General features: G+C 38.3%; 1 protein-coding gene across 1 annotated transcript; it reads left to right on the top strand.

Moving 5' to 3' along the window:
- Positions 1-53405: 53405 nt before the first annotated feature.
- LOC310910115 (uncharacterized protein) lies at positions 53406-68434 on the top strand. The gene is made up of 3 exons (XM_083862570.1): positions 53406-53493; positions 54326-54381; positions 67600-68434. Exon 3 carries the CDS (start codon positions 67612-67614, stop codon positions 68146-68148), a length of 537 nt encoding a protein of 178 aa, XP_083718696.1. The 5' UTR covers positions 53406-53493; positions 54326-54381; positions 67600-67611; the 3' UTR covers positions 68149-68434.
- Positions 68435-72089: the final 3655 nt, after the last annotated feature.

Below are 72089 nucleotides of genomic sequence, written 5' to 3'. Positions count from 1 at the left end.
GTAGTCTTTCCTGTAATATATATATAGGGGCAGGATGAAGTATTTTGAGTATAGAATATGGATAGAGCAAGAAGAATTGTAAAAATCTCACAATGTTAACAATATAGTTGAGAAATGTTTTGTTGTTTGGGATTCCCATAGAACAGATGATCTAACTCCCTTCCATCATTTTCAGAGGGAGGAAATGCTTTCAATCTTCCCAATTTAGTAAAGTGGGGTCTTGCTCAAGATTTGGAGAGGTTTTATTTGAAATTTTATGAAAGCTCACAATGTCTAAGTTCTTCTTGTTGCTTTTATTATTAATGCATGTCTAGTACTTTGTATGTGTTGCTTTTTTATAAAGTTGCTGAGGGAAAAGATGTATATACTGTCAGTGATAGTCTGCCGTGTTTATATTTGAATTTGTATCTTGAAAGGGAGGGCAAAGGGTGAAAAATCAATTTGTGGACCTTTTCACTGAGAGAATACTGCAGAGGAATGATTTCACTGCAGTCTATTGCTCATGAAGAGAAGCAGCTTAGAGAAATCTTTACAACCAAGGGAATCTTAAACTCAGTGGAGCAGAAAGGTATGAAGGCATTCTTGGGTTAGAAAGGGAAGTTTCTAAAATTGGAATATTATTTAAATAAGTCTGCTGTAAGTTAGCAGTTGAATACTTCTGAGCTTTAGCATTTTGGATGAAAAATGTAAAAATTGTCCCTCCTCAGTGACATAGCTGCTGGTGTCATAGATTCAGGGTTTTTTTCTGTCTTCCCATTTTTAATTTTTAGGATTCCATTGAGACCTTGCTGATTAACACCTAATACATCTGAGTAGTTCTGCCCTAAATGCTCTGCAGAAATTATTTTTGTTCTAAATCATGGATACCTCTCCAGCGTGTTTTACACTTGAAAGGCATGACATTACCTATAGTTGGAGGTAAGAAAACCAGGAGTACTCCAGGTGGGATGGAATGGATGGATGCCTGACTAAGGACATGTGTCAGGCCAGATCAGGCCCTTCAGAACAGGGAAAGGACAATCAGTTGAATTAGTTCTCTTCCTTCTGTTTTACAGGAGGGCCCAGTGCTGGAGGGGAAGTGTAACACCCATGTGAGGTGCAGAAATGTTCTGGGTGTGACTTGTCTAGTTGAAATTCCCTGTCCTACTTTTTCCTTCTCCTTCCAATGCCATTAAAGCTAGAAAGCCCTTTCTGACCTTTCCAAACCCAAACCAGGTTACATTTAGTCTGGGTAATTCCATGTATGCTGGTCTGTTTATTTCCTTTTTATCTTTTTTTGGTTTAAATTTTCTTTAAAGGAAACCTTTTTTACATTCCAGTTTTATGGGATAATGTCCTGTAACTGCCTAATCACACTTCCCAGCTGATTTCTAATAAAATTTTCAGCTTATTATTGTCATACCTATTCTTTGAAAGTAACACAATGGTTGAAGATAAGCTTGTTTTAAGAAATAGTGGTTTTTGTTGACATCTTTATGACTTTTTTTGGTTTTGCAAAAACATGCACCAATATTTTAGGAAATATTAAGTTCCTGTTACAAAATATTCTCTCTTCTTCACTCCAGAAATGTACGTAAGAAACCCAACTGAGCTACCTATGTACTCCATAGAGAGATCATTTGAGTTCTGTTAGTTTGGGCATAATTGGTTAGAAACAAGGCTGGCTTTCTGCCTGCCTTTCCTTGATCTCTGAGGAGAAAATGATGCATGCAGAGAAGCATTTCCAATTATGAATTATTTCAAGTTTTCAGCTGACTGGCTTGAGATTTGATATCATGTCATGATTCAAAGACGAGAGGATTAGGTTAAACAAACCTTTCTTTTAGAAAGCAGTACAGTAAAGATGGCTACTGCAACTTAAATGGGGTTTTGTATTGGGTGAAATGATTTCTTGACAGTTACTCAATTTGAGATGCAGATCAGAGAAATAGGAGAAAAATATTAGGATTTTTCTGTTTACTATATTGTCAACAGAAAAACTATTCCTTGTCAAAGTTGGAAAAAGCCTTTTTTCTTCCACAAACTTATGCATTTGAAATTGAACATGAATTTTGAGTAAATAGACATGCAAATGTTTTATCCTAAGTAGAAAACTTGTGAAAATACAATCCCTAGTCCATATTTTCAGTGTGCTAACCTAAAGGACACAATATAAACAAAAACTGAAATATTCTCTATATTTGTGGGAATAAGAGACTTCCAGTAGTCTTCCAGTAGGGCACAAAATTAACAGACTGTGGGACAAAGCCAAACCTCCACAGATGTTCTTCATGGAGACTTGTCTATTAAGAGACTAAACCAATTGGGTTCAACTATTTCCAATATGGTAAAGGGAATGAGAGATTAGGGAGGAAATGGTGGAAATTACTCTGATCATGAAAAAATAAGGAAGATTACTCAAACTGAACCAATGGCCACGCTCACCCCTTGGAAAGTCCTTGTAATTGGACATGAGCACACTGCCTGGAGAGGAGGTGCCATGAGAATTGTGGGCCTGAGTTGTAAAGAGTGTCTCTTGTTCTAGAGATGATCACAATATTTCCTCTCAACTTTTTTCTTCTTTTCCTGTGGCCCCTTAATGAGAAATGTTACTATTTAACATTTTAACAAAATTTTAAAATGCAATATTAATTGAAAATTCATATTCCCCTTACCCCAACATCCAGAGACATTCTCTGATTCAATGGCAGTCAAAGCTTTTTATAATGTGATTTCTGACTTTAAGGTAATAATTCAAGAAAAAACTATGGCATCAATTTTTCTTACAATATTAAAAATTTTGATTGCAAGTAGGAATGTTTCAGAACATGTTTTTTGTGGGGTTTTATTGTTTCTGTTGAAAAGAAACATTTCCTGTTCACTCACACAAAACAATGTCAACAATACTGTCAGTAAGAAAGATTCCTCTTCTTTAATATGACGTTTTAATTTGAAAAGACAGTGGGTGACTGAGAACTGGCACAGGTTTCCTCAAGAGGTTGTGGAGTCTCCATCTTTGAAGCTACTACAAAGCTGGACATGGTGCTGTGCAGCCTTTTCTAGGTGGCCCTGCTTGGGCAAATGGATGACAACATGACTTCCAGAGGCACTCCCTACCTCAGGCATCCAGTGATTCTCTGGAAAGTCAATTACTCGGTCACCGTTGTTTCAGATCACTTAAAGCACCAATACCTAATACAGTATAGTTCTTCTCTCTGCTTTTGAAAGGCCTTTGAGAGGTTTTGTTTTTTCCCTTTTGTTTGTGTCCATTTTGTTCTATATGCCCATCATTTTAATTTGCTTTATTTCCAATTTTTTGTTTGTTTGCTTGGTTTTAATTAAAATGTATTTATTTCCTTGTTCTGACTGGAGGAAGTCTTATGGCTTTCCTCTGATAAAGACTTTAAACACTTCATGCTGACAAACCAGTCCCACCCTTGCAAATTTCATATTGACTGTGAAGAGTTCCAAGGTTCGTTGCTTTGGCAATTAAGGTTCTATCCCCAGCTCATTGAAAATAAATGATAAAGTTTAACAACCTTAAATGCAGGATCAATCAGTCTCAACAGGCAGATAGAGTGATACAGTGTAGCTATCTCACTACAAGAAGCAAAGTGACTTAGTGTAAATCCCTTTTTTCTTTTTTGCTGTGGTTTTGTTGTTTTTCTTTTTCTTTTCTCTTTTAATTTCCAAAAAGCCTAATGCAGCTTGCTATTGAATAATTAATGAAAATAGCTGGTATCAAAGTTTGTCAGAATTACAGCCTCCATTCCAGGCTTGGTCCACCTTCAAATAATTGAAAATCATATCAGACTTTCCACCTATAGTTTAATTATGCTATTTGTATTACCATAGCTTTTTGCTATATCTGTAAAGACTTGTTGGTTTCAGAAGTAAAATTAATTTGTTTGTATTTCCTTCTGATTCTATTTGCTTCAATAAATTGGGAAATGTGAGCCTAATCAGCCATCAGGCATTTGGCTGAACTGCATTTAATTTATTGAGCAGAGCAAGCGCCCTATGACATCTTAGAGGCCAAAATAGACATGTTATTAGTTTACATTCTGAATGCAGACAGGATAAATAGTTATAAGTGCAGTACAGTGTGAAATGTCTAACAAAAAGTGTAGTTTTATGAAAAATAGTGGGAGAGGCAATCTAATATATTTGCAAATGTATTCTGAGAACTGGATTTGTTTTTGTGTGCTTTAAAGGAGTGAGGGGTTGGAAGAGAAAGCTGTAAGAATTGTTCCATTCTTGCTTCTCTTTTCCTTCTACATGACTAATGAAAACAGAACATATTCAGATTTGAAGAATATGTTTTGACAATTATATAAATGTAGCCACTATAAGGCAAAACTTATCTCTGAGAAACAAGCTTCTGTTTACTTTCCTCAAACTGCTCTGCATATTGGCACAATACAAAGTTAGAGATGACTTGTTCTAGAAAATGTACAGAAAAGTTTCTGCAATCAAAATCTGTGCAAAACATGTATTATTTTGAGATAAATATAGCAGATAGCTTACTCTGGTGACCTTTATAGCTTTTAATAATTTTATATCCATCTGCCTGTTCCAGCTTCTAGAAATTTACTGCAGACTGTTATGACATTTAGATATCTGATGATCACAATAGGATTGGTGCTGGTTTTAAGGAGGAAATCTTTCAGTGTTCCAATTTCCTTAGTTTGTGACAAAGGTTTAAGATAAAAAATACTAATACATACCTGAAATTCCAATCTTAGTGTAAAAGCTGCTGCATTCTTTGTTTCTTAGTAGAAGTATATGCAATCTTGCAAGTCATTATGTACATAAACATTGTCATACATTTAAATAATTATATTTACTCCAGTAAGACATTATGAGTCAGACCATTTGGCGTCTGTGAAAGTCTTTGTAGGACTTTGTTCAGCTCTTTATCATGTAGTTCTCATTGAAATTAGTGGACATTTTATTTTCAGTGTCATTTAAATAGAATTGGGATGGAATATCTTGGGATCCCAAGAGATGATAATGGTCTGCATTTCAAAATCTTGCCCTGGAATCTGCACTGCAGGATAAATTATATTACATCTACTCTGACATAGTCTTGAACACAAATATATTTGCATGGAATTACAGTGAGGAGGCTGCAAAAGCTTAAATTGCATCTAGAATACTGGAGGAAGTGGAGGGCACTTAAGGTCCTCCATTCAGTAGTAGTGATTCCAATCATCAGCCTCCATTGAGTAAACCTTAACTCTGTTAAATATTCTCAGCTCTTTAGATCCTAGATTAATAGTTTGCGTTGCCTAGTGCTGCAGCACAGTGACTCACATCTCCCCTGTGTTGTAGACATATTCCACTTGGCCTGAATTAAATGATCCTGAATCTGAATGCATCAAAATTTTCAATACTCATGCCATAACCATATCTGGATCTAATTAACCTAGCTCAATTTTTTTTATCTTCTCAATGAAGCAACAGTATTACTGCTCATCTGTGATTTTTATTATGCATAAATTTCACACATTTCTAGATAGATTAAATAAATTGCAAAGATTAGGATAACAAACCTGAATCCCACTACTGTACATTGTGGTGCTAAAGAAAAGTTTGCAGAAGATGAACAAGCAGTCTGAGAGGAAGAACAAGAGTAAGTAGGATCAGAAAAAAATATAACTGGATTGATAAGTCAGATGCCATCCTTATGGGAAAGCTGATATTTTAATGACAGACTCCCAGCGGGATGTTTGCCAGATGTGAGGAAAGCATTACTCATGGTTTAGAGACCTTTTTCTGCCCTGATCAAGGGTGATGTTGGTGGAGACAGGAGATGGAGCATTACCCAGAGCTGGAATAATTGGTGCTCACTCCACTGCTCAAAACATGGGACTACACTCAACTCCAAAACTTGCTCTCTAAAGAAACTCCTTGTCAAAATGAACATAAAGAATAATAACTAGAAATGTTGATAATTTCATAAGGATCTAAGGAGAGGCTGGATTTTGGTCTGGCTGGTTTTCTTGTTTTACAGTTGCCCAAATCAAAAGGGAATAGTAAGTATTTTCTGTGTGGGAGCATTGTCTTGACAGCACGTGGATTTGCTATCCTCAAAATGCTGTAGTTCTATCTCTGCCTCAGATGGTAAAGGGACGATTTCACTGTCCATTACATGGGGACCCAGGGTTAAGTAATTTATTCAATATTTAGGATAATTCAATGTAACATAAATGCCAGTTCCATTTCAGGTCTTGTGTTGGCAGAATCTGCCAGACCCTGGCCTACAAAACTTCTGCAGAGGGGTAGTCAAAGATAGTAAGAATCCTGTGTTGTGTGGTATTTGATGAAATACATCTAGAAAAGACATCAAGGAACCACATAACTTAGCCCTTTCTCTAGGGTGAGATGAGCTATTTTTACACATTTTTGGCAGAAATCTGGTTTGCTCTGCAGATGGAGAATCACAGCTTTGCTGGGCAATATTCTAATATTTCCCTAGTCTTTCTATAACTCAGTTTTATATACAGCCTGATTTTAAACACTTCTCTTTCTGCATCTGTAACATTATTTTCTAAGTCCCACAGAGAAGTTCACTAATTTCTCTTTTTGAAACCTTGCCTTCTCTCATTCTTTCATTTTTAGACTGAAGAAAGCCCAGTGCTTTTGTCTTTACATGTGCCATGCACTATCTCCTCTTAGGATTCCAGTGCTCACATTTACATTTTTTGACTTTCCAAATGAGACATATTACTGTGAAAAGCTGGGTGGATTTTAGCTGGCTTTGTTTACTGTTACAATAAAGATCTGCTTAAAATTACCTCTAGTGGGGTGTATATTCCATAAGCTGGGGCAATGATTAGCAAAGGAAAAATGACTGAAATGACTGAATCCTTTAGTGGATTTCCTTACACATTTTACAGTGTTTTATTGCTTTTGAATTTTCAATTTAAAAATAAAAACGAATATTCTATTTTAGATATTCTATTCAAAGGCTCTGAGCTTTTAACTCAGCATTTTGCTTTTATTTCTGTGTAAAAGTGCCTATTATGTGATACTCTCAATGTTGTGAACTCCTTTTTCTTTCTCTTAAAAGCAAATCCCTTTTTTGTCTCTTCTAATCTCTCATAATCTCACATCTTTCTTCTCAAATAGATGGAAGCATTTTTAATGTATAATGTCTCCCTAGGCAGAGTATTTGATATTAGAGATGGATTTGATAGTTCTTCCCAGTGTGTCAGAACCAGTGTGCCTCCATTTAGCTCTCCTACTTGTTTCATTAAATCTTCTGGTTGGAATGTATTTGCTTTTCCCCAGGTTTGATCTTAACAAGCAAGTTTGTGAGATTACCTGGGGAAACAAAATGCAAATGTGCTGAAGTGTTTAAGAAGTAATCATATATCAAAGGGGGTAAAGCCCCTCCTTCCCCCACAAATCTCTAAGAAAGCTTGCAGATGGATATCAGTGAAAAAATTAGGGCATCTATAAAGTGAGGACTTCTAATCAGCTTCCACAACATGCCAAAACTGTGTGTTCATAAGTCTGGGAACTTCAGTGGATTGTCACAGAGTGTGAAATGATTTTCTGCAGTGTCATAATTCAGGATATACCTGTACATTCAGTCTTTTATGATGGTGCTGTAACAAAATAGAGACATTTTTATTAGTTTTTACTTAGAGAAAATTCACGAGAGAATCCAGAAACCACACTCAGTCAGAAGAGTAGCCAAGAGCACTGTGTCAGGGATGAGTTCAGTCTGCTGCATCTGTGTGTCTGCTGGCATTACACTCTAAGGAATGTTCAGAGGGGTTTCCCCAGAACCTAACTGGAGCCCACTTCTTTACTCTTGCAACAAATCAGTGGGAAAGAAACAAAATGTCCTTCAGGTTCAGAGCCCAGCAGGTCAGTGTGTTTTGATTTGGTGTTGTCTTTAACTGTTCCAACATAAGCCAAACAGTCTATGCCAAGGTTTTCACCTCTCAACACTTTACTATTTCAAAAAGAAACTTCTTTTCAAGTTGGAATTAATGAAAAATAACCTTAATGGTGGAGGGAACTGCTGTTTCTGTGATGAATAGGGCTTCTGAAATTGCAAGTTTTTGGATGGCAGAAATTGCATTTTCTTCCCTCCTTGACTTTTAATCTTTGTTTCAGTCACCCTGGAATAAAAGAAAAATTGAAAATGTTACCAGGCTGGAACAGGTTGGATGAGAACAGTACATGTTTCACTCCTTGCCTGTGTAATTTTATTCTTGGGTTTCCTTTGATTCTTCAGCAGATACTGATGGAGGTGTCAAATTTATGTAGATTACAGAACTAAGACAAGGGATACTCACTACAGAATATTCAAGAAATTCCTCCTCCTCTTCATTGTTAAAGTCTTATTTAACTGGTAAAACATTGTGTTCTAGTGTCAAAGAGACTCTGTTCTGAAGAGATATTTAAGATTACTAAACTATGTATTATATCATCAAATTGACTTTGTGGATTAAAGCAGAAAATAAATTCAGTTAGAGGAGTAATTAACCTCTTTCTCATCAGACATTTTAACTTATGTTGTGGCTGATGTTCAATCTATTTGAGGTTGTGTTTGTTGTTTTTTTTTCCTTTTTTACAAGAACTAATACATAAAATAGAGTTATTTCTGGACATCTATATGCTTATACAGTTTATTGCTTTTATTAATTTCCAAGAGTCAAGACTTTATTGATCAACAGAAAGAATAGGTTTAAAATAGTAGTAAATTTTTTCCACTAGAGTCTTGATAAAATGTATTTTTCATTAATGCACATCTCTAGGTAGTTGGAAGTAGCTTCCATTTAGAAGAGTGAGTGTTATCAGAGAGTGAAAAAACTGCCCAGTTTTACAAGTTATGTCGTCTCTGGCCTATTATAGAAATAGATAATATGAGAACTTGTGCTGAGATCTCTCAGGGTAGGAAGGGACATTGAGAAGTGGAAACTCTTGGATCTAATGGAGGGAAATTTATCTGATGGATTTAGTAGAACTGACAGAAGCAGTAATTTCTCCATCTAAAATCTTCATGACTGCTTTAAAACCCCCATATTATATACATATATACACATTTTCTTTTTCATGTCTATGTTGACTTGGTCTTATCACCTTTTAAATTTTCATGGCTGTTGTGGTTAAGTACTCCATACATCACTACAGACTGTGGGCGGAGTGGCTGGAATGGAGCCCAGGGGAAAAGGGCCTGGGGGTGCTGGTCAAGAGCTGCTGAACATGAGCCAGGGTGTGCCCAGGGGGACAGTGACACCCTGACCTGTGTCAAGCAAGAGTGTGGCAGCAGGAGCAGGGCAGGGACTGTCCCCCTGTCCTGGGCACTGCAGAGGACACACCTCGAGTGCCGTGTCCAGGTCTGGGCCCCAGGTCAGGAAGGACATGGAGGGGCTGGAGCGAGTCCAGAGAAGGGAAACAGAGCTGGGAGGGTCTGGAGAGTCCTTTGAGGAGTGTCTGAGGGAGCTGGGGGTGTTCAGCCTGGAGAAAAGGAGGCTCAGGGGGAGCTTTATTGCTCTCGGCATCTGCCTGAAGGGAGGGTGGAGCCAGGTAGGGGTCAGCCTTTTCTCCCATGAAAGCAGTGATAGGATAAGAAGAAATGACCTCAAACTGCACCAGGGGAGCCTCAGGTTGGACATCAGGATGGTCTTATCCAACCTAAATCATCTTATGATTCTATTCTATGATTCTAAAGTATCCTACTGAATGCTCCTGACAAATGCTATTCGCTTGATAATTGTGGGCTGTGTCTGTTGAACCTTTTGGCTGCTTTGTTCTAAAGTATAAGGACATAGATCAAATTATTTGTGATTCAAATTATTTTAATTTCTGAAAATTTAAAAGCTTTAATAGAAATGCTTTCAGAACTGAGAGCAGATGGTTCTTTTGAAAGCAGCCCAAGTCCTGGAGGGAAGGCCTGGGGGGTGGCACATATCAGGGGGCTCTGAAGATTAAAGAGTGGCTGCTGGACAAGGGAACCACTTTAGACCTTTGGGATTGTAATTTACTGGTATTGTATTTTTTTAATCTGGATGTCTCCAGCCAGAGAACTGGCTGAACTCCAGCCAGATCAGGAGTCTGGATAAGTAGACATTTATAAGGAAGAGTTTTCAGTCTACAACAGATAAAAGTCTAAAGCACTAGACAGAGAAGATAAATGAGACCAACAGATGGAAGGAAGTGTAGGAAGAGAACAAGTTACAGAAATATCTGCATATTTTGACATAATCAAATAGCATTCCCTGACACATCACTATATCTGACTACAACAGTGCTGCATGTTCAGTGTAGGTAGTTTGAATCTCTTCAGCCAGTAATACAAAGTTCACATGGCATCTTTTGTATCTTCCGTTTTACATTTGGAAAAATCGCTTTGTCCTTGGTGCCAAGTTGCTGACTTTTGAAAAAGCAGTGATTGTGGAATTTTTTAGCACTAGCTTTTGATTTACCTGAAAAATGTCAACTTGTGTTCAGGAAGAGAAACTATCTGTTTTCAGCTAAATTTCCAGTGCTTCTTTTAAAGTAGTACAATATTGTCACATGATACTGGATCCATGCCAAAGATAAAGGTTTCTAAAATAATAATAAAAAAAAAAAAAGAAAAGATCTGAAGCACAGATAAAAAAATTGTTATTGAATGAATTATTATTGCAGATAACCAAAGATCTGCACATCTTGTTTGATGATAGGAACACAGTAGAATGGTAGATACTTCAGTGTTGAGCCAATGTATTGTAACAATATGCAATAACACAATTTAGGAGGTGATGGTGCTCAAGAAAGTCTTTTGGAATTTAGAATGCTGTTTAAATTGAATACAGACTCTTTTATAAGCAAGCTATGCTTATATATAGATGTTAGATATATATATATATATATATGTATCTCCATACATTACTGAATATTGAACCAGCCACAGCACAGTAATGTCAGAGAAAGCTGGCACTAGACTTGCTCTGGAGGTGTCTTTTATTCCTGTCTCTGTTGACTAAATAAAGAGAGACATCTCTCCCCCTAAGTAAGAACACACAGCTTGGGCTGCATGTTTAAATTCTAAGTGTCAGAATGTTGGTCAAAGGAATGCTTCCTTCAAACTTTGTAGTTAAAATGCAAGGATATCAGGAATTATCTTCAGCTGAACTCATAAATTGAGTTTGTTTATTGAAGCGAAAGGTGTCAAATCCTTAGGCATTCTGTGATTGCTTTATCCATACACTTGTCCTACAGCAAAGTCTGAGTAAGTAGTCCAATGAGTTCTGGTCTATTAGGCTTGCCTTTGAAACCATGAAGAATAGAAACCTGCCCGGGGAGCAGATGTTTCTATTTGTAAGCTTTTACTTTTAAGAGCAGTTTCTGTTGGGTCTGCGGCTGTTGCAATGGGCACTCAGTATTCAGGGATGTTGGTCTTGTCTTACCCTGGTTTCAAGTCCTGCCTAGAGAGTCAATAGGATTGACCCATAAGTTTTCTAGGCTTAGGTCTTCATGGTATGCCATGTTGTTTTGAACCTTGTCTTCAACCTGCCACCCTTGAGCCCTATTTAATAAAAGTCCTTACATTTCTTCCCATTTTCATAGGTGTCCATGTCTCACATACTGTATATAAAAGAAAATGACCTTCTTGGTCTGAACCTTTGTCTTAATCTCCTTTTCAAGATGTTATGAATTATTGCTCCTTCCTGCTGTTTAGCACACTGATATTTCTGCTTGTTGGTTGATCAGTAACCTGTTTAATATCTCTTCATCTTGCCCACAGCTGCACTCTTGATCTGAACTCACACTACTTTGCTTTATTCTTTCCTGGAGCCTGCAGGGTACTCTCAGACCCCTAAAGCAGGCAGCTCACCAGCAAGAATTGCTTAATCTGCTTGATTAATCCCATTCTGAAAATGACAAAATGAAGGCATTAATTTTTTTCATGGTCAAGTTAAAGAGTATCAAGGATGAGGAATTCCTTCTCATTGTTTACATACTGGTATTAAATGAGACTAATTTTCCCTTTCTCACACACCAATTCTCATAAACAAGTTGTGCCGGCTTAATACATAAAAGTGATTCTTTAATATCCTGCCAGGATATAAGGACTATTTCAGAAGTTACGAGTTTGTTGTGGTTTTTTTAATCTGAAAACTGTATATTCTGACACGTTCTTCTCTTTCCCTGAATTGTTGTAAAAGCTTTTTTAGCAGTGGACTACTCTGTGTCACTGTCTGTTATGAATTCCTTATTTATTCAGTAAGAATTTTAAAAGCTGCTGTAATGAGAGGATGCCTCTGTAGTTTTTATTTATTTGGCCTGATTTCTGAAGTGTAGGATGCCAGAATTAATTTGTAATTTTTTTTTTTTTACCTATTGCTACTATGTTATTACTACATATTATTTATCTTTATAATTTCCTTAATATTCAGTGAAAACACTATCAGCAGTGGATGCTATTATTATTTCTGATCATTTTATAATCAGAGCATGCATTTCCTGTAGATAATTAATTGGAAAACTGCTATTTGTTCCTACTCTCTAGAAATTTCAGCATTGAAGAACTCTTTAAAGTACTAGATTGGGCATTGTAGGGATGTATTTTTGGAAACTGATTTTCCCCCTCATTCTTTACCAGTTTTCCTTTCAGTTGGTATGATTTCCCTCATATATATGTATCTTATCTATTTCCTCACAGTATTTTTTATTCTGTTACTCTTCACTTTTTCCAACAAATAATGAAAATTCTGGATTTTGTGTGTTACTCCCTATTGCTTTATCACTGATTATATTTCAACACTTTCATGGTATTTTTCATGTTACCACGTTCTTTGCAGCTGCCTGGAATTCCTGTGCACTGGTTTCCTCTGAAATTCCTACTGCCTGTTGTTTGGGTTCCTGTTGCAAGGGATGACAGGAATGAAATCTGCCTCTCTGTTCTCTTTCATGATTCTGGGCAGCACATTTGTGTCCTTAGTCAATAATTAATTATTGTATGATTTTTTTTTGGATACTCATTCATGCTTGTGATTTTTTTTAAATCAGAGATTATATTTTTCACAAGGGTGAGTTCAGATACTAAAATGAATCCCTCATATTTTGCTCTAATGCATCATGAAGAACCATACACCCTCACTTCCACAAACAAAACTTTATTTTTTCCAACATAGTCACTTGGAGCAATTCCTGTGATGTATCTTGGGCACGTTCACTATATTGATTCAAGCTTTCTAGAACAAATTATGATGTACAGAGAATTTTAATCTCTTGTTCCCTTCCTGTAAACGTATTGATGTCATCCCAGCTTAATGGGCAGCATAATATCCTTCACTATAGAGTTTATCCCTCTAGTCATTCCTGCCTGATAATGGTCTAAATTTGCTAATTTTGAGAGCCTAAATTCTCCAAATTTTTTTGCAAAGCCAAGACATGTAATACATTCATGCATCCAAACTCTGCTGGGATCAAAACACTGATAGGAATATCCCAAGTGCCATTTCTTCTTTTTTGAGGCCTGCTTAAACATTTCTCGTTTTTGTTTTTATAACACAGAATCACAGAACAGTCTAGGTTGGAAAGGACTTCAACGATCATTTATTTCCAATCCCCTTGCTGTGGGCAGGGACATCTCCACTATCCCAGGTTGCTCTGAGCTCCATCCAACCTGGCCTTCAACATTTCCAGGGATGAGGCATCCACAACTTCTCTGGGCACCCTGTGCCTCACAACCCCCACAGTAAATAATTTATTTTTTCTCTAATCCAATCTAAACCTTTTAGTCTGAAGCCATCCCCCCCGTCATATGTAATTTCAGGGCTTTCATAAGTTCATCTATTTTTAGCTGCGATCCATACAAAAATGTGGCAATTCAATTAGAAATGGAGCCAGAGAAGTAAAAGTTAGGACAGGGAAATAAAACCCCATTTCTGCAGCTGTTTCTTGGATCCTCATGGCTGTGCTGAGATTCATGGGGGTCATTGAGATTCTGTGCAGATTGAACAGCAACAGTCTCAAGCTCCAGAGACTTCCCTGATTCAGATGTTCACAGAAAAATTATGTATGTGTGCATTTCTTGTTCATTTGAGTTAGAAAACTAAATACAAAGCCAATTCTTGCTAATTCACATTCAAATCAAGCAATGCAAACTCAGTTGAATGAATTTTCCATATAATTAGCTTTATCTGTGAGACTATAGTGTAACACCACTTTTTTTGTTACAGTTAACACTAAAATGTATCTGCTTGATACCCGGGAGTAGTTATGGGGTTTCAAAATGAATAGAGAGAACCTAATTTTACAGAAATCATTCTCTATTAGTTCTGTTTTGTGCAAGATGGAAAATGGTGATATTAATTAAAATGCATCAATGTCAAGCAGTATTTCTGTTTAATTTTATGGAAACAATTTTCTCAAATACATTTGTAATTGAGATTTATGCTAGGGAACAACTCAGATTTTCAAACTCTTTGCTCTCCTGAGGGACACCTGCATGCTTCAGGTGGGGCACAGACCTGCTACACCATGAGAAACTCAGAATAATGAAACAGCACATGCAGAGCCCTGGGCTGCCCTTTTCTAGGCAAGTTATATATATGTATGAAAATTGTTCCTCTTAGACCTGACTGGTGACTTTTTAACATCAGTAAATTATTTCAGGCTCACATTTTTTATGCTTGCCCATGTCAGGGAGAGGGGTTGGAATTGGATCTTTAAGGTCCCTTCCAACCAAAACCATCTGATGACTCTATGATTTTCTTTAGGCCCAGATATGTTGTATAAAAAGCCCCCTGCCTTGTCTATCCTGTATCCTTTCCATGCTGCAGGAATATTAAGAGTAATTGGCCCACCCCCTGCATGTGCTTGGCTTTTCTAGAAGCTTCGTGATTTTCCAGGCATGCATTTTTTCCCCCCGATGATGTATTTTTTTTTTTATTGTTGTTTTTACTTTTTTGTAATTTTTTTTCTATGCCAGCTTCTTATATGGGTCTTTACAGCAGGACAGCTGGTTTGACTCAAATTATATATAAGCATGCAGTAAGCTTCTGATCCTCTGGAATAGCTCAAAAATGATTATGCTAAACAATAAAATCATTAGGTTGTGAATAATTTCGATTTTATGCAATGGTTAGAGACAAGTGGTTATTTTAATCAGTGAAGTGAAGCATTTGACTGACTAGATCTAAACCCACATTTAAATATTTTCTACAAGGATATGTGGGCATGTCTCAAGGTTTCCTTTGTTAGATTTCTTTTGAAGATGCAAGTAATAAGTAGTCATACTTTTCATCAGCATATCAGTTATTTTTATAGACAAAACCATAAAAATATATAGATTAATGAAGTGCTCTGCATGCAAAATAAGATAGTATAAAAGATGGACAATATAAAAGATGTACATTAGGTAAGGGGAGTGGGTACCTTGGAGTGAACAAACTATTTGCCATTTGTACTGAGCCTTTGCTCCTGTTTGTGTAGCAATGAAAGAATTTGGCCTCAGGAATTATAAATTTATTCTCAGCAAACAATCTCAATGGTGTTACAAAGCCCTCCAAATTCTGCAGCAAAAAATGAAGAGTCAAAATATGCCATAAATAAATATCAATCCCGAAACACTTTGCCTCACTGGATCCTGAGCAGAAGAATGGTGTGGTAACTTAGCACCCAAAGTATTTGAGGTTAAATTTCCAACAAGAGCAGAAAATTCTTGCATGACTTTGGATGACTCTTTCAATCTGTGATGCCCCAATGTCCTCACACAAAAGGGGTTCAGGGATTCTCTCACAATTTCCCTGTTCCACACATACATGTGAAAAGCTTTCCAAGGTGAGATCTTCCCCTTCCATCTATGTGGCATTTGGCACAATGATACTCTGAGACAAAAGGCCTATATGCATGTCTCTCTTCCTTGCATTGCTTGCAACCTGGTTTGGTCAACAGGCTCTGGACAGATAAGATACTATTGCTTTTGATGATAGCCAGGAGTCAAAAATGCTTTTCTCAGTGGCTTGATGAAATGACAGATAGTGAGAAGGCAAATCTGAGGAAGGGAGTATATCCGAAAATCTGATTTTTTTTTTTTTTTAATTCCCAGCAGTTATCAATTGCTGTTAGAAAAGATACTGCTTCTCCTAATGACTCTTGCCTAAACAGCAAAAAATCAAACAGCACCTTTTTTTTTTGTGAACTTGTCACAAAAGGAGAAATAGTGCTTGCCCAAAAATAACTTGCAATGCCAGCAACATGAACCAGGTTAAGAAAAGAACCAGAGGTTAGCAAATTATTTCCTTCCACAGCAAGGATTTCATGCTGATGCATTGGCAGTATTGTAACAGTACTCATCACTTACTGGAGCATTTTATGACATACAAGATGGATCAGAAATAGAAAACACCTCTGACCTTGTTTCTCTGCTGTGAAGGGAAAGAAAAGCCTCTAGAATGGTCAGAACTGATCACAAAATCAGGATGCTCACAGCCTCAGGTTGGAAAGGCCTACAAACTCCTGTGTTTCAGCACAGAGTTCACATCATGTTGCTCAGGGGTTTTTCCAGTCAGGGCCTGAAGGCCTCCAAGAATGGAGGGTGGCCCCCTCTCCCAGGGCATGACTGTCCTCTTGTCTTATAGACCTAAGTCCTTCTACCTGAAATCTCTGCTCTGTGTAGATTCCACATCTTTTTGAAGTCACAGATCCCTCCACCTCCACAGAATCATTGAGTGATTTGGGTTGGAAGGAACCTATGGAGATCATCTAATCCAACTCCTCTCACCTACAGCAGCTTTGCACAGAGTTGTTTGCATGCAGGTTTTTAATATCTCCAGAGAAGGAGACTTCCCAACCTTTCTGGGCAGCCTGTTCCAGTTCCATCATCTTCAAAGGAACAAAGCTTCTCCTCATTTCAGATGGAGCTTTCTGTGTTCAGTTTGTGTGCCTTGCCTCTTTTCCTGCTGCAGGGCACTACTGAATAGAATCTGGCCCCATACTCTTGAAACTTGAGGTTTGGGCTATTTGGCCACAGGCTGTGGATCCACCAGAGTGCTTTTGGTGTGAGCTATTTAAATCCTTCTTGGCCACCCTGATGTTGCACAGCTTTCTTGCTGTCTTCTCCAGTTCAGCCACCTGCTGCACTGGGATGTTCCTCCACCTGGGCACATCTTTTGCAGACACCTCTGCTGCCTATCCCTGCTCCAGGAGAAAGGTTCAGGTACTTCCCACACTCTGAGGTCTGCTCTGCAGCCTCTCTCTTCAGCAGCTCTGTGTGGGCAGAGGCACCCAGATTGCCATGATTCCAATTCTAGTATGGGTTGAGTGCATAGGGGCTTGGGAGGTTCCTACAAACCTGTTGTGGAGAAAGAGTGCAGGAGGCACATTATGCTGAGTTTAAAGTTGGGTCAATTCACATTCTGGAAACTCAGTTCAGAGTTTGTTAGCTTGAGGTACTATTCCAACACAAGAGCCATCCTGCAGGTGTAAGGAAGCCCTGGGATTTATTCAGGTCCTATGGAAGCAAGAGAAAGCAATTTTTCCAGCAGCTTCAGTCAGCCTGAAGATTTATAATGGACAATTTCTGGTTTTGAAATCTGTCCCCAGCATTCCTTGAGTCTCCAGAGATATATCAAGAAGAGGCAATTACTAACAATTTTGCTTGCCTTTTTTTTTCTTTCTTCTTTAATCCTGGTGAAAGTTAATGACACCCCAGTGTAGTGTCACATAAAACGACCCAAACCAAGTGCAACTACTGTCGGGGAAAAAAATAATCCAGCCATAACTCTGCTCTTGAGCAAAACAAGAGAGATATTTTTCACCTGCATGTCAAGATTTATAGTGTCCCCAGAAGACATCTCATCCTAGAGAGCACCAGCTAAAGAATGGATATGTGAAACCACAGCTCCCTTTCACTTGCAGGGGCATCTAGTACTACTGGAATCTACTACTATGTTTCTGTGAAGAAAACAAGCCTGATGAGGTCACAAAATAAGTCCTAGGGGGGGATCTTGTTCAGATTAATTTAATTTGAAGGTCTCAATTGCAAATGAACAAGAACAAGCAGAGCAGCTCGTAAAGCAAAGAGAGATGGTAAATTACAGCAAAGAGGAAAACACTCCAGCAGCACAAAGAAATGTCCAGGACTTGCTCTGTCACACTTGTGCCAGCAGAGAGCAGTGGCAGAACGGCAAAGAACCCTGCCTGGATGTGTGGATGTACCAGCACATCTCGTTCAACACACTGGCTGATTTAGCATTACTCTTCTGCATCTCGTACTGTGTGTGCAGGGCTGTGCAAAGGTTCTTCACCTGCTTTCATCACATCATTCCACTGCAGGTCAAAGTCTCATCAAGCAGATGTTTAGCAAGCTGCAAAATGACAATTCTGCACCAAATCTGAAGCATCACTTTAACAATGTAGGAGCTTTTTTATGACATAGGCCACACTTACTTTTTGTGATGTAAATCCTGTTTGGATGATCGTATTTCATGGTATTATGAATTTGAAGCCAGATTTTGATTCTATATTTTGGTGGTTTACCCAGGAGATTTAATTTAAGAGGATATCTACTTTTAAAAGGTACCAGCTGTTCCTCAACAGTTAAACCTGCTCCGAAGTATAAAACTTGGAGAGTGTCAGCATAAAGATATGCCATATGTTTTGAAACACAACTGATGACACTGGTACTGTGTGCTCGTTATTGTCAGTTCTTAGGTGCTGGACTCCCTGAGTCACTTTTGAATCATCATTCCATTGAGAAAGAACATCCCAGCAGAGAACTGACTGTTCCCCTTGATACATCCAGAGAGTATTTAATCTAAATTTGGTCAAGTAATCTCCTTCTTTAATTTTGCACGTGTTAGTTATTCCATTCTCTGGAGATGCAATCTGCATTTCTACTTATCTCCATTATCACAATATGGGGAAAGATACACTGTTTCTTCCTTTGTGGGCTCTCCTGTTCATTCCCAATTGTGGAAGCATAGCACCCTCACATAATCTGTAACTAATTGTGCATCACATTCTATTATTCTTGTTTATCACTTAGTATATAGAAACTCCATTGTTTATAGGGAAAAAAGATTTCTCTAGTGAGGTATATTATTTATTGCCCTTACAAGGAAAATGTTCTGACTAAAACCCTATATGCATATATAAAAATAAAGCAGAACAGTGCAGCATATGTAAAGTATGTTTGTACCTGTGTCCCTTTTAATCTAGAAAAGTTGTTTTTCATGCTAAGATTCCTCTTGTTTCACGTGTGTGTCTATATGGCAGTGCCCTGAAAGAGCATTGAAAGGCCACTCATTTGTAAGTGTAGCAGGTCTGCTTCTGGCACAGAAAGCTGTTCCACAGAAGGGGTTTGGGAATCACTGGCTGCTCATGCAAATTTACATTGTCAGTCTAGCAGTGAAAGACAGCTGTGCAGAGCAGAGACTGCTACCAAGGCTGGCAGGCAGCATCTGCCCCTCTGCTCAACAACCCATCGTTCAAGCATATTAAACTGGAAACCAGAAATGTTATTTCTTGTACTGTGCTCTAAGTAAAACCTTGGCTGGTCAGAATGGTCACAGTCATAACTTGTGATAAGCAAATGATACCTGAAAAAAGGTGAATATTACTTTGAGATGTGCTCACAGAATTAATATTATACAATTCTACATTTACTGTTACATTAAGAATGACTATGACAGAATTATAAAGTAGAAGATTATAAGCTGAGAACCAAACAAATTCATGTGCTTTGAGTGATTATTTTAGGGGTTTTTTTTGGGCTTTTTTGCACTTGCTATTGCATTTTTAAGTGGAGATATAATCCAAGTTGCTGGAATATATTTTGATCTTCAGTAACTAGCATTTATCCAGAATAACTACTGGAGTTAATATTGATGAAAATCACAATTTTGCCCATAAACCTGGCATGACATTTTCAGTGGAGATATTTGACTTTGCTTTCAGTAATTGTTTATTTTGAACCTGAGAGGCAGCTTGGTAAATATATAAAAATTAAGGCCCATATCCTTGATAGCTTTTGGTGGTTAAAATTATAAGAGTGATCTGTTGTCAGCTGAAATGTTTAAACCAGTATGGTTTAATACTGGTATTCTAGTGTGGGCTACTGGTACTGCTATTGCAGGAATGCCTTCTGCAGAGCTGACCTTGTTTTCAGGCAGAGATATGGGCTTGGTGATGAAATCGATTCCAGACCATTTAGTCATGATCCATTGCCTTGTCTTCCCTGCAATGGCAGAAATGTGTTCTTGCTGCTACTCCTTATTAGGACTACAGGTGCTTTTCAAGAAGTTCTGATCTGCTATTCTGTGAGCTGTCACAGCAATGAAAAAATTAGAACTAGAGATAGCTGTAAAAGAAATAATAATGTCCCTGATTATTGCTTTTTTACTTACGGATGTGGGATGGCCTCTAGTAATAAAAACTTCGTGTCACTTGAGTCCCAAACTACTATTTTTAAATTTTGAGTAATGTGATTTCGGTATTAATCCTGTGATCTGAAAACTATGATCTTTTCAGGTACCACAGGCTGGACCAGAAAATTACCGAATGATTTTACACAGGAGGTAAATTAATATATTTTGAAAGGGATGCTCTATTGAAAACTGATTTAGAGCAAACATGAGGAAAAACTGAATTTATGTTTTGATGAACTGTGAAGCTGTTGTTGCCCTGATGTCTGCTGTGCATGAGGCTAATGATACATGGATTTAATGTAATGTGTCTGAAATTTTTGGTTTTGCATTAGGTGGAAGACTTGTGTATGTAGGATGGTCGTGTATGATCTTGTTACAATTTAAAATCCAGTGTGTTTTCAGTTGTTGACTGGAAGCAAATTTTGTTACTGTTCTGGAGTTTAAAAAGCATAAAGTGCACTGGCAGGGGAAAAAATTGCAGACAACAGTGAATTAATGTGTGTGTGTCCAAATGGAAACATATATGTCACTTCAGTAAATAACTAATAGTACATTAACATTTGTAACACTATACACAAAACACGACTTATTTTTTTTTTTTTACTGTCTGGTAAAAGATAAAGAAAATCTCACAGCTGTTTATGTGTGCATGCAAATATATATGTGCAAAATGTACCCATTCTATATTCAGCCAGTGATTCAGAATGTCAGCTGAGTCAGCACAGACTGAAAGAATATGGTTATTATACATCAGTGATATGTACCCTATAGATAAGATAATGCTCCTAATGTACTAAACTCTTCCAGAACACCTTACAGAAAGCCAAGTTTAAATGTGTTGTTCCAAAAGCTAGTCAGAAGGCAGGACAGTAAGCTGGATGCACCTTGTGTGATATTTAAATTTCTTGCTGGCCATTATTGGCTACTCTAAAGCACTTTGGAGTGGCTAATAAGAAAAACATTAATGTAGCAGAGGGATTTAGGAAAGAATAAACAGCATAAACAAATAGCTATTTTCTAAAAATTATCCTGATAAGCTTTTGAACTTAATCCAATAATCTTGTTAATGAAGACAGTAGCTTGCAGCACTTTAGAATAAAGCAATATGAAAAATCAAATTGCATCAATTAAAAGCCTGTAGTAAAGACAATAAGCCACTGTAGAGTTAATATATTTTTGAGGAAAGTGACTTCATTCAATATATGTAAAATGAAATGGTGAGAAAAGTTTCAGCTTGGATGCTCTTCAAAGTTTCAAGTGTGGTCAGAGCTAGTTGTTGCTAAGAGGTAGTAGAGGTCTGCCCTTTGTTATTTTGAGGGATGTTTTGTGTAATGGATTTGTCAGAGTAAAGAGGAAATAGTAATTACTGGATGAGGAAAAGGCAAAGAGAAAGGGACCAGGGGAACCAGATTGTGCCAGTAGCACAAGGAAACATAAAAACCTGGTAACTCCATAGTGTGGCTGTTGCAACTTCATGCCCTGCTACATCAGGGCTAAAATACATTGGTAATTAATATCCTTGTTACTAGAAAACTGCATAAGGATTATTTTTTGTACCATTTGCTTGTTTAAAAGAAGAAATTCTGAGGATGGTAACTGAAAATGCACAATAACACCTCATATTTAAGGAAAAATGCTTTTACTGCTTCCTTTTCACAATCCCTCTCAGGGAAGTAAGATTCCTTAGCTCTAACTGTACAACACAAATGACATGCAAAGTCTGGTTCACCCTCATGAGCTTTATTCCCATCACACTTGCCACTGATAGATACTGTAAAGGTTCTTTTGCCCAGCAGAGTTACTTCCATCCAGCAAAAAGAAAAAGCCCCTTTTAAAAATAAAAAAAAGGGAAAAAAATTTAAAAAAATCAGTGAATGTAGGTAAACCCTGGGAAGTTTACCACCACAGACCTCCTGATAATGACTGTGTGTGACTACAGAAACTTTCCTGTGATGCTCCATCTGCAGAGCAGCCCTTAAACCTCTGTCTGTCCAGTTATCTATCATACCCTCCTTCTTTCTTTTTTACCTGTTTTTGGCTTCTTACCTTCTTTGAAATGAGTTCTTAGGATTCCAGTAGCATTCAAAGTAATGATGTGGTAGAATTCTGGCATCTCTACATTGTGGAACCCTGGGACAGGTCTGCAAACTTCACTGTGTATTTGTCCATTAATTACACTGTGATCTATCACTCTTATCAAAAGAAACAGGATGAGGGAATGCCTCTTAACCAAATAAAAGCACGGTATCAAATAAAACAGCTCTCCGAGAAAAAAAAAACAAAACCATTTGGCAAACCAAAGGAAAGCATGGAATTCATAATAAACAGAGCCCATGTTTATCAGCAATAAATTAGCCTAAGCACAGTCTATTCACATTCCACTTTGTGTTATTGTAACCGTGCAAACTATTATGCAGAAAAAGACAGCACAATCTTGCTGCAGACTGAACCAAATCAAGCATTTACTTTGGCTCCTTGGATAAAGAGAGTTGCTAGATTTTCCCAGTGCATTTTCAGAGTTTATTTCTATGAGGTGAATTTTTGTTGGTTTGCTTGGGTTTTGTTTTTTTGGTTGTTTTTGGTTTTTTTTTTCCTAGTTGTTTTTACTGAATAATGTCAATACTGGTATTAGACATGGCAGTTTATTGTCACAGAAAAATACCTCAAGCGCCCTGTAGTCCGGAGGCCACAGTGATGGATCAGAGTTTGGCTTCAGTCTCTCCTGTTTTCTCCACTGTGCCTGGTTTTGCTGATTCAGAAGAGTGAGGACTGTCTTCTGCAAGGTGTTCAGGTACTATGGAGCTTTTACACAGCCGTGCTCATCTTGGTTGTGACCTTAGTGCAATAAAATAAACAGCAATCAATTAAACAGTCCATTCACCAGTTAACTAAAGCAGAGGATCACTAGCTAATCCTGGTTTTTCTAGTCTTTATCATGCTGTAAAACCTGATACATCATCCTTCTGATTAGTTAGATGCTCCAAGTATAATAAGTCTCATCAGGACTGAAGTCCAAGTTAAAACTTTAACTTGCAGATCTTGGGCCATCTTGCTTTCTGTTGTTTAAAAGTTTATTATTCAAATGGCCTATGAAATATATAATGTAGATGTTTGAATGCATCTTCACCTTAAAAATAAACCCACAGGGAAGAAAAAAGAGGAAATCAGACAGGAAACATCATTTTACACTTGGTGGCTTGAGACAAAAAAGCCCACAGACCTTAGCTAGTGTAGTAACTGAGTAAAAATTTTGGGGAAAAAGTCCAATATTGTGTCTTTTCATTCCACACTTCTATAAAAATTGCCATTAGTGCAGTAATCATAAAAATGAATGCAGTGTTGCTATTGTTTAGCACACTACTACCTGCAAGGACTAGGCAATACCACAAATTTCATCTGAGGTAGCATTCTTTGCACAGTGAATACAAACATTTCCATTAAAGCTAAAGATGAGCTACTGTGAACTCCATTTTAAAATAGAGATTACAGTTTATGCTAGGTCCTTCTGGTTTTACACTTTATTGTTTCTCATTTCTCAGAATCTGACAGAGGCAGAGTGCCCCATGAAGCTTCCTGCCTTGAGAAATCTTGATGGAATTGTTCCAGTTCTGCCTGCGCAGCTTCAAATACATTTCTTTTCTAACTGATTTTAAGGCCAGATGACAAAGAGCTTAAACAAGCACAGTAGGAAGCAAACTAAGGACTGTTCAGTGATTGGGTGTTCAAATGTGCAAAAAAAAAAAGTGAAAAATATTTCCTTAAAGACTTAGGCCATAGTTTGATTGTATTTTTTGGTGTGTGATTTCTGTATTTGGTAGACCCTGCAAGAGAACCTAAAGATGTAAGGATGCAGGAAGTTAAAGGTTTGTCTTGGAATGGGCAAAGTAAGGGACAAAGTACGATGAGGTATACCTTTAAATACAATGATTGGTTTATCTAAAATAATTATTTGACAAAAACCTACCCTAATGCAGTATTTCAAACTTTTTCAGTGCGAAAGTCTGAAAATTTTTCACTGATGGTTTGAGTCCTGATTAATTAAATCTTATTGTCCTTAGCTTGTTTCCTTTGGTAATATGTCTTGTGGACATGAAAAGTAGTCCATGGATTCTCAACTGTCTGCAGGCCACAGGTTTTCAGCCTCTTTGTTGCTTTTTAAAAAAGCACTTGGAAAATAAATTTCCAATTAGAAAAAGGACAAAGTTTTCTGGGTGTTCCCCTTCAGTGATTGTTACTAATATCTCTGATCATGCCAAGAGGAAGCAATTCTGGATCTAAGCTCCATGATCCAGAAGGATCTCCCTCTTGTGAGTGGGAAAGTAGTGATTCTTTTCTGGACAACTAGAACAACTATTTCTTTTGGAAGAGAAGTGAAAGCCATGAGTGAGTGATCACACTTCAGTCTCTTTGGGGTGGTAGGATAGAGCACAGTTGGTCTGATATGCCCTCCAACACTCTCAGGTGCCTTTTCACTGCCTCCTTTGCAGGGGTTTCTGCCTGTGATGGAAGTCTTGAATGAGCATCTCTAAGCCAGATGAAGGTGAATCTCAGCTCTTACTCTTTTCTTCCTGCTGTGAGGCAGAATTTGTACTTTGGGAAGGCAAAATTCCACTTGGATGTTTTTTTCATCTGTGCAAAGAGTGTTATTCAGGATAGAGCAGTGAAAATTTATTCCCTTCTCCTTGTTCTCATCCTTTCCTTACAACTGGCAGGCAAGATTTCACATGTGTGTATTAACAACTGTCTCTTTCTGAAGAGCAGATTAGCATGATAGATCCTAGATTATCAGAACCCTGAATCAGAGTTATCTTCCCATTTTTTAATCTTTCAAAATATTATATCAAAAATTATATAATTATATATTATATAGGAAGCATTTCAGGATCCTCATATATTTCCTCAGTACTTATGCACTTTGAATTATTACAGTGCATTTTGAATTATCTCTGTGGAAGCTGAGAAGGAATCAGATAAAGTCCTTTGCTGTAGGAAGCAGTTTGTTGGGATGTCTTTATGGATATCATTTGCAGAGGTGAGCAGACCCCATTTCTTTTTTCATTCTCTGCTCTTGAGCTGCAATGGCTTCACTGTATTTCTAGAGAAGGCCCAGCTGGGTTTCTCTTTGATGATCAGCCAGACAACCTTTATCTGTGAGTTTGAAAAAACAGCAAACCAGAGCTGATGCTTCAAATGCTGCACAGGGCCTTTTGTTTTATCTTCTTACCTATTTATTACCATCAGCTACCCTGGGGAGACAGAACGAGCAAGACACCCAGCATGATACCAGTTGTTCTGGTTCTTAGCAAAATAAAGGATAAACGCAAGGAACTTCAAAGGGACCAAAATGTTCTCTACCCAAAGAGTGGGTGGGCAGGTCTTACCTACTCAGAACATCTTAGCTGTTTTCTTACAGCTTCTCTGTGCCTCTGTTTCTGTACTGATTTGAATTGGCAGGTACTAATACTCTCCTGTCCACAGGAGAAATATGAAGATTATTCAGTGTTTCTAAAAGATGAACAAAGATGGCCCTACAGACCCATCTGTGATTTCAGCAGGACTGAAAAGCTTGCTGGTTTATTTTGCTGGCAGTTAGAATAAGTTTTGCTGCTCACTGGAGAAAAAAGTTGCTTTTCTTCACTGTTTGACGGGCTGGATTGTCCTGTGAGGTTTGAACCAGAGGAGATGGGGTGTGATGCACGACCTGGGCTACACAGCAGGTCTGCTGGACACACTGTGTGTTCTCTGAAGAACTACTCTGGGTCCCCTACAGGACCCACCCATTCCTGGCCTGAAACATCAGCAATTCAGGACATCTCTGCACCAGTCTGTGCGATGGGAAGGTGAGGCTAAGGCTCTCCTGTTTTCTGTTTCCTGGCCACTGGTCTTTTCTTGGGGGAGAGTTAAGCAGCAGTTCATATCTAGCCATGCCTGGAATCATGCACCAACTCTCATCTTAGCACATAGAACTTGGGAGAAGAGAACAACATCCACTTTACCACAACTTCTTTTTAAGTTCTTGTGGAGAATGATCAGATCTTTCCTGAGGTACCTTTTCTCCAGACTAAACAACCCTAGTGGGCAATGGCAAATATTCCAACTATTTTGAGCCTTTTTGTGTGGAAAATAAAAAAGAAAAATCTTGTTGCTGGTTCTTACATTTCTGCATCAGTTGCAGTATAAGTCTTAATTTAGAAGCTCAGTATTGAAGAGACACTGGCTTTTAACACAGCTCTCTGCAGAACTGCAGAGCTGCAATAAAACAACAGTCAGCATTTACTCTACTCTACAGCATTTCTATTCAGCAAAGTATCAGAACCTCCTCTTTAAGAGTAATGTCATGTTTTGGGGTTTGAGTAATGTTCCCACATAAAAACATGCATTAACCATCAGTTATCTTACAAGGGGAGGATAAAGTAGATACCCATTACTATATTAACTCGTTGGCAGTAATAGCAAATAATTATTCATTACTGCAATCTCTTCTTGATGTTTCTGCTGCTGGAATTTTTAGAAATACAAAATGTTCTCAGGTATATTTGAAATCTATTGATAGATGTTCAGTTGGTGTCAAGCCCTTTGAAGCAAGCTCGTTGTTTTTGATTGCTGCCTAGTTAATCTGTGATTAATGAATGCTTCCATTTTGTATATGAATTTGGGAGCCTGTGTTCTTGACATTCATTGTTGAGGTATGTAAATGTCTTCCTCAGATAAAACATGACAGCCAACACCTAAAATACAAGTGCTTTGTTCTGCTGCTTGTCAGATCAAGGGAAAGGTCTGCATTCTTGAAGCTATGAACTTAATTGGAAGATGAGATGAGTTGGCAAATGCTCTGTACTCAGTTCTTTTTGTGACATCCTCTCAAGTAATTTTGCATAATGAAGGGCAAAACCAGCAGATGAGATATATTGATGCCCTTAAATATAATGCATTTGTAAATAAAGACCTGTAAACCCTTTAAAGTAAACACTTCAAAGAGCAAATAAGCCTCATTAAAAAAAAAAGCAAAAGCAAAGGACTTTGTCAGGTGTCCTGCTGAACATCTGGCCAGATGTCTGAAAATTCAGAAGAAGTAATGGTTTAAAAAAAATCTAATTACTCTGAGTAAGTGAAATCCTGAGTGGTGGTAAGTGCTGAAAACGTCCTTTGGAATTAATGGGAATTGTAGGAACTTCCCAATTCCTAGAATTTGCCCCAGTGTCCATAGAAAAGGCCTCCTTTAACTGTTGGTAATTAAAAGGTTATTCTTGTAGTGGAACAGCAAACTGCACTTACACCGTGCTGCAATCATTACCTTGCAATTATTTCCTCTTTAAGGCATTCAGAAGTAGCTCTTGAAGCTGACAGCTGCAGCCTACAACATATCAAGTGCTTTAGATAGCTACTTAAATGAAAACTCCGATGAGTGTAAGGTCAGGCTCTCCACAGTATGTTCTAATTAGATTTCCCCTTTCCTTCAGAAAGCAGATCACATCTGGCCCAAAGGCAGAAGCCCATTGTGCCAGACGTGGAATAGAATAGGTGTTGTTTTGTACTTCCCATCTCAGGGAGATAATGACATGGAAAATTAATTCTTTTCCACTCTTTACTAATCTTCCATCTGTTATTGTGTTTTTGTGCAACTGGATACAAAACCTAATCACAAAGTTCTGTTTAAAAGAGGGTTTTTTGTTGGCTCCCATGTCATCTTTAGCTGATGCAGACAAGGTTGTTGAAGCAGAAATGTTGCAAAGCAGTGTGGAACACAGCTCAGTTGTATGTGCAAGACAGGATTAATAATATCTGCTGTTGGATCCTGGCAAACTTGAGCGAAAATCAGATGTGCACCAGACTTTTCACTTAGAAGCATGTGTCAAAATGTGGGAGTGAAGGGAACAAATCTGTGAAAAGTCTTGACTCCTTTAAAGTGCCCAGAATTTCACTATAGTACTTTCTAAGAAATGGAAATTACTGCAAGAGGAATTGACAGCTATGGAGGAAACAGTCAATGCCTGTATGGAAAGTGTTCCTGATTTTGTTACTTATTTATTTTTGCCTTGTCTCAATAGCATCAAAGGGAGTAATTTCCCTCTTGAGCTGTTGGTGAGAAAAGCCCACTGAACTTCCAAAAATCATCTTAGGATGAGCAGTGTTATCATAAAAATGCAACAACCACACCATGATGGGGTATTTGCTTGTAAGGGAGGAAGAACATGAGAAAAGCCTGTAAGAGCCTGAAAAGCAACACTGAGTTGAGTGACAAGCACACCAAGGTAATAAATCACAAACTGTTCTTCAGGAAAGCAAAAATTACCGTAATCTGTGCTTATCCATTCTGACCTAGGATCCTCAAGGTGTTGTATGCCACGCAGTTAATAAATACTCTCTCTCTGAACAGGCTGCCCTATGTCACTGTAAAATGTTTCCTTCTGCATCTGAATAATGAAAAGGCAAACTCTCAGTGGAGATCCACCCTGTAAGTGAAAGAACCCAAAGTGATAAACAAGGTGTAAGGGAGGAATCCAGTCAGAACGGATCAGAAGATTTGGCAAAAATAAAAGGATTGCTGATACAATCCAGTATTGCATTGCTCTTTGAGGCAGCCAGTTGCAGGAGCTGTAACAACAAAATACTAATTTAACAGCTCCCTCCAGAACTGTGATTTTTTTTCTGCTTTTACTTTGTGTAAACATACTCCAGGAAGCCTAATTGAAGCATGTGAATAGTTCCATTGAAAGTAATAAGATTAATCATGCTGGAAGCCAAAAACATTGTTAAATATCTTTCCTAAACAATGGCTCGGGCTTCCTTAGGGCCCTTTCATTGTTGTAGTACCTCCAGTGGAATAAATATGCACAGTAAACTACTGAGCTGATAAATCCTATTTCCTCCCAGGAATGCTGTCTGTAATTTCCCTAAATGTCAAAACTTTGTGAGCATTTTCAATTTTATTTTTCAGTACAGCCATCACCTCCATATGTGGTCTATATTTTTAAATTGATTTCAAAGCTTGTAAGAATATTTTATAGATAAATCATTGGTTATTTATAGGTAACAGTAAAAAACAGTGTAAAATATATATGAATATCAAGGTACAGAGATATAAGTAAAATTGATATGTTGTTATCTGGGAAGGTAAACCCTTTACTCATCTTATTTAAGTTTTTATTTTCTTTCGTCCTAGGATATATGTGAACATAACTGGAAGAAGACTTTTCCTGTCCTTTCCTATCCATGAGCAACATGCATGATGGAGGAGATGGTTCATTCTGCAAAGGACACTCTCTTTGGAGAAATGCCACAGAATCACTTGTTCTGATGTGAACACATGGGCTCCAGGGTGCAGGTAACAGGGAAAGCCACCAGGCCTAGTGAGAGCTGGGCACTTTGACTGTGACCATCCCCTTTCAAATCTGAGTTTTGTTTTCCTGAGCAGATTTGTCCATGAATACTGTACACCATTGGATTTTACGTGGAAAAGTAGCAACTTCTGGTCCTAGCACGTCTGCTGGCTTTTCAAGAGAAAACACACACATGCTGAAATGAAATCCCAGGTTTTAGGGTAGCAGGAAAGTGCATCAGCTTAACTCCATCTTTGAAGCCAATAAGGATATTATGGATATTTCTAGGAAGCCTTTCTGACCCAATGGCTTGTGAGGCCCAAACTGGGGGTAAGGAACTGGTGTAAAGTATTGAAAAGTGGTACCACGTGTGAAAAGATGCCCCTCTGTTTCTGCCACATTTTATACATAGATATTTTCTGTTGCAAATTAACATATTAGTAAAGAGATAGACTTGTAAATAGTTGCCCTGAAAACTGTGCAAACCAGATTTAAGCTGGACAATGCATATGCTTTTTAGATTAACTTTGTGTTAAAGAGAAAGGAAAGCTGGTAGCCAGTTTGTAATTTGCATTTCTGGCAGCTTCACACATGAGTTCCAGTCTGTGCTCTGAGCTGAGCTCTCCCAAGGAGACAGACTGAAGGCAGTCACAGTTTGTGATTCATTTCATGACACGTGAAAAATTTTCTGATGGTGGTTGTTCTTCAGAGTTTGTGGATGTCAGGGTGAGTGGCTGAGGAACAGGCTGCCCATATTAAGCACAGGATCTAAGTGGCTCACAAGCAGTGGATGAGCAATTAATTTTCAGTCAGAAGTAGTTATGGTGTGGGAGAGGAAGAATGCAATTTTCAGCAAGGGTTTTAATGCAATCCTGAGAATATTAAATAGAAGTTTTGTTTTATTTGGCACTTTCAGTGATGTCCCAGTGGAAGATAAATGTCACAATTCAGTAAGGCTGTTGATCACCAGTGAGAAGAGCCAGTGGAATAATTAAAGCATATGAAAAAATGTTATTAAAGAGGAAGTGTTCCAGGAGCTCAATCTACTTAATCTATCAAGTCTAAGGTGAAAGGGTGGTTGCAGTAGTCATTATATGAGACATATAATTTATATGTTCTCATAACTAATGACAAATACAATTTTTCTACAGATGGCTTTCTGAAATCTATCAGATGAAAATAAAGCAAGTTCTGATGTTTGAAATTGATAAATTGAGAGGCAGGAGATTAAATATTTTTTAAAAATTGGACCCCCACTTGCCAGAAAGCCATGGATTATGTCTTGCTGGACACATCTTAAATCAAGAACAGACAATGCTTCATAAAATATGAATTGCTGGAATGACTTGTGCCTTTGTCTCTCTCTCATCGCTTTTTGAGTTTTGTGCTACTCCTGACAAGAAAGTAAATGTTACATGTTGGTTACAATGGTTTTGGATGTAGACTAATGGCCTTTAATGCATGCTTGTTTTTCCCTTAGGACCCACTAGAATTTTAATAGTCCATTTATAGAAAGAAATAGTTAAAACACCCCTTTTCCTACTTAGGAACATTAATTTAATGTGGGTTAAACTTTTGCACATTGTTTACAAATTGAGTTCTATAAAACATCCTGACTGCATGGAAATGACATTGATTGATGGGAAGAAACACTCACACAATTAATACTGACTGAATTCCTAATTACAGGATTGACATCTCATTTGCAATGAGATGCTGCAGGTTTTTTTGCAAAAAGAACTGGCAGTATTGTCATGTTATTTCTCCTTTCCCTTCAGCTGGGAGTTTGATGCCCTGTAGTTAAAAGTTCAACTAAAGATTCATTCTCATCTTGTAAAATTCTCTTGCAATGTGAGAAAGGCCTTAGGAGGAAAAGAAAAATAGTTACCACTCCCCAAGAATTAACTCTCTCCTGAGACTTTCTCCTACCAAAGATAAATTGTACTACACTGTTCATACTTGTTTTATTAGTCACACCAGCTTTCTCACTCTTTCTGTTTTATTTCCCTGGCATGCAGAAAAAGTAAAATAGTGCTGTTACAGAGAAAGGTTATACAGGCTTGAAAATAAAGTGCATTTGAAACAGTACATTTTATTAAGGAAACCCTTGCAGCTGGAAAATGTAATTTCAGTAGTTATGCTAAAACTGTAGGTACATGTACCAAATGCTGGGATACACACAAATCTGACAGATTTGTTTTAATTTGGTCACCTCAGCCTGGCCACATGGATACAAAGATCAGTGCAGGTCTTCCACGACCAGGGCAGGATTATGTGTTACAAGGTGAGCAGGGTTTGAAGGGATTTTCAAGGAAATACTGTGGTCTGGCATAAAGGGGAACAGTAGGAGAGAAACAGACAGTGGCAGCATCAACACTGACAATGGGACCAGAAGCTGCAGGGTATAAAAAAGTGACTCTCTGGGGTGTTCCCAATGCTGCAGCATTGCCACTTTCTTCACTGCCTTAATAAATAGGGAAGCCAGTGGGATATATCCTCAGCATTCTTGCAGGTTTTGCCTCAGGCTTTCTCAGAAGCAGAAGCTCAATTTTTGTAAGAAAAGAGTCTTTCAGCTCAGGTGATTTCAGAGGTATGTGCACACCCTTTGATATGATTCCGCCCTTCATCTGTTAACATAATTAATTTACAAGAGTGATGTACGAAATGTGCTCCCTGTGGCCTCTGGAAAGGATCAAAAACAGGCTCAGTCAAATCCAGCAGAGTTCAGAAATATCTACAAGTCTGAAAGATGAGGAAACTCAAGTAGAAGCATAGAAGAGGCTGAGCTATGAATGGACATTCTAGGGCAGAAATATTTCTTTACCTCTGGGAATAACAGTGTGCAGAGGAGAGCTCTGCATTCCCCCAAGCATTCTGCACATCTGCCCTGCCTGTCATGCAGAAGATTCTAGCATGGCTTCTAATCACAAGCCTTGCAAATGAAAATTAAAAAGATTTTTTTCAAGAAATAAAAAGAAGCAGCTACATTATTATTTGAATGGCTCAACTGAGACATTTAATTTTAATAAGAGCCCTAAGCCTACACACCTTAAGTGGAAGAGATTTAAAGATATGCTTTCTTTTTGCTCTTTTTTTTTTTTTTTTTTTTTTTTTTTTTTTTTTTTTTTTTTTTTTTGGGGGGGTGCATGTAGCATAACAGATAATCTTGCAGAAGGAAAGTCTTGGCTTGGTCTGCATCCCCATCATGGCAAGTTAGGTGGGATGGATGATTGGCCTCACAAACAGGTAAAACAACCTCCAAAACTTTAATATTGAGGTTTTATAACTGAGAGAACAGAGTCAAAAGTGCTCTGGTTTCCCCATGTTATGCTGAGGACTGGTGAGAACAGTGGGGGACAGAAATGCTGTCTTGTAAGTAATTATTGAAACAGTGGGAGATGTGCTTGCAGCTTATCACCCTAACTGCACTATTCCCTTAGAAAATCAATCCAAAATGGAACTGTTTTATACAGGAAGTACTTATAGGGTCAGTCTCCCACAACACATAACCTTTTACCTTTCAGGCTCAGTAGTGAGTAACAGGAATGGAAAAGAAAAATTTTGGCCTCTTAGAAGCTATTTCACTGTTTTCTATGACATAATCTTAGAAACTCCTAGGTATTTTGAAATAGAAAAGTAACTTGCACTATTTTTGAGGGTTGAAGTAAGAACGGTATCTGAGAGTTGTGATCCTTTACTGGTCCTCCTAATAAAATACAATATGACAGGAGTGCTAAGCCTTTAGCTTAGCAAGTGGACCTCTAATTCCTTCTTCAAAAGTATCTGGTTTACTCATTTTGACAGCTAAAATGTGAGAATAGCTAGTAGGACATGTACCCATAGGATTAAAAAATGCCTTACTTTTCCTAATAACCAATATCTAGAAGGAGGAGAATGTTCCCTGCATTTTCCTGTATCCATCAGTTCTTTTACTGTCGTTATATACAGCATAAGGAGTGGAAATGCCATAGTGTTCAGTCAGCTTTATAGATTACATTTTTCTTCCATGGCTGACACAGACAACAGGGATTTACCAATGGTAGAGGAAGAAATTCAGCACTCAGCGGCTCTGAAGAGTTTTTGATTAATTTCATGTTTACTCAACTTTCTGTCCAGCCCTTCCCTAGGTGAACTCCTGTCAAATATGGCTTCACATCCAAGGCAGGAGGACAATGTATTTATGTTTGCTGACTAAGGTCTTGGATATTTTTAATGTGAGAGATGGACAAACAGCCAAAAGCAGAGCACAGAAACTCTGCTTTCCATACATCAGAGTTGCTGAATGCACGAAAGCCACCTGGGCCTGTCAGGGAAATCACCACATTTCTTGTTCAGACTTGCACAACAGAATCGTGTCATTCCTTCTATCACTAGAGGGGGATAAATATTTTGTGGCAAATTAGCTAACATGACGTACCTAATAAGTTATTAGTAAAAATAAGTCTGTGGTTGGCAATATTTATGCCAAGCATAGTATGAGTTCATGGTAGTAAAAGTGCCTGATGGGCTTGTCCTGGTGCAAGGAAAGTTGCTGTAAGTGATTGAAGGAGTTGGAAGAGCTGATGGTTAAGAAGTAGAACTGTTTTTCTGACCTGAAAGCAAACACATCTCCATCTCACAGAAGTGAATGTTTTTTCCAGCAAGAACCAGCAGATGCAGAATGATAAAGGTTTCCTGGCAAAGGCAGTTGATTACGCTGATAAAAGGAACTTAAAGCAGTAATAATAATAATTTTAAAAAGCAGTAATAATAATAATAATTTTAAAAAAGCTTCACAGAAAATTGTATGTGACTTGCAATTAGCATGTGTGAGTGGCCTTTCCTCTGGTTATTTTTGTGAAGTACTTGTATGCATTACATCTATGCATTAGATTACTAATGTATGCATTAAATTACTAATGTATGCATTACATGTTGTCTTTAGGGACTTGGTTTTCCTAAGAGTCATGTGAGAATATCTGCAATTTTAAATGAAGTTATTGAGTAAAATGGATGAATGGGATTTTGTGTTTGGAAGGCGTGATGAAGTAGAGGACCAAGAGAAGTAGCAGTTTTCTCTGTTCTGTTTGGAGAGAACAAGAGCCTGTTTCTTGTTACATGGCTCATGTTTGAGGTGAATGAAGAACACAAGGAGTTTTTACCTGAAAATGTGCTTGTACATGAGGATGTGCAGGTAGACAGAACCCCTGTGTTTTCATTCAGTCTGTCTTAGTAAATCACAACCCACCTCAGGCTGGCTACAACCTGGGTGTGGAACGAGGTCAGGAAACAGGAAAACCCTGCCAGGTGGGAACTGTCTCTGTGTCCTCACCTGAAAGAGCTCATCTGTCGTAACTCCCCTGCCAGGAAAGCATCAGGGCATTCACATAAATCCTGAGATTGTCCATCTCTGCTGATTGTGGGCCATCGTCTTAAAAGGTGTCAGGGGTTCCCAAAGCATCCCATAATCCATGACATTATATCATCCAGTGTGAAACTTCACCTCCAGGGGGGTACCTGGCCTTTCCCACCTGAACCTGAGTGACTATAAACCCAACAGATCCTGTGTTCCATGGATTTTCCTCATCACCTGATGGATCCAGTCTGCAACCATCACTTCAACCAACAGATGCTGAAATTGCAACAATCAAATCTTGTTGCAAGGCCTCCAGGTGGTGAGATCTTTCTGCTCAGATCCTTCCTTCTCTTTCTTTTCCTTATATATTTCCCTAAGTGATATCTTTGCTTTTGCATTGTCATTCTGCTAAAGATAATGATAACCAAAATGGCTACATGCCTTCTTTCATTGGCACCAAATTGTTCTAAAAGAAACCTTACAGATCTATATCTACATTTACAAACACAGATCAATTCAGGGTTGTTTCCCTCTAATCCGCCCCAAGGGATTCACTGATGAAAACCTGGGTTTCTTTCATCTTTGTGGGTTGGAACACCCTGTTAAGTTGCCTCCTTTTGATTCTTCTTGTGAATACAGATCTAATTTGCCTGGGTATGTAACTACTGGCACTGTGCAGATCCATAAGAGGCAACGAGGCACCTTGTGCACACAGCTGGAATACTTCATCCATACTCAGAGAAAAACAGCAGGAGGAAAGGAGGGGTGATGTTCAGCGGACCAGGGTGTTTGGAATTGTGTTGGATCATAACATTGCTCAAAATAAACACTGTTCTTCACTTTTTGTTGGAAAGAATTGCCTCTGAGAAAAAAAGAAACCAAGGTATTTTATGGGAGTTTAAAGATATTAATACAATTTAAAAGACTAAACTAATAAATGTTATTGCAATCAGAAATATTTATTATTCATATTTAAATATAGTTATAAAATTATCTCAATTATTTTATAACATTTCATTAATGATTTAATGGTCACATGCACTTTCTAAAAGGGTACTTCTGATTAAACTCTGGAAAAAGGTCATTTTTAATAGCAGACCTTCCTGTTCCTAAGAGAACATGCAGAAGTTTCCAAAGCTTTAAAATTTACTGAACAAAACCCGCTAGGATGACAAAGAGGACCCATCACCTGATGTGATCCATCACCAGCAGTTTCTGTTTTGGGATCAGGATTAGGTGCCAGTATACCAGGATGACAGGTTTCTACAACATGAGATAAGTAAACATTAGGTTCCAGATCCAAACTTCAAACTTTCTTCAAACTCAAAGGATGGAGTGTTGAGATCAATATGCCAATATACTGAAATATTCCTGAAAAATTTTCCTTACTCATAGCATGTAGTAGAAGAAAAATGGGGGACAGCACACTTAGTCAAGCAGCATTAAAATGTGTATCAATCTAGCTGAGAGTTTTAGGGATGAAATTTTAAAATATTTATTTCATCATTTTATCATTTTCCCACTGGCTGCTTTGATTTGTGTTTAAAATAGTGCTTAAAATATACAGAAAGAGACTATTTAACTCTTATTAAAAAGTCCCCATAAAAATAGTTCTCTTCCTCCAAAAGCAATGTCACTTGCTTCCTGAAGAAGGAATAACCCCAAGAAAGCACAACAAGGCTCAGGTCAGCACTAGCAGGTTTGTGCTTTATTTGGTTCTCTCTTAACAGGTTTTCACTGTATAGCTTTTGATCTAGAATAACTGGGACAGAGGAAAGTTTTTAACAATTCTTTTCGTACATGGTAAATGGCATTTTCCCCACAGATATTACATTCATGGATATATTAAGAAAGCATTTTATTGGGTCTAGTCACATAACAGATCTGAAAGTGCAAGTATTCAAACTCTATAAATTATGGAGATGCAAGGGCTAAGTTTCCTTTACTGAGAATGTTTGTTTTGGGTGTGAATGGCAAATGAGCCAGGGCATCTTACAGGAAAATGTACTTGGCTATGTGCTCTGTATGGTTAATTGTATCCAGACCAATAGGACTGGCCTGTGCTTGATTCCCACTGACCTCAGTGAGCCAAAAATACATAATTCAGTGCTCTGCTGAATTGGGTCCAGCTTCACTGAAGTGTTTGACTCCAGGTGTCTGTGTAGTTTATAACTTAGTGTGGATATCACAAGGAGTAAGAGGCCTATTTTTTTCTTATAATCCTTAAAAACTTAAAGAACCCAGTACCATTCCTTGTTTATAGATGGAAGACCAAATACATTTCAAAATTTAAAAAATAATTCTAAGGGCAGAAAATATTTCCATTTTCCTTTTCCTAAAGTGCTAGCTCATATAGAGAGCAAAATTGCTGTGGGAGCAGAAACCCTGCCTGTGTATAAAAGTAAATACCTTTGCAACCCTGTAAATTGATTCTTCAGAAATGGAGAAACAGTTAGTCAGAGCATACTTTCTTTTAAAATTCCCAGTTTGATGCTTAGCTAGGCCATTTCACTCTGTTTAAAGAGTCATGATTAAAATAATATCTAGAAAGGACTGAAGAGTAGAATCTTTCCTGGGGGAAATGTTATTTCAACATTGCTTTCAGCCAGAATTAACAAAAAAGTCCAAGTATCAAAATCTTTTGCTGAACTGAAAGGCTCAGAAAAATCTCAGATTGATAGTATAAGAATAAACCCCTCCTATTTAAAATGTTTTAGTCTCTAAGTTAGTGTCTGCACAGGGCTGAATGGGAACTTCAGGTTTGGGCATTCAGCCTCTTGGATTGGGCCATTCTCTCAAGACCTGGACTCCACAATCCCTGTGGGTCCCTTCCAACTTGGGATATTCTGTGATTCTGCTCTGAGAGTTTCACCTTGCCTAGGGAGTTGCTTTGAGGGCGCCAGGTCAGGGAGCAGCATCCCTGCAGCTTCCCCAGAACCTCCATGGAGTCACACCTGCACCTTGTGCTGCCTCCTGTTACTGGGAGCTGGATGTAGGCTGTGGTTCCAAATACACTTGCTGCAAAAAGCAATAGTAATCCTAAAATCTTCTTTGGTGCAATGGGAAGAGACATCTATGAGAGTCTCTAGCCAGGCTGGGTCACAAGAGTCATGCTCTATTCCCTCCAGCCCCACTGTGGACTTTTCTTTAAAAAGACCAATTCTTTTGGTGAGCAAAACCCTTTTTAAAGACTTCTTTGTATAGCAAAAGCTATTAATTAGCCTGCATTCCTCTTTTGCAGCATATATATACCATGGCTGTAACTGCATGTATGTAGTAGATAGGTTATTTGTCAATTTGGTGTAATTAATGCTGTTGGGGTTACATACACAAAATAGAGAATTTCTGCTTGGTTCTGTCTGTGGAACTGTGTGAATGCCTGTGTGGAGTGACACAGTGGTGTCCTGCATGTAACCTCCTGACCTGCTGGGACTCATGGTCCAGGTGTGTGTGTGCAGAACAGTCTTCTCTTGAACAGTGTCTGAAAAGAAAGGGCAGTGTGAAGCCAAGGTGTCCCTAGAGTCTTCTGTGACACTGAGAGAAAAGAGGAGCTTTTAAGTTTTTTATTTTTGTGACAAAAAAAACTGGAGCAGTAACTCATTCTGTAGCTATTGTAGAATTGTCCTCTACAGAGTTGGTGAAAAGATGATTCCTATTCTGGAATAAATATTTGGTTTTAACCTCAAATTTTATATGTGGTTTGAATATATTTTTGTTCCTGGAAGCTGTATCAGCTTTATCTGCAGCAGAAGAGCAGAATAAAGAGAGCAGGATCATATTGGGCCATAGGGTGACAGTCTCCCTGCACACAGAAGTATTCCTCTCTAACAATGATAGTTCCTTCTGACCTGCTTACCCAAAGATGATGAAAAGCTGCAGAAACAACTGTATTTACAGATTCTTGGTTGCATTTGTTTGTTGCTTGCTAGGATTTTATGGACACTGGGAAAAAATATTGATAACAAATAAGAGATGCTGCGGGGTTGTGCTTTTCTCTCCCCCTTTCCAAAAAAAAAGGTATGCTTTGTAGCATTTCATGTCATATTGCTTGTTTCCCTTGTCCATTTGTTTTTGCAGCAATGCAAACTGTACATTTGTTGCCTGCACAGCTATAGAACGTGTTATTTCATGTGGTCCTGTAAAGAAACTGTAAGGATTATGGGTACAGCCTCTCACAATTCACTGTAATGGAAATAAACCCATAGTTTAGTGTGTTTTTATATCTCCAAACCTCTCCCAGCCTTTCCAGTGAGGGTGACTTAGTGCTGGCATTCTGCAGCTCTTTGTTTTGTTACTAAATCAGATCTGGGGGAGAGACTTTTCCTAGGGAGGGTGGAAGGAAGCTGGGAGTTCTCAGGCTTCAGGAATTAAGCAGGAGTACACTATATTAACACATTCTTGAGACAAATCAGGCTGCTGCTCTGGCTGTCACCTTAGCATGCAAATGTTTTCAAGCTGGAGCCCAGAGAGATGCTCAGATGCAGACCTGAGGCAGAGGAACAGGGCGATGTGCAGCCCTGTTGAGCTCAGGAGGAATGCTGTCATGGATTCTGTGGAAGGCCCTCAGAGCTGGCCTGTTGTGCTTTCTTGGGGTTATTCCTTCTTCAGCAGGGACACTGCTTTTGGAGGGAGATAACTACTTTTATGGGGACTTTTTAATAAAGGTTAAATAGTCTGTATATTTTAAGTTTCAGGGCCTTTGGGTTGGTCTTTCTCTAGCACCCATCAAACAACATTCTGATATAGTCACATAAAGCCATTCCTGCCGAAAGTCACTCCATCAGGTTTTTTCCCTCTGGTTCTCAAGTTACCTTAATGTTTGCTGCTGTTGACAAATGACATTTTTAGCTTGATTTGAATGTATGTTCCTATCTTTTCTGAATCATATAATTGTGACCATACTACATTTAATCTAATCCATTCATTTCTTTGAATTATTTCATTTTTATTCTAGATATTTTTGGTACATGCTTCATAGTAGTGAATGCATTTAAGAAAAGTAGCACTTATTTTGATAGATTTGGAGGTGAAATTTTCTGCCCTACAAGCAAGTCGTATTCTGTATTTCCCCAAGGAAATGAGCTGTGCTAGTTTTGAGTAATCTGTTTAGTTCTGTGGAGGGCTTTTTCTATATCACAGTAGGTTGTGTAGATTCTGCTCAAACACTGTTTTATTCATATGATTGGCTTCAACAAAAAAATAAGCCTATCAGATTTTAGAATTTTTCTTGCTTCAGGTAGGTTTGGCTGTCATTTTAACAATTTTTGACACTTGAGAAAAAAGTCTTTTGGGTTCAATATTTCATTATTCATAAAAAGTTTGAAATGCTTTCCTCTTTGGATGAAGTGCATAGTTGGAAATAAAACATGACACTTCGCATTTTGTAGTGTTGTGATATTAATGCTCTGAATAACATGTGGATTATTAGTATGTGGATCCTTGGTAAGGTGCAAGCTTTACTGCTTCTGTTGTGCATTACCTTAAAACTGGGAATCATTCTTTTATTTTTATGGCAAACCTATTATGAGCTTATATAATACCACATTTTTAGTCAGCAGTGCTTCAGATGACACTCCAGCTCAGAGGCAAGAGCTTGCTCTGCCTTAACCAATATTTCCCCAAAGCTTATATTAATGTGTTTACTTAAAGCTGTGGCCATACTAAGAAGCATAATTACAGTCTGCATGCAGACTCTTGATAAGGAAACAGAGAGAATCTCTATCAGGAAGATCAAAGAAGCACCCAAAGTTAATTATTAAATTAGCACTGAAGTGTAGCCGCCAAAGCACTTTAATTATTACTGGAGGTTACACAACCCCTGTATGATCTTGTGTGCTGGTTAAGTTTACACCAGAGTCCTTTCATTGTGTTCATTTAGACCTAAGATTACTGAAGGATGAATGACTTCCAGTCTAAAAGAAAACACTGGAAATGCCATTTCCGTAGGAAGGTTCTGCATTTTTAGATGTTCTTTACATTGTGGTGCCTTCTGCAATGGGGATGATTAGAAAACCCCATTAAAATGAGATATAGGATTGATAAGTAAAAATGAATTTCACTGTTAAGATAATTTTTTCCATGCTGAGATCAGTAAAGAACCTAAAACTTTATCACTGATTTAGTTTCAAAGCTGAAACCTATCAGAGCACAGTGTCTCTGCAGTTGTAGTTCAGTGTTTCTCTGTAACCAAAGGTACAAAGTGACAGCCAGGCTCCAGTGAAGGTCAGGGACCTAAATCATGAGACAGACCTTAGCCAAGGGCTGGCATTGCTAGTGATGCCATGGTACCCTCTCTGACATAATTTGGACAGCTGATAGCTTAATAAGGATTGAAAGCCCTTATTTACAGCTCTGTTTTGTAAAAAGAGTCATCCTTTGTCCATAAGTGATGCTGTTATCCACAAAGACCCAGCAGAAAGTTTAATGAATTCAAGTGTTCTGCTTTAGAATACATCTGGTCAAGAAATAAGTATGTATTTGATAACTTTTAATCACCTGCATTTTTTAAAACATCCTTTCTTTCAATTAAAAAGTATCATTTTATATTCATGCTAAACAAATTATTCACAGAGAATAATTTAGTTGATTTGTATGAGATTATTTTCTTGCATATGAATCAGCAAGAAAATTATAATTAGAGCCAGTGGAAAAACTTTTCACAAATCAAAGGTCATTTACTCTGTTCTCTACCACTGGTCGTCCATATGGTTTCAGTGTCAATATTGCAGTTTTTTAAAAACCACAATCATGCACATTCATGTAGGAATTTTAGCTCCTCAGTTTACACCATATTTGCTGTGTAGCTGGAAAAAAATTATTTTTGCAGCAGTTCTTTATATTTTTGAAGGTTGTTATTGTATATTCTCTAACATGTTTTCTGTTGGTGAAACAAGGAAAAATCTTCCAGGTTTTCCCCACAAAATATAGTCAAATAGTGACCATTATTCATGCCACTATCTTTTATCCCCAAGGGGTCTATCTGAAAATTATTAATAAACAACAAATTATGGACTGCAAAATGAAAATAATTAGAGAATTTTCTTATTGTTGTGCCCCATAATAGTTATTTCCAGGGTTTTTTTGGGCAAGCTTAACAAAAGTATGTCCCTTAAAACAAAATTTTCACATGAAAGGGAAAATAAACTCTCAAATTACACATCTGAAGAAAAGTTGGAGGCTGTCTTCTTCAGTATGAAATCAAGCTGTATAATGAGTAATGGGCTCTTGCAATAATAATGTAGGACTGCTGTAAATAGATTTATAATATTCAATGGAAATTAGAAACATGAATATATATAAAAAATACGTGAACCAGAAGGTGCTTACTTTTGTGTCATCCTTGATCTCTGGCTCTCTCTCTTTATCATCCATCTACTGTCTGAATATAGTGAAACTCATTTACTACCATGGAAAAATCAGCTGTGTGGAAGCACCAAAACACCCCTCAGAATACTGTGATGGAAGGGAGAAGCTTGGCCAGCATGAGAGCTCATTGACCTTCAGCTGCAAGGTGGAGTTACTGCTGGAGGCTTGGTGGGAGGTTTGGAAGTGTCTCTATAAACAATGCACTGAAACTGGTTGTAGAATAAGCACTATTCCCCTGCACCAGTGATAGTGGGCCACCTCCAATGGGTGTGTGCAAAATGCAGCTGCCACATTATTCTCTGTAAAGATGGCCTAATATGTGTTCTTCTTGGAGCCAATACTGAAAAGATATTTTTATCTATTTCTGTTGAACTAGTTACACACATATTTAAAAGTGTGATAACTCTGCTCCTTGCTTTGATTTTTTGCTTGTGGCTGTTGCTTGCAACAGCAGTGAGTATGAGTCTGCCAAGTGCCCACCTGCTGCTTTTGTGGATCACTTTCAACATTATCACTGGCAGGCATCAAACTGCAAAAGTGCCACAGGTAGGAAAAAGCCATCTACCACAAAAGAAACTTGTTTTGATTACAGCAGATGTGAAAACTGGTGGCTCCTGAAGTGTATGGAGCTGAGTTACCTCCTATTCACACAAAATAGAGCAACTCCAGCCAAGTCAGTGGTGGCAGTCCAGAGCCATACTGAAAAGAGAGAATCCCTTAGCAGTGCGTTCTTCCCTTCCTCAATCCACAGGGGCCATCCTGAGCAAAACTCACAACAAAAGCTAAGTCCATCAATATTTCAAGCAAAAAATGTACTGGCATCTTCCTGCCTTTCCATCCCAAGCTAAGATTAATTTGGCTGTATGCCAACTACTTCACAAAAAATACCCCAATTTGTGGATTCCTGCATTTGAAAACTAAGCAAAAAAATATCCTGAGGAGTGTTTTTAATCTTCCCAATGTGCCTCTAAATTTCTCTGTGTCTTTGATATCCTCAGGCAATATTTGTATCGTTGCTTTCTTTCTGAGGCTTTAGTCTGCATTTTAAGGTGCCTTATGATTATCTCAGCAGTACAGGTGTGGATTTAAAAAAATTAAAACAAGATGTTTCTGAGGCACAGGATGAGAGCTGCTTATGGTATAAAAAACCCTACTGTATCAAGCTCTTTCTGGCTACTGTTCCTGTCCTCTCTATTCCTAAATCCTGTAAATTTTCCAACTCTAGTGTTTACTGGAGGGATTATTTCAGTCAGATCCTTATGCATGTTTCTCTACCTAATGGCAAGCTTTGTGTGCCAGATGCATTAGTTTCATTCTCATGTTCCAAGTCTTTCTGCCTGCTTTTCAGTATGACTTGGTAGATGAAGTTTGTGTGCTTCAGTGATAATCCTGGAATTTGTTAGTATTCTTTTTTTTCCCCCTTAAATTATATTTAATTATTTTGTTGGCAACTTTTTTCTTTAGGTTTTTTGAAACCTGTCTGTAAACAAATTAGGGGGAAACATATTTTGATGCAACTGGATTAGGAACTTTGGACACAGCTTCAAGTAGATTGCATTTGAAATAATAAATCCATTTTCTTATTTCCTTGCACATATTAATGAGAGATGCACAAATAAATTATTTGTTTAAAATTTAAATTACTATTAATTTTTTCATTTTGGATTGATTTTTTTTTTTACTATTTTTTTCATTTAAGAAAGAATTTACCTTTTTTAGAAAAAAAACCCCTTTGGTCTGAGTTTTCCAAGCATGAACTAACCATGATTCAGTTTTAGGTAACATAGCATATTTAGTTATGCTAATGTTAGGGAGTTTTTAGCCTTTAAGAATAGCATGTTGTTTTTCAAATTAATTTGTAATTTTTATAATATTTGCTAATGTAGCATGCATTGTATGACATATAAAAAGTGTGTTGCAAGAGTCTAGAAACACTTATTGTTATATGGTTATTATAGACTTTTATTATATTATAATGTTACATTATTATATATATATTAAAGGTCTATTATATAGACCTTTATTATATTATAACAATATGTTATATTTTTATTATAGACCTTTATTGACAGATGCACAGCTTGAACCTAAACTGCCAAATGTACCTACAATATCTGCTCAGAATGAGCTGCTGCTTTTTTCTGATAATTTAGGACATCCTTTGTAGTTAGACAGATAAATTTAATTATTTTGCTCTACTGTACCTGTGATGAAAGCTGATGAGGAAGAAAAAAATAGCACTTTCTTTGTCAAAAAGGCTTTTAAGGTAATTGCTCAGAAATCTTAAGGGGCATGGGGTGTTTTTTTTCCCTTTTTAAAGCATGATCTTTCACAGGAAGATGATTTTAAAGAAGCTGTAGTGTTTGCAAGTGATCTAATACAAGGTTTGGTGGCATTTGAGGCATTATCATGATGTGTTGTGTGAATCATAACAACAAATGCATTTATTGAAACAAGGCAACTTTTCTTACACCATTTTAGCCCCATCACTTGCAGGGACCAGAGTGTCCAGTCATGTAAAAGAAGCCATTTGCAGAGAGAAATAATTTCATGTGTCCCAAAAAAATTCAGGATCTAGGAGAAAATGAGAAACCCCAAGTTGATAACTTAACTTTTTAAAGCTATTTACAAATTGATTAATTTCTAAGCACCTTGGGAAAAAAAAAAAAAAAAAAAAAAAAAAAAAAAAAAAAAAAAAAAGAGTGTCACTGTATTTGGCTAAACCACTGTTAAGAGTTCTGTGATCACAACATTTGCTTTCACATGCTTTCACAAATATTTGGTCTTTGTGGGCCTTTGAGAGGGTGCCCTTCCATGGTAACCCTGGTACTCACAGTTTGGCAGCTCCAGTGATTATCCATAGGCATGAATTCCAGGGCTGGAGTAGAACTGCAGAACTGAACAATATTCACTCCTTACGTGTGGCTTTTTTGTTGTAACTGGAGGCTTCCAGGTCAACATTCCCTGCCAGCTTTTAAATGATGGTCTTAAGGTGGTGTGAGTCTTGAGGTATGGGGGCATTGGGTGTAAATCCTGAGTGAAGAAGGCTGGAAACTAAAACCAGCTTTTATTTATTTGTTTTTAAAGCTATCAAAGAATTAAAATAACGTGTGTGGCTGACAAGCAGAAAGGCAAAAGATGGAATCACAGTGTCTTGGCCCCATGACTGCTGCATAAACTCCTTGACCAGACCCTGTCAAAGCAGATTAATCCAGTAGTTATCAGCCACAGTTGTTAAGCAGGCAGTTCTATAAATGCTGCCAGCAGGACTCCAGATCAGGCCCTTCTGTGGGCAGGAATTCAGTTGGGCACATTTTGATTTGAAAGCAGAGGGCAGGCTCAGCTGGTGCCCTCCTCTTTCATCCCAATTTAACAGACCATCTCCTTTCCATTTCTCTCTCCACTGCCCTTCCTTTTCTTTGTTTTTCCAACCTACCACTCCATCAGGGTTTCATTAACTAGCCAAGAGATGAAATGGCACCCTGGTGTTGACCCTCTTTGCACCACTTGGCCAAAGAGTGGCACCAACGTTGTGCTGAATTTGGGGTTCACTACTGGGAAAATTAATAAGAACTGGTGCAGATTTTAATTTTAAATGAGTTTCTTCTGCACCACTAAATATTAATTATAAAAACATCCAATACTTTTTTGTTGAAAATAGATGACACTGACTTTTGCTTTCTTTTGAAAGATAAAGTATGTCATGGTTTCTGGGGTCATATTTTGCCATTTGCTTTGAAACACAGGGGAATTTTCCTTACAAATTACATTCAAACACAGCCCATTTTCTTTTTTTGTTTCTTTTTGTTTGTTTGCTTCTTTGGTTTTTTGCCTCTTTCTTTATCAGTATTTTCTCTACCTTGTGTTCAGCTGTGCTAAGGGCTGTTCAAAGTGACAGTCAATGATTAGGCTATACTGGCAAGCTATTTACTACTTGTACAGGACTCTTGCACCTCTCTGCTCCAGGGGCAAGAATCATTAGTTTATAAACACTCTGCCCTTTGATGTTCATTTCAGAGTACATTTAAGTTTCTAGAGCCCTCTGTGCTCTCTCTCATTCCAGTGAGATGTAGAATGACTGACTCTAATGTCCTGGACAGACGAGATCTCAACTCTGATGAGGAACTCTAATTCACTTCACAGAATCCTGGAGCAGGTGACAGAGAATGTTGCTAGGAGTGAAAATTTAGGAAATGGGGAAAGCCTGAAATAATTCCTGGTCTCTGTCTGCCCTTGCCTTGTAAATTTGTGTGTCAGATGTAGGGTGCATTAGTAAAGTGAGCATTTTACATGAGTTTTGCATCCCCTGGAGAAGATTTCAAGTCGTAATTGGAGGCAACTTGAATAACTATGAATCAGTAATGAGAAATATCAGACCAGAATCCATTCAGATTAACTCACTTCCCAAGTGGGAGGGAGTGAGAGGCACTTTGCAGAACACCAGTGAGGCACTTGCTCCCCTCTTTGTGGCTGCTGATGCTTGTTTCTCCACATCACAAAATCTCAGCAGAGTGGGCAATGAGCACACTGCTGGAGCTCCAAATCTATCTTTGCCCTGAGAAATTATTTTGTTCATGCCTCTGATATTTAATTTGTCTCCCCTCAGATGAAATTTGGTCCAGTGCAACAAAGATTTATGCTTTTCCTACTGTTCTCTCACAGTCTTGGAATCTGAATTGTAGTATAAGTGATATTTTAAGTATTTGAGTGGCAGTGGTTTTTCTATAGAGGCCTGAGAGTCCCTGCCTGTCTGTTAGATTTTACTTGTTCTGCAGCTGCAATGAACTGTGTGAGTAACAATTCTTTAACCAAATAATAGTCTGGGATTTTAAGAATTCCAGTCTTACACACACTTATATACTCCATCCACTTTCCTTTAAAACATTCTCTTTTAAAAAGTAGGGCACTTCTTTTATCCCCAAAATCCTTTCCAGGGTTGGGAGAAAAGTCAAATGTCAGTGTTGAAATAAATTTAAAAGTTGTATGTTCTGTGTGCTTCTTTCTTGGATGCAGAAAACTAGAAGTTTTCTGCAATATGATTAGTTCCCAAAGCATAAATAATAGAATGGATTACCCTTGCTTGGTGGTCGAGGTTCAGTCAGACTTTAATGGACAGTACAGTTACATAGAAATTGGCTTTTGAAGAATTATCTCACAGCTGCTAAAGAGATAGACTAAAAAATTTCCAAAGTTTACTTGAAATTATTTGAATCTCTCTATAGCTCATGTAAATAAGATTCTGTTAGCTTATAAAATGAGATTTTGTTTTAAATTTTGAATTTAAATCAGGTTGGTTCATAGGCTGTGGCTCAGTACATCCTACCTGATCCAATTATAAGATCAAATACACAGAGGTAAGCTCTGCTTCTACCCTGAGTACACAAATGTTACTGCCATTAATGAGAATAAATCCCTGAATTGCTTTTAAGTAGTCCAGAAAGCAAAAGCTACTTACTGCAGTTGTCTACTTTGCACCATTAGTGGATCCTCATCCTAAGCTAATAGCACTTACCTGCCAGGACAAAGTCAATTAACAGCTCTGAAAATATCACAAGATAGCAGTAATTTCTGTCACCACAGGGATATTAGCACACTTCAGAACTGGAAGTGTACTAATTCCCTCTGAAGGAACGTGGCTATTAGTAAATGCCTACATTTTTATGCATTCAAAGTCAGTTTTATGTGGATTGATGCCACTGCAGTGTTGTAGCTATACATTAATAAAGAGTATTATATTCTGTCTGATGATGTCAGTGCAAATCCAGGGAGATTACACTAAGGTGATGAAAGAATCCTCTGTTGACTGAAGTTTAGGGGGACTTGCTTTTCAAGCATTTAAATGAAGAGGTAGTGCTAGGCTCAGAGCTTCTATATAAGTGGAATCTATTAATGTTAACATAGTGGGATTACCAAACAAAGACAGCGAGGCAGCAGGATAATTTTGGTGCATGCAGCTTCCCCTTTTTCCCAGCACATGAAGGAATTGGTAACTGGTTACAGCATAGCCAAGGAAAATTATTTAGAAGAGAGACCTTGGAGGATGGTGTCAAGGTCAGAGAGGACATTGCTGACAGTAGAGATGTCTAGTTTGGGAGAGGGAAGCGGCACCTGACTGAAGTAAGTGTGGAAATACTCTTTAATCCGGAAAAAACCTGTGGAAGTTCAAAGTGGAAGTGCAGGGCCCTGCTTTCAGCTGAACTCACAGGCTGGCCCCTGTCTGCCTCTTCTGTGCCAGTAACTTGCTGGAGGCAGAAACAGTTGCTTCAAAATAGATGTGTAGAAGTGAAGATCAACTGTGGAAATTTTTTTTAGGCACTACAGTGAGATCTTAATCCCCTTCCACGAGAATTTTAACTCTGTCATGAGATAGCTGGAAACCACAGGACACAAATGAGAAAGAAGGAAATAATGCACAATGCCATGGGGATCAGTGGTGAGGAACTCAATGGCCTGGTAATTTCTTTCTTCTTTTTCCTTTGGAGTGTGTGAGGTGTCCTTTCAGGCACTGTGGAAAAGCAGCATTGCATTCTACTCCTTTCTATTCACATAGTCAATCACACCAGGGGGCTTCTGATTAAGATACAGATGGTTGTGTATGTGTAATCTGAGACTGAAACAGAAAAAATAGAGAATATGTAGTATATGACAAGCTTTTCTTTGATTAATGGGCCTGCATGTCCACATTAATTAAAAAATCCAACCACCTACACTTTTATTTTTCTCAGGTGCCATCTTTGCTTTCATTGCTAAGAACACAACAAATCAATCCTAATTAGAAACCTCATTGAACAGTCCAAGGAGTAATCAATATTAAACCAAATGTTTCTAATGACGATCTGTCAGTTTTCTTTTTAGGCAGCTGCCAAAGTCATATCTTTAATTACTTCTTTTAAATTGGTTTCTACAAAGATCTTTCAGCTGGATTTTAAATCAGCACCTAATGGAGTATCTGAGTCCATCAGAAATTAGTAGTCTTATTAATAACTTGAAACTCAAATGACTAAGACAACATCTAGTAAATGAATGATGACTATTAGGGGAAAAAATATTATTTGAATATTTTTAAAAACTTCACCACTCTCAGCTAAATCCCCAAGTCTCTCTGGGACAGAATTTTCTCTCACCTGTATCAGCTGATTTATGCCACCTAAGGATCTTATGCTTACAGGAGGAGGCAAATTATCAGTCTTCACACCCTAAAAGAGAGTGTGAGAAATACTGTAGTAATCAAGAATTGAAAGAAGGATGCTGGATTATCAGTCAGTATAAAAACCCAGTGTACTGGAAGCTGTGCATTTCCAGGAGAAATCCTTTCAGTTTGAAGAAAATTAATTGGAAAATTCCATAAGATTTCTAAATTTTCCTATGAAAATATAAATTAACTTTTTAAAATGAACATTTGACTGAATTTTTTAAAAAAAATTCTTTGAAGCCAAATGTGTTGCAGATCCTGACATCTCTGCTATAGACGGAAACAATAAATCAGTGTGTTGTGGAGCAAAAAACCAGCAACAACGCTCTCTTCCCCCTCAAACAAAAATCAAGTTCTAAACTTTGGAAGTGTTCATATGTATATATCCAATCCATACCTGCATAGTGTGTTTACTGAAAAAAATTGGTAAAGCATTTTTAACAATAAAAATATGTCTTTAAGCCTAAAAAAACCACCTATTTGATGGGCAATCATAATGTAATATTTAAATTATAATGCTTTTGAAAATGCAATAATTCGTTACTTTCTTATGGCAAACATTTTAGGAAGTGGTGAAGTGCTCTTCCAAAACTTCCATTTGGAAGTTGCTGTTAGAGCTGTGAGCCACAGTTCAATTCACTGAACTTACCCAGATCTGATTTCTGTTTCTGTTTGATTCATAAGTCACTGAATTTTCAATGCTGTAGGAGAGGATTATTTCCTTACACTGCCAAGATCCTATTCCTGTCCTCTATTATATGAATTTAATGAAATAATCATGTAAATTAAGTAACTACTTCATCAAGTAAATTAAAGTAACGTTTGAAAGAACAGGTGTCATCCATAAAAAGGTATCAAAGTATTAATCTGGCTTTAAATTATGTAGGACCCTGCCTTCAGTAACTCTAACTTACAGACTAAATCCTTCTGCCAATTTTAAATGTGCAACTTAAGCCAGTCTCCTTTGTTCTCTAAGGCTCTTGTGAGGGAAGAAAATAGCATGTTGATAACAGCTATTATTTCCAAAATGTCCTAACACTGGTCTTGAGATGATCCATAAGACGCTGCTCCTGTCCAAAGTGGGGTTGAGATAACAATGATCCTTTCTTGAGTTTTTTTGCTTCAGTGTGGGATTTTATTAATGTGATATTCCTGTTCTCCAGTTAAAACAATGAAAGAGACCTACTTCTGACTGTGGTTTTTTTTTTATAGTGTGAGTTTTCCTAGAGGATTGTCAGTGAAAAGTTACACAGGCATGTTCTTTGGGACCTTAACTGATTACATCTTTAATCTTTGCAAAAATACAGTGAGTTTTATAAAATTACTTACTAAATATGAAATCTAAGAACAAAACCAAAAACAAATAGGATTTTTTAAAAATAAAGTCCTTCCTCGAGGGAGAGGGAGGATGAAAGTCTGCAAAGCTTTCAATATGCTTAGGGAAAATGGAAAAAAAGAGATTATTAAAGCACATATGTTGAGAGTAATGGAGATGTGCTTGACATCTGGAAAGAAAGAGTGCAAATGCCCAAAATTATGCTGGTACATCAAGTAAAATCTCTGTGCAGGGAAAATAAATTGGTCTCCAAGTGAAAAATTTAATTTTGGAAAATGACTTTGCATTCATTTAATAGCCCTATAGCTTATGTGCAGCAAAACCAAACCAAACCAACCAACCAAAAAAACCCTAAAATACCCAAACAAACCCAACTTCAGGTAAATTATAATTATTCACCTATATCCCCTATCTTTTTGTTGGGTTTAGTTTGTTACTAAATCCTTGTCCAGCATCCTGAACACTCCATATAAGTATTCTGATACAAACATGTTTGGTAATGTGTATGATATTTATGGCTTTTGGAGAATGGAAACTTGAATGGAAGTGTAACAATTTTGTTACAAAAAAAAGTGTAGAAAGATTTCATATGTTTTTAAGTCTTGAACCTTTTGCTCAGGGTTTGCGAATTGGGGTGAGTTTATCAATCATTTGAGCATTTTAATAACCTGACAGAAGTAGAAAAAATGTGCTATGAATCAGAGTTTTGGTCAGGAACACCTGTGATGTGCCACTGCGTCACCATAAAATAGGAGCAGCAGAAGTCAGAGTTGCCAGTCTTGGTCTCATCTTTCCCCCCTCTTCCCTCTTTAAGAGCGTCATGTTACACTATCAGAATCCAACCTTGTTTTCCACCTTTAAAACTTGATGCCAGTCAGATTTGTGTTTTATCAAGCAGAGAAGGACGCAAGACAAGGATACAAATCTGAGAAATACATGATGTTCCCTCCTAGGTTTAACTCCTTTTCCGCCATATACATCCCTGAATGTAAAAAACAATTTTAAAGCCAAGAGTGCCAACTGAGCTGCTCCGTGTCAGTAGAGAAAATGGTGATGTCAACTGTTCCAGTTCTTATCACATCACACCAGAAAATTCTTTCACTTCAGAGTTAACATTTTCCTGAGTGTGTGGAGCAGGGACAGGAGGAGGTGCAGAGAAAGGGAAGAGAGAGACTCTGGACTAATACCCTGGGAAACTCTTTCTAAGTACAGCAAGCAAGAGGCTTGCCCACATGCTCCCTCAGTTCAAATATGCAAATTGTTGCTAGAAGGTTCCTCGTTCTTTGTGTTACCATAGGTTGATTTTTGGTGCAGAAATTTTAATATTCCTAATCGTTCTCCCCTATTGGAGCCTTCCCTGAGACCCCGCCTTGTCTCCTCCCCACACTGGGATACACAAATATCCCTGTCTGTGCCTTGGTCTGGTGTGCTCCACATAAAGTGTGTGCCTTATTGTTTGTTATCTTGGCATTATCAAAACTCCTTTTTCGGACAACTGGATCAAGGCTGCCTCTCTCTATCTCTATCTGCCTTCAGGGCAGAGTCCCAAGGAAATTCAGAGGGGTTTGATCATCTGAGCTCAGACCCCTGGGAGTTTCAAGGAGGAGACTGAGGGATGTGCAGGCCTTTGAACAGCCCCTGGAGCGGCACAGTGTGAGGATGTGGGATGTCTTTGGGAATGAAAGGAAGGGCAGGAGACACAGCACTGGTTCAGGAAGGTTATTTTGGGGGCAGAAAGCAACACTGTGGGACAGACTGCCTGCTCTGTTTGCATTCCCCTGCAGTGGGATTGCTGTTCCCTGGCTTTCGGCTTCTCTCAGGAGACCTGGCTGACACACCTGTTCATCTCCTGCCTGAGTGCTGACATGGAGGGCGGGGCCAAAGGTGCAGATTAAGGACTTTGCTCGGTGTCCTGGTTTAGGGCAATTTGGGAGAAAACCCCTGATTAGTGTCCATTGGCGGAACAAACCCAAACGGCCCCTCCCCACAGCCAATCTGGGAAAAAAATCTCCTCTGAGAAAAGTGGAAGAAAAATATTTATTTAACAAACAAAGTGCCTACCAGCGTAAAGAATGAATAATATGAAACAGTAAAACCTCTTGTTCTGGAGTGAGATGGCAAATTGAAAAAGTCCTAAGGGTGTAGCTCAACTCGGTCAGTCCCTTATCCGTCCCTACGGAGGTCCAGGCCCAGGTGGGCTGCAGGTGCAGCTCCTGGTGCTCCTCTGGGTTTTTTCAGTCTGGAGCAGGTTTAAACAGTCCCAAGAAAAAGGAAAAAAGAAAAAAAAAAAACAAATCCAGAGAGCTTTTCTGTCTCAGCTAGCTAAGACTAAGAGCAAAGCAGATCTCTGTTCCGCAGTCTGTCTGAGCCTCAGCTGAACACATCAAGCCCCGGAGCAGGAATGCAGGGGAGTGAAGGCTGTTTCCAAAACAAACTGCAGCTTTTTCTCACTGCTTCACTCTCAAAACCAGTCTTAAAGGCAGAGAACTAAATATATAGCACAAACAGAACAGACAATTGGGGATACAAGCATCATAAAATCACCCTAGGACACTGGACTTTATTGCCTCTTGGAAGGACAGGTGAGACTCATTAGAGACTGATGGAGACAGCAACTGGTGATATCTCAACATTTTGCAGCAAAGGAGCAGAGAGGAGAGTTGTACTGGGTGGGTCTTGTCCCCAAAGATAGGGAAGCCATGTACACTGCTGAAAGCCTTACCTGCAGCAGTAATTCATTTTCTGAGGCATACACATCCAATAAACAAAGCTTTCAGTTATTCCTTCCAGCTGGAAACATTTAAATCATTTGGTATCAGGTAACCACTCACTCTAAGTCATCCTCCACACATGCCTTATATTCCTGTGATTTGTTTATTGTTTATTCTAATGTGTTACCCTGCACTGTAAATACATACATCTTGATTTGTCAAGTGTCTTGGTAGCTAATGTGCTGCTGTACCTGGGAGAGATATTTTCACCAGCAAATATTTACGGCAAATCTTATCTTCTCCTATATCATAATATAAAAATACTTTATTTGTTTAAGTTCTGTTCAGAATACATCCACTGGGACAGCAGTTGTGATTAAAGAAATGCATCTGGGGAAATAAAGGCCTAAAATACACAAAGCTGAAAATAGTAAACACGTAGTAGCTATTGCAGTCTTGATAATAGACAGTAAAGTCACCAAGCAAGAGAAATTGTGTGTCCTTCACTGTCCATTTGTTTTGGTCCTATGTATGCAGTTATGAAAATAAGGGTCTTTGTTTTCACTTGGGATTTAAGAGCCCTTCTGATACATGAAAGCAAACTCTATTTATGGTCACAGCTTTTGCAGGTTTTTATAACCTTGAACTCTCATAAGGCAGTCTTTCTTCATTATTTTCTTTATGAAACTTATTGTTTTATCAGGTGTTTATTCTTCAGGCTTGGAAAAAGAGAAGTGTCTTGAAGCAAAACAGAATCAGGTAACAGCATCAGTCAATGTCTGATCACCAACCTTTTTTTCACAATCCAGACCCAAGAGGTGCAAAAATTTTACAGCCCACACATCCACCCATTGGTGCTTGTCAAGTTTCTCCTCACCTTTGTTCTTCCTCTGAGCTAAGAGACAGAGCTTGGTGTATCTTGAGGACCAGTCATGCTGCCTTACTGAGGATGCAAAGTTCCAGGAAGGTCTTATCAGGGTTAACAATAAACTAGTGACATAAAGTCACGTAAAACCACCCACTTATCCTATTTATCCCTTTTTCAGTGGAACTGCAGTGCTGACTTTTTTCTTCCTGTCATGAATGCTGTGGAGGCCTTTTATTTTAAGGGGAGGTTTTGTGGTTTTTTTCATCTTTGTATTAACAAAGTGAAGCAGGTGGTTGTCTGTCATCTTCCTTTTTAAGATATTTTTTATACACATCTATGCCAGCTTCAGAGAGATAATTGTGAAAAAGCTTTGTTTTATGAAGCAAGACTTTTAAAGTATAAATTGATGTTGAATATACTCGGGTGACACAGTCACAGATGGCACGTTCTCACAGGGATCAAGGCTGCTTTTAACCATCAGTGAGGGGAATGGAGTTTTTTTAATGAATCTTGAGTGGTGAAAGCTAATGTATCTTCTGAAGACTAAGTGACTGAAATAGATTATGCTTCTATGGTCTGATTTATTATTTTTATTTTTCAGAGCTTTTATATTAAAAAAACCCAAACCAAACCAACCAACCAACCGACCAAATTGAAAAAGCCCAAAACAGCAAAACCCCCCAAATTCCTACAAAGGAATAACCATAATAATAAGGATAATAATAAGGATAACCAAGGCCCAAACCCTCACCTTTCCCCTAATACTCCTTGATCATTGCTATTCCACTAAAGAAACATTGCTTGAATGAAATTTAAATAAGGTCTTACCCCCAAATAAATGTATTAAATGTTAATTACAAAACTTCAGCCTCCTTTAATCTATGGTGTTTTTATTCCCTTACAATGAAATTGATTATCTACTTAATGTGAAGGATTTGTGAGCTTAAAATCTTTTTTTCCAGCTGCATTAGTTGGCTTAATGAAAGACACTCTGTTTTTCTGCATCCATCACTCCTCATTGAAGTTATTTGTTTAGTTCAGTTAGCTGAGAGGTGCCTAGGGAGGATAATCAGTCCTAGTCAAAGAAAAGTCTGAATCTGTGGCCCTGAATTTGGGAGATAGGAATCCCCCAGAAGTGTTATGTAAATCAAGCCTCTCTACAGAGTGGTCATTTTTAAGGCAGAACAAATTTGAAACAGTACATTTTTGAGATTTTTTTCAGAAATGACTGATTTTTCTAGCATGTGATTGTTTATGTTAAAAAGGAAAAAAAGCACAGTGATCACTATTAGAAACCATTAAGCATCTACTTTGGTCCACTTTATTTTGTCTTGGAAGGACAGGTGAGAAGGAAATCAAAGCCTCATAATAGTATTTCAGATTAGACATCCAAAATCATGAATTGCAGCAGAGAAAAATATGTTCTGTTACTATGTTTCATTTCAGCTATTCAGCACTTACACATTATCCCCATGTACCCATGGACTGCTCCTAGTAGTTTCTGTTTCCACACAGTAGTAGAAAGAGAGGGCAGAGTTTCTTTTTCAACTAGAAATACCCAAAAGTAACAGAAATAATGTTGATAATACTAGATTGGAGAATTTAATGAACTCTAGATTTTCAGAGCAGGCATTCAGTTCCTTGCCACGTAGTTCTAAGAGCTTCTGAGTTATCAGCAATTTAAATTTTGGCACATTTCTTTTGGTATCATATCACTGTCTTCACATGCTAAAGCCTTTCAGACTTTGGCTTAGTGTTCCTAAGTACAGAATTGTATTAAACTGCAGTGTTTGAAGTACAGTGGACATCAAATTAATCAAGAATTCTCTCTCCCACTTGTTACCAAATTTCAGTGATCACATTTAAGTGTTTAAATAGGTTAAATGATGCAAGGCCTGACTAAAACTAGAATATTGATTAATACTTCATATTTTCTAATATCTAGGTATTCTGTAAATCAGTGTGATTCTTGAAGGAAGCATATTTAATATCTGAGAAGTACCTTAGCTCATAGAGTTATATCTCTACAGAGACAGGCTTACTTTTCATAAATCAGAGTAACCTCAGTGGAATATGATGTCACATAGAATCTCATTCCTTATTTAAAGTATCTAAACTTTTAAATACATCCATGAGAAAAGCAAAAGGAAATGTATACCACATGAAAGATTTCTTCAGACAGTTCTGTGCCAGGATTATATGAAACTCTCTTAACATATTCATGAAGTCTGAACACCACAGTATTTTTACCTTGTGTTACTGGTTTAATAACAGTATTCACTTTAAAAGTTAATTTTACTTTAACCTTTCTTTTTTATTCTTGAATAGAGATTGTTTCAAACCAGCCTGTGAAAATAATAGTGTATGTGTATTTCTGGCATATCTTATTTGCATAGTAATAAAAGATTAGACAGAACTAGCTGTTAGTTGCATATCTTCAGTGTGGTGGCTGATGCTACAGCTGAAGGGAGGAAAGTGGCATTCTGTTGTGTTGCAAGTTGTTTTGTTCTTTTCAAGTGTTAGTTTTCTGTCTTGAAATCTATCTAAATAAATGGGAAATAAAACTAGATGGGTGAAATCCTGAATGTAGTTACACAGAAGGTCAGGAAAGGGTAGACAGCTCTTTATCAGAGAGAACATTTTTCATAAGTACCAAATCTCAGACCTCCTATTTCCTAAATCTAACCCTTAGTCTTCAAGGGAGATCTACAGAGTGCTTTTAAAGTCCAGGATGTAAAATCTGTAACTGCTCCTTACTAAAAAAACCAGGGGAGCAACAGAAGCACTACTAAAATTGTCTGATCCCTCTCTGTTGCCAGAGTGCTGTTAATTCTGTCCCATCTTCCCTTTCTGACACAAAGGGCTGCTCTTGCTTAGCTGCTCTTTCTGAGTAACCTAAGGTATCAGAGTAATTCCTCCTGTTAGTCACACCAGTTCCAGTAACAGCTCATTCTTCACATGAAGAGGGAAGGACTTTTTCATCCATGGTCTACTTTCCCCTGTTATACCCCCATTTCTCACTTCATGCTCTTAGCATTTACCTTCTATTTGCTCTGGAGTTCAGGGACCCATTTTGGATAGATGTAACTCACAAACGGGTTCTGTTGTATTTGCTGGACATGCTTTTAAAAAACAAACTGAATGTTACTCTTCAAATTGTCTTTTGATATTTGCACTGCCTGATGTTTTGTGTTATGTGGGATGGTATTTCCTCATAAAGATTACTTTGGCTGTATGAGCTTTATAGAAAAACATTAACTTTTTTCTAATGTTTAACATTTTCTATTAAGAATCTCTTTCAAAGCAAAGTTCATATTTATTCAGCAGCAGATTGTAAAGGTAATTTCCTGTCAAATCATCATCTTCTTTAAGCTCTTCCTGTGTTCTTAACATTCACAGGTCCACTTTGTTTTGAAAAGAAGTTAGACTTTGATTATTAGTGCACACTTATGAGGCTGAAATTAATACCATAGCATTTCTGGCAATCTGAACAATATGAGTGGAAGCAAACAATAAAATCCACTGTAGGTATTTTAGTTATGTGTGCATAAGGAAAAGCAATTTCATGCTGGGCTATGCATATCACCCTCCTTTATGGAATCCACCCTGTATCCAGCTCAGGAACTTAGGGAAAATTCTGCAGGTTGTCTTGTGCATCTTCCATTGCTGGTGTTCATATCTTGAATATTGCATTGCATCTGCATGAGCGTAATTTTTAAATTTTTTTCCTTCCTTGAATTTAAAAATAAAACATCTGAACTTTTGAAATGTTGTCTCTGACATTTATATGCAGAAGGTATATATGTGGTTAATATGCAGAGTATTTATACACTACCAAGCAAATTAGAAGCTGGTTCTAGTGAGGAGAGGATGAAGAGGTTTGATATAATATCATCAGCAGAGTAGAAGATTTATGGTGAGCACGTTTTTAAGGAGTTTATTTCCCTGGATGCTTGTCTTTAACTGGGGAGGTGAATTTTGGTTCGAATACAAGATAAATTCTGGGTTAAAATAATTCTATTTCCCAATGTTAATTGCTAAGTATTCATTAACTTATCAGACTTCAACCAAAATAATTTCCTGATTTTGCAGCAGTCTTTTACCTACGTCTGAAAAGACAGCAGAGTATGCCAGCAAGCATACCAAGGTTCCAGAAGAATAGGGAATGAAATTTATTCCAGAAATAGGAAAATAGAGAAAAATACAACTAAAACATTTTCTATTCCATGCTATGAGTATTTTTATATCTTTTCTATTCACATATCTATTTTTAAAGTGTATTAATGCTCTGGGAGAAAAGAGAGCTCATAATATAATCAGACACTTTTGATTACTACTGCTTTTATCTTCACATAAAAGAAACAAAAACCCCTGAGCAAATAAATAGAGATTTCAAACATTAGTAAAAAAACAAAACTACATGGAAAGCTATGGAATTTGGTGGCCAATGAAGCTGCAGTCATGTTTTATTTCTGATTCCTGTCCTGCCTTTTAAAAAAACCCAACAAAAAAAAAAAAAATCCCCCACCCAAAACAAAAAATCCATCCTCAAAATCTTCCTTCCCCCTCCCAAAAAACCCCACCAAAAGCACAGCTCTGCACACAAGAACAGATCAAACTGGGACAGGAAAGAGCAGAACCTTATGGAAGAGTGCAAGGCTAGAAGGTCTGTGCCCAAGAATGTTCAAACTTCTAAAAAAGAGTGGAGCTCAAACCATGGCTGAAGAGCCTCAAATCAAATTCTTGGCAGGTTCATTTCCACATTTGAGTTTGTATCTGTCAGATGTGTTCATCTCTATAAAAAGACCAAAATGAAACCTAGAATTGAATGTCCAGGATGCCTGTAAGACTTCATCCAGATCAAATTCTGAGGTTTTTTTTTCTCCTCTTAGGATTTTCAAGAATCCTTAACCATTTACTGTACCTAGAATTTCCCCAAGAGAAAGGGAAATTTTTATTTCTAGTGGGCCAATCATTTTCTGCTTTAAAATATGTATTGAGTGGAATGTAAGCAAAATTTAGCATTAAGCCCTTGAAATGAAGCCTGCACTTACATACTTTAATGAGTAAAAATGCTTTTCTAATGAAGAAATAAATACATGATTAAGGCACAGGAAGTGATCTGGGATTGACTGAAGAACATTGCTACTACTGTGAGTAGCAGTAATAACACTAGTAATTATTGAATAATTTATAGTGCTCTGAATGGCATAAATGCTCTAATTCCACTATTTAGGTTTTTCTAGGGAGATGTAATAATTTTGGAGTGGGGTTTTTTTTTGTTGTTGTTTTTTTTGTTTTTTCTTTATTATCTGCATCTCTTAAGGACATTTCTTCTTCTCCTTCCCATCCCCCCCCCCCCCGCCTAGCCACTGGTATTTTGATATTTTACGTAGCAGAACTCTACGTTTTCTGCAATGGCATCCTGTTGTCTAATAAATCACTGTAGGAAATACAGCTCCTATTAGAGGTTGTATTTTGCTGGTGTTTTGGTTAGGTACAGAATACAGAGCAGAAGTTCAGCTATTCATACAGAGTTGAAGAAGCTTTCCAATGTTCCTGCAATTGTTTTAACATTTTAAATATTTAGTGTTCTACTGTATTTTATCAGAATATGAGCTCTATGTGAAATTCAATAGAAAAGCAATATTCACAGTGAAAGGCAATATGCTTTAAAAGATAATTGTGAAGCAATATGCTTTAAAAGATAATTGAGTTTCCATTTGAGATTCTGTGGGGTTTGGTTTGATATGACCTGATTACTTAATATATCAAAGGAAATTTCTGTGGATCTTTCTTGATCTGAATTGAAGGGGAAGTCAGCTGTCTCAGTTCTGACCCACAGAAACTCCTACAGGTTGTTAGAAAACCCTGGGGAGGGGATGTTTGTCTGGGATCAGTGCAGTTTCTCTTCACAAATACTGTACAGACTGGGACAGAAATTGAATCTATGACTGCAGTATGACACTGCCAAGCTCTTTGGTCTGTATTTGTGCCTTTTTGCACAGTTTTGCTGACCATGAGAATCCTCCAAAATACCACAGAACTGCATTTTGTTTAGTTTGTAACAACAGTAGCTTTTGATTACAGACCAATTTATTATATCAAGTTATGATTATTACCATATAAAACCAGGAAAATTGGGGTAGTTATGCAAATTATGTTATTTCCTGTTTGTAAGCCAGCTACCGGCAGGTTTAAATTGTTATAATTTATATGTGATAGGCCAGTGAAATATTGTGCTATGATAACCAAGATACACATAGGGCTCTAAAAGCAGTTTCACAATAACTGTCTTTTAATCTGAGAGTTCAGTGATGTGACTTAGAGGTTCTCTGAAGATATTCCTGTATGTAAATGTGTTCTGGTATTACATACAGCAGGTACAGGAGGACCCTTCACTGTGTTCTAAGTCAGGTTTTACCATCTGTTTCCTTTTGCTACCTCATTATCTGTTATTATATTTAATTCTGCAGTGGTAGAAATCTTTATATCTGACTTTATTGTATTTTATTGTATTACATAAAATACTATTTTATACTTTAAAGATTTCTAGCTACTTTCTTTAGTGTCAGAATAAATTACAGTGTTGGAAATATCTGCGGTGCCGTTAGAAGACATTTTCTTTGAATTGTCATTAAAATAAATTTAGAGAGCTTTTTCTTGAGACTAGATTTTGAGAACAGAAGATATTCTGGAAAAACAAATCATACTAGCATGAAGGCTTTAGTTACTTGAACCTAAAACCACTAGAAAAATCATTAGGGGTTTACTTTTTCAATAACTGAGAACTATTTTCTTCAGATCATTTCACCTGAAAAGTGAAAAACCACAAAAGCCTGCAAATCCATTCAAGTTAATTTTGAACCATTCCCCAAATGACCTTTTAATTACAATTTTCAGTAGAAATGACTACCAGCTGGAGAGATCCTTGGAAATAGAATGCATTGTGGATTTGGAAGGTCCTGATTCTGTTTGCCACCACCCAGAATGGCAGGGTATTTAACCTTGCTGGCATTACCAACTCAGCAGTGAGTTCCAGCAAATGCTCAGCCTTTTCCTTTGCTGAGTGACTGATGCTCCTTAGTCTGAGTGACTGTAGAATTCATTTTGGAACTCTTTGTAACCAATAGTTGGGGCTTCCTTCAGCTGTATGTCAGGACAAAGCATTTTGACCATGCTCGATAAGTGTCTTGCCTAGACTCAAAAAGCAAATTTCCAGTTATTTTTGAGAATAAAAATATATATTTTTATTTTTCAGTAGCCTGAGTTTTTGAGGTCCTTATTCCCTCAGATGGCTCTGAATGTGTCACTGCCTGGATACAAGGTTTGGCTTCTTTTTGCCCTTATATTTTTGGACTGACAGCCATTGCTTCTGTTGGAGATGTTGGCAATTGAAGTGTTGATTAATTTACCTCAAGTGGAGGAAACAAATAGAGAGATAAACAGGGTGAACATGAGGATTAGTTTAGACCTTGGAGAACATACACAAAAGGGAAATGTATGGTTTCTGTGATTTTACAGTCAAGTGTTCATATCATAGCAGGGTGAAGAAGAAGTCAAGGTCTGTTGTTGTCAGAGAAAAGAAACCTCTGACCATGTGAATTCTTTCCCAGGGGTATGTTCAAATTTGGGGGTTAAAATGGAGGAAATGAAAGGCAGAATGTAATGAAGGATGTACTTTTATACTTCTGAGCTTTTTTTGAAAATTTCTTGCATTTGATGTTTTAAATCAATTTTCCAAGGAGCAATAAACTGAACTAAGCTAAAAGCTACATGGAACAATTTTTTAAATTTGATTAACCTAGCTAACTGTGTGATTAACTATTGTTCCTTTTTCTCATGCTCACCATCAACCTCCCTCAGGTACTTTCTGTGCTGCACAGTACACTCTCTACTATTGCAAAACATGTTGTCTTAAACAACATATATTGAAAAGCATCTTAAATGTGTGGGCACATTATCTTGAACTTGTTGCCAATTCAATAGGAATACTAATATTTCCAGTGATCTATCATTTGAGCTTCTCATTTATTGCTCCACATTTAAGTTATAAGCTCACATGTGAATGCTAAAAAAGCATTCAGAGCTTTTTTCCCACAATAAATAAAATATCTACAATAAATCACAAGTATTTGCAAACCTTTCAAGGAATTGCAATGGCAGAATAACTGAAGTGCAGGTTACAAGACCCAATGCTAATAAATGTTTCCTCAAAGCTGGTACACACACAATGAACATTTGCAATCTGCATTGCAGTCTTTGGAGAAGATTATTGCAGCCTGACAGCAATAGTCACATACTGCAATTTGCATTTTAATAAATGAGTAATTGATTTCAAATATCTGTAAAAAATCATCTCTTCTAAAAGTTTGACTAGTGCCTTATCTGGTGGTGAGCAACAGCAGCATTTTAACTAGTTTGCACTCACCAGCTTCGAGGCCTCCAGATTTCTGTGGGTTCCACTGATGGTGGTTTTGTCTCACTGCCTTTACAGCCAGATGTCCCCATATCCAAATGACAGGCTACATAATGAAATTCTTTTGGACATTTAAAAACATGGACAAGCCAGTTTTGAAATAGTTTTCATGTTCAGCAAATGAAGCAGTATGTTTAGCTTGAGCTGCCAACATCTACACAGTAAGATGGTACAGTTTTCTTATTGGAAAGACAAAACCTTGGACTAACACCTTTGAAAATTACTGATATTCTGAAAAGATATAAACAGAAAATTGTGCTTCTTCTTAGCACATCTTGGACATCTTCCTGAAAATTTTGCATATTCCAGGGAGGAGAGTAGTCATATGAGGAATAGCAGTGTGAAAATCAAGGGTAGACCTGCAAATTGTGGTCCTGTTCCATCTGCTGCCCTCCAGTGAATGTCTTGTCAACATACTGTAGTTCCACTGGAGAAGGAGCCATGAATGGCTCTGTGATCAATTTATATGTGTCATTCTAAACAATCTCATTTTTACTACCAATTCACTATTGCCCATAGTTGTAATTTAGAATAACTATTTAAATCTCTGTAAAAACCTTCAAGTGAGTTTGGAGTCCTGTGTATTTTGCAATCCCACCTAAGGCAGTGCCATTTCTAATGACTCTGAGACTCACTTGTTTTCTCAGCCTTATTGTGTCTCACTATTCCAGACTGCTTAAAGAAGATCTTTAGCATTGTCAGAAAAGGGTCCTGCTCTCCTGTAGCTGCAGGAGACTTGTATGCTGTTGAATCTGCCATTTTGTAGGTTTGAATTTTGTATTTATTTTTTTTTAATCTCAGTGTGGTGGATTTACCCCAGCCAGCAGCTAAGCACCACATTTCCCCACACAGTGACAAAACTTTTGTTGAGGTAAACAGTTTAATAAACAAAGAATGAGAAAAAAGTCTCCCAAGATAATGATGCGAAGGTCATCACTAACCACCTCCCAAAAGTAGACTAATAGGTCTAGCCAGCCTCTGAGCAATATCTGCTTTCTCAAAAATCCCCTTATTGCTGATCATGACATTGTACACCATGGAATATCCCTTTGCTCACTTTGGGATGGCTGTCCAGGTTGTGTCCACACTCAAATTGCTCACCTCCAGCCTACTCATTGAGGAGGGGCAAAGAAAAAAGCATGCCCTGAGGCTGTGCAGGTGCTGCTGGGCAGTGCAGAAACCCCTGCCAGACCCAGCTATTCAGCTCTTCGGTGTAGTACATATTCAAATGGCTTCCACAGGAAATCATCAGCAACGGGTAATAGGGCATGGGTGGACAGTTGGTCCAAAAGGGAATGAAGCTCCTGTTCTGCAAGTCAAGGCATTTTCAGGGCTTGCACCACATCTGTTCTTCCTGGCTTTCCTGTCAAGTAGATAATGTAGTATTGATATTTTCTCTATTAAGCAGCTTGTTTTCTAGTGGAAAACAAGGAGAAAGGAAACTTCTGTGTCCCTTTGTTTGTAATTTAATTCTATTGAACAAGAGTGTTTAAGGAAAAAAAGCCATGAGCTGTGCCTCATAATCTAAAATCATTGATGCCAGCAGTTTCTGAATCGTTGCTCTGATTGTGGTTTAGTTAAATATGTAGGTTATTTGACTGCATGTTGAGAGAAGCATTGTGTGGCAAGGTAGCAAGCTAAGAAATTAGAATTATTATCTCCATTTTGTTGTTATAATTAAATCACTAGAGCATATTATTGGGAATATATTTCTAATAGACTGTAGTGTCTGTTTCTCTCCCTGCATACCTGTCTCATAAACATTCTGAGGTCTGTTCATGTGTTACTGTTATTATCTCTGAATTGTTCCCATTAAATTCTACCTGGATGTTTTTAGTAAGTTTTCCAGAGTTTGGCCATTGTACAGTGGGAATATAGTGGAGAATCTTCCTTCTGTTCACACAGTCCTGATAGCAGATAGTCCAGTGCTCTTGGTGCAAACCAAATATCCATTTCCTTTCCTCAGGAATGGACTGTGGGATCTTGGATCAGAAATGGTCCTTAGTGTTGTTGATGCATTCAGTTCTTAAGCTGTTAGAATGCAGCAAGTTCACTGAACTATTATCTGTGTTGTATTCATATAACAGTGTCTTAAGTCCTACCCTTTGCTGAAATATCAGCCCTGACACAAGTTTCTCTTGTAACTTATCTATCAGATAACATCCATCCACAGATGTTCATTTCTTTACCTGTTCTAAATAATATAATTTTTTTCTCTTCTAGGCTGGGAATAAAACAGTAAGTCTTGAAGAACAGTTACTGAATATGTTTTTAATTATTATTATTATTTAGGCTCAGGTTATCCTTCAAAAAGGGCTTAAGATGAATTAACCTTCCCTACTAACAGTAACTCCAGCAATTTGAATAATTCCATGGATGCTTTTCACAATCATTCACTCCAGGAGGAAAAGGTTTCGCCTTCTCTGTATAATGTCTGTATCAGCCATCTGACACAGAAATGAGCCTTTCTGACTCAAACAGTATAAATCTGAGTGTGCTGTCCTTGAAGAAAATGGGAACTTTTGTTCAGAATTGGGCACGCTGCAAAATTGAGCAAAACCCTCAAACACTGTGTGTGCTGAAGGTGCTGGGTAGAAAAGGTGGAGGTTCAGTGGTAGCTGCTGCTAAAGAAAAGATTTTCTTCATTGCTCCTGCTGACCTCTTCTATGGCAACCTCCCCCTACAAGGAAACTGTATAAATTAGCCCATTTAATAATCTGAATTGCAGTTTTGGAACTCCAGTTTTGTCTGTGTTTAAATACTCCTGCCAGGCAGAAGAGGAGAAACCTATGTTTGGTCTCTCTTCCCTTTTTAATTTCGCGTCCTAAAATGCCTTTTGTGTGATCTCAGTACAGACTATATGCTGCTAATGATAATGTGCAGAAAGAAGTTAATATTTTCAAAATAAACTCCTTTCTACCTTTCTTTTAAAGCAGCCTGCATAGTTGAAAGAAGTCACTTTCTTGGCTGACTATAATGGATTCAAATGGTGATGAATATTGACTGAGAAGCCAAGCTCTGTACATCACTGAAGATTTGTCTTTGATAGCCAGTTGGCTACCAAACAAACAATGTCATGTTATTATCCTGAGAGGTACATGACTTGGTGCTTCAGTAAGCTCTGATATTATAAAAGGTTCCAGAATATCACTGGAATAGGCCTGAATGTTGTATTTGAGAAACAGAAAATATACATGGAATTGATACGGAATTAAATTTCTTCAATGGCTTATTGATAGAAGTTTGCTCCCAGAAAATATTGAGAAATATGTAGCTGTAGAATTATTTTACATTTCTCAAGAGATCAACTCTCCTGTTGCTTCCTGCTAACCCTTTTGACCATGCTTATCCCCTAGAAATCTTATACTGCGAAAACTAGCTTTGAATTCTCTTGTTGCATGGAAGTTGTTTCTTGGAAATGGATGGTGCTGAAGTGCTCCTATTAAATTTCTTGTGATCTGAGTGGAAAACCTAAGTCAAAAACTCAAGGGAAGGTTGGTGGCTGGATAGTAAAGGAAGGGAAAGAATTGTCTCAATGGGAAGAACCTCTCCCATCGGAATTGAGAAGAGACAAGCAGCTGACTGAAAATATCCAGACAATCAAGTGGAGAAGGTTCTCAGGAACGTGATGTCCCAGCATCCTCTCGACATCCAAGATGAGTGCAGGCCCCAAGGGTTCCATGACTCTGGGGTTCCACCAAGCTAGAACTCCAAGATCCCATGGCTCTGTGACATCAGGGATGGACGGGAGGACTGTCTCCAGGGCAACCAGGGAACGTTGGTGCCAGCAGCAGCGGCTGCAGGGCAGTTGCACCAACAGCTGACAGGCACTTGCTGCTGCTGCTGCTGCTTGTGCTGGTGCTGCTGGCACTGGCAGTGTGGTGGTGTGGCTGAGCATTGGCATCTGCAGGCTGTCAGCTCCTGGCAGGTCAGGGCAGAGCCCAGTGAGCCAGCTGGGCATTGCACTTGAGGACAGACACAGAGAAGGGTAAGTGTGCCCATGCAGTGGATCAGAGCAGGTCTGTGGCAAGCAGGGAGGGAGGGAGGGCAGGTGAATCCCTGGCCCAAGGCTGCCAAGGGAAGGCCTTTGGGAGGGCAAGGAAGCCTTAACATGACACAAGCCCTTCTTTCTCTGCTGAGCTGCATTTCATCAGGCTTGGTCTCAAGACAGGGGCAGGGTCAGAAGTGATGGGAGCACCTGGAATGCAGGGCCCTGCATTTCCCACTCCCCAGCCCATTTGGCAACATCTGGGCAAATGTCTCCATTGCCTGTCTGCAGCCAGCCTGGGGGGCTCTTCCTGTCCTCCCCCTGCTCTGGCCTTGCTTTCTCTGGCATCCTCCATGCTGAACTGCTCTCTCCTCCAGCCTGGCAGTTCAGGGCTTGCTTCCCATTTGTCTCGCACCTTCCTCCCCTTTGTCCTCGCCACCTGCTCATGGAGCATCTTTGGGCAGCTGCCTTTGGAACTTGCAGCAGCAGGAGTGCCCTGAGGAGCACCTCTGGCCTCCAGCCTTCCTGCAGGGCTGGCAAGGACAGCAGAGCTTTTCTTCCAGTGGCCAGCCTCTTTCCTTGCTCTTCCTGAGGCAATGCAGTCTGACTCTGGGCTCTTTCCTCCTTTCTTTCTCTTTCAAGGAAGGATCAGCCATGGCTGGAGGCATCTTGCAGACATACCTGATCCTGCTGGCCATTGTCAGCACCAGCCAGCCCTCTGCAAAGGATGGAGTTTATCCTGAGAAGGACCAAGAAATTGCCCAAAGGATGGAGGAGCGCCAGGTGACCCTTGGGCAGCACCAGCTGCAGCTGGAGAAGGAAATGGCAGAGCTGGAGGGCAGGCAGGAGTCTCTGGCACAGCCTCAGTGGGAAGAGGAGAACAAGATGCCTTGGCAGACAGAGTGCACAGTGCTTGGCCTGCTTGTCCCTGCTGCCTTGGTGATGTGGAGGCAGCGCAGGGATGGAGCCAGAGCTGAGGAGCCCAGAGAAGAAGAGCCTGAGCTGGGCTTCCTGGGGAAAGTCTGCCAAGGACTGGCCTTCCTGACCAAGCCCTTCCTGCTGCTCAGGGCCATTGGCATCCTCATGGGCACAGCTGTAACATGCCTTCCATTCTTTGCAGATGGGCTTGCTGACCTGGCTCTTAAACCAGTTCATAGCCATAAGAAAAAGTGGATGTTTGAAATTCCTTAAGTCCCATAGGTTAAGAATTTCCTTCTTTCTCAGGATTCATTGTTAGAAATACACTGCATTTGTTGTTATACTTACAGTATTGTTTGTTAGAAATACTAGGTATGGATTGCTGTCATCTCTCTGTTGATGATTAAAATATTCTGTAGTGTTAAAAATACTCTCTAGATAGTTAGAAATACTGTCTCTTTTGATTGTTCTAAGTATAGTCTGTATTGCTTGTTAGAAATACTCTGATGTTATTGTTAGACTCTGTATTGGTTTTTAGAAATACTCTCTGTCTTGGTTCTAGCAATACTCTGATATTAGAATTTCTGTCTGTATTGATAGAAATACTCTGTTTGACTGTTAGACTGTGTTTGAATTGTTAGAAATACTTCCTGTATTGTTTATTAAAAATACTCTCTGTATTCCTGTTTAGAAATACTAAGTTTGCATTCCTAAGATAGATTGAAGCCAAGTAATAAACTGTTCAGAATCGTTTTTGAATGCAACCACACGACTTCCTCTTCTCTTTGGCCTCTGCCATTGTCCTTGCGCCGTGCCCTCCTCTGACAGGCCCAAACACAACCAGCAGCCAAACTGAGACCCTTCCCCTGTGCAAACCACAGCTGGGGCTGTGGGCTCCTCTACATGGGCAGACATTGAGGGGAGGGTGTTTCAGACAGAGCCTGTGGACATTGGGACTGCCATGCAGGGAATGAAGAGTGGGGCACAAGGTTTCCTTAGTGCTGATAATTGCACTGCATTGATGAGGAAAAAACTTTCCTCAGCCAAACATTCAGTCTCAAAGCCATTGGATTTTAGGCAGGAATGCCTGGACTTGTCCTTCACTCCTTGCATGCACTGGTGGATGCTGGAGTGCAGAGTGCAGCCTGGGGACTTGCAGGGATGGGAGGGTGCCCTGCAGGCAGCCAGGAACACATGGGTTACCAGGCAGGGCTGAGCTTGTCCATCTGTCCCAACTCATGGCAGCTGCAGAGCCTTCTTTCCAAGCCTCACTCCATCCCATTCCAGGGGAACTGCTGCTGCCAGCATTTAGAGGTCAGCAGCAGGTGCAATGCATGTGCCAGGGAAGCTGGGCAAGCAGGGAGGGCTGTAGCAGCAGGGCCAGAATGGTGCAGGAGCCAGGGCCAAACAGGCTGAGGCAGCCAGAGCAGTCCCCTGTGCCCAGCCCTAGTGGTGAGCACACAGCTTCCAGAAGGTGATGTGCTCTTGCCACAAAGGCTTCTGCACAGCTCTGGGTTAGGACTGTCAGCTTCCTGCTGGATCTCATAGCAGGAAGGGAAATGTTTCTCTCCTTTTGCCCATTGATCTATGCAGATGTGATGGGAGGCTGTGTCTCCCTTTGTGTAGGTGTTGAAGCTGAGAAAGACAGTCTGTGGTATCTGTTGGCTGCCTTGGGGTTGTAACATAGGCAAGGAGTGTGAAGCATCAAGTGAAGTATTGATCAAGAGTGTCATGTGTTCCAATGCTCCTTCAAGTTCTAAATCAGTGCCATCTGTATCTTCTGTGGGCTCTGGATTATTTATGTGTCTTAATCAACAATGTTATGCTATTGTCGTATTTTTCTATTGGGATTGTATCTAAAATCACGAGGATCTCGGGGCTATATTAGTATTCAGTCTAAACATTTCAATTATTTTTTTTTAAATAAATTCTCCTATGGTAGCCATTAGGCTAATTGGTAATAAATTTAATTAATTTCCCCAAACAGATCTTATTTAGCCTACAATGGTAACTGGTGAGTGGTGTGTCCATGTCCTCACTTCAGCTCATGAATCTTTCATTGTATTCTCTCTCCCCTGCCCAGTTGTGGATGAGAGTGGTAGAGCACCTTTGGTGGGTGCCTGGAATTTAGTCAGGGTCAATCCTCCAGAGAAAACTACTTGACCTTTAAGATCCACTTTATGCCAGGGCCATATATTTCTGTTATGCATAATTTAACGATTAAATAGTAACCCAGACATCAAAGTTTAGAGCAATAAAAATTAAGGGGTTTTGAGCAGAATTGCCTCTGAACATAAAATGATAGCCTTTCTTGAAAAGTTTTGAGTGACCTAGTGGATTTACAGTCCAGTGTCTCAGTATTTCACATATCCTTTTTGTTCAGAAACATTTTGGTGCTTGTGCTGCCTATGGAGTTCACATTTGCATTCTCAATCCTGATATTGTACACATATGAACAGAATGTAGCTGTTCTTTTCAGGGCGTTACTTTTACGTTTAGGGGTGGTAAACCAGCTCTCACTGTAGTGCTGCAGCCCCACATGCAGCTCCCTAAACCTATATTTCACAGTGTCTGCTCTTATTTACTGTGGTGAAAAATGTAAATATGAGTCCTCCTCAACTGTTTTCTGTCAGTGCTGCTACACACAAGGCAAACTTGGCAACTGTATGACCCAGACTCCATGCTATGGAATATTTTCCACTTGCAGAATCTGCTTGTTTGTTGCTCATTCAAACAATGATATTTTCTGTTGCCTGAATTTTAATTGAATTTGTTTGTGCAAGATTGTAATTATAATCATCCAATGCTTTTCTTTAGCAAGAGGTGCAGCCATAAATTATTATTCTAAGTGAGGAATTTCCTAACAACTCACAAAGCTTCCCAGTAAACAGGTTATATTATAGACTGCTTTTATGCAAGAATTCTTGCAGAATGTTCTTTCAGTTTCAGTCAAAATATATAAAGGGTTATGACGTAGCCTCACCACCTTTTTTAAATGGTATCTTGAATAGTTTTTGGCATCACTGAGAAGGTCCTACTGTGCAATGCACTGGAACTGAGTAGAGTAATCAGATGAGCTGCAGTATTCATAAACCACATCTGATGGCACTCTTAAATCTCTAAGTTTTAAAATATGCATGGATAGTGAACCAAGTCTAGTTTCTTGTTTAATCCATACCTTATGGGGAGCACTTTTCTTGCTGTCTACTTTCATGCCAGGAAGAATTTCCCCCTCAGTACATATATAAATGAGTTATAGGAAGGTCACTCTTTTCATTAATTATTTGCTGTGGCAAACAAAGTGATTTAAAGGTGTGTAATGTTTTTCCTAGCAGGTTTCTTGCATTGTTAAGCAAAAAAGAAGAGGGAGGATAAAAAGTGACTCAATAGATATAAATTGGTGGCTCACAGATCCGTTCTGCTGGCAGTTCTGATGGTAAAAGGCAGTGAGCATGTTACACTTTATGCAGATAAAGCAGGCTATTACAGAGTGAAATGTTTATCCATATATTTTCATTAATGTACTTTGTTGAATATATAGTGCTTTATCTTAGATAGAGTGACTAACTTTTTTAAAAAATGATCAAATGTTGCCTAATCTTTGCTGGTAGGAAGTGTGAGATTTAGTTATTCATAAACTCAGGGCAATTCTCATTCAGTCCAAATTACTCTTTGAGCAAGCAACACGTGTCCATCTCATCAAGATCACACTTCTCTTGTACTTCTACAGCATGGCTGAGATGCTTTGTGGTTCCTTTCATGCAAAAGATCCCTTACTTATCAATAATTCTGTAGATGAAACAATTCTTGTGGTTGAGGTGAATCCCATGAGATGACAGGAAAGTGCAGTTTTTGAGAAGCAGAGTAAACCTTGCTGTGAAGCAGGTCAGGCAAGAGCAAGGTGAAATTGGTGCAAAGTAAAAGGAGATTGGAGAACAATACCTGTTTCAAAATAAAGCAAGATTTCATATTAGAGACCTATTTGACATGCCTAGACCTAGGGCTTAATTTAGATTTAAATGTGGTAATAAAAGAAAATATTGGTTATGGATACATTGTGGCCAATGTCTTGTCTTTTTCAGAACTTTTTTAGTAAAAAAAAGTTCTTAATTCTTAAATTAAAAGAGAGACATTCTAGGCCAAGTCTGTAATTTAAAATGGACAGGCAAAGCAGACATTATTCATTTGGACTTCACTAGTAAACACCACCATCA

Source organism: Zosterops lateralis (assembly GCF_965231275.1).
Source record: "Zosterops lateralis genome assembly, chromosome: 6".
Lineage (NCBI taxonomy): Eukaryota > Metazoa > Chordata > Aves > Passeriformes > Zosteropidae > Zosterops > Zosterops lateralis.
This window is presented reverse-complemented; position numbering and strand designations above follow the sequence as displayed.

Coding starts and splice junctions, on each gene's coding strand:
- LOC310910115 (XM_083862570.1), top strand. CDS start 67,612: ATGGCTGGAGGCATCTTGCAGACATACCTGATCCTGCTGGCCATTGTC.